This window comes from Pistacia vera, unplaced genomic scaffold, assembly GCF_008641045.1.
Source record: "Pistacia vera cultivar Batoury unplaced genomic scaffold, PisVer_v2 Contig136, whole genome shotgun sequence".
NCBI lineage: Eukaryota > Viridiplantae > Streptophyta > Magnoliopsida > Sapindales > Anacardiaceae > Pistacia > Pistacia vera.
Window position 1 is genome coordinate 1,432,268 of NW_022195423.1, and position 72,089 is coordinate 1,504,356.

General features: G+C 35.2%; 2 protein-coding genes and 1 long non-coding RNA gene across 6 annotated transcripts; all 3 read left to right on the forward strand.

The window, feature by feature from the left end:
* Positions 1-7,117: 7,117 nt before the first annotated feature.
* Positions 7,118-8,772, forward strand: LOC116122590 (RPM1-interacting protein 4-like). The gene is made up of 3 exons (XM_031408420.1): positions 7,118-7,527; positions 8,244-8,435; positions 8,601-8,772. Exons 1-3 carry the CDS (start codon positions 7,126-7,128, stop codon positions 8,628-8,630), a joined length of 624 nt encoding a protein of 207 aa, XP_031264280.1. The 5' UTR covers positions 7,118-7,125; the 3' UTR covers positions 8,631-8,772.
* A 24,008-nt stretch (positions 8,773-32,780) lies between these two features.
* LOC116122602 lies at positions 32,781-37,233 on the forward strand. 4 transcript variants are annotated; one of them, XM_031408433.1, is made up of 3 exons: positions 32,781-32,975; positions 33,697-34,366; positions 35,602-37,233. In XM_031408433.1, exon 3 carries the CDS (start codon positions 35,625-35,627, stop codon positions 36,783-36,785), a length of 1,161 nt encoding a protein of 386 aa, XP_031264293.1. In that variant the 5' UTR covers positions 32,781-32,975; positions 33,697-34,366; positions 35,602-35,624; the 3' UTR covers positions 36,786-37,233. The 4 variants fall into 4 exon arrangements, with proteins under 4 accessions (XP_031264293.1, XP_031264294.1, XP_031264291.1 ...); XM_031408434.1 differs by having other exon boundaries at positions 32,782-32,975; positions 33,697-36,801; positions 36,900-37,233; XM_031408431.1 differs by having other exon boundaries at positions 32,782-32,975; positions 33,697-33,930; positions 34,241-37,233.
* A 3,987-nt stretch (positions 37,234-41,220) lies between these two features.
* LOC116122597 lies at positions 41,221-41,644 on the forward strand. The gene is made up of 3 exons (XR_004126932.1): positions 41,221-41,299; positions 41,456-41,473; positions 41,578-41,644. It is a non-coding gene; the product is annotated as an uncharacterized LOC116122597 (long non-coding RNA).
* The last annotated feature ends 30,445 nt before the right edge of the window (positions 41,645-72,089 follow it).

The following is a 72,089-nucleotide window of genomic DNA, read 5'->3' on the forward strand; positions in this document are numbered from 1 at the left end:
GTAGAGCTATAGATTTTTTTTAAATTAATTTTCCTTTTTATGACGATTTGAAGTTTTTTTACCAACGATATGCATGTCACATTATTAATTTAATTGTGAAGAGTGGTATGAAAAAAATTAGAAATAATATTGATAAAATTAGAGATTCTTTAGCTTGGATTACTAGTAGTAATAGAAGAAATGATGAATTTCAAGATGCCTGCATAAAATCAAATGTCTCCTAGAACTTTTGCGTTAGACATTCCTGTTAGATGGAATAGTACTTATTTAATGCTTGATTCATGTTTACCTTATGCAAATTTAATTAGTTATTTTGTAACAAATAATAGAGGTCCTCATTATTTGGTAGAAAATAATTGGCATATAGCTAAAAATTTTCATTTTCATTATTTTCTTAAAATTTTTTACCAATCCACTTTACAACTTTCTAGTGTGTATTATCCTACTAGTCCATTGGTAATACATAAAATTATAAAAATTTCAGATTTATTTAGAAAAAACGGAAACAATGAATTTTAGCGAGACCAATAAAAGCAATGGAATTAAAATTTAAAAGTATTGGAAACTCATTCCTTTTCTTTATTGTTTAGCTACTATATTTGACCCTAGAATTAAATTAGTACATTTAGAAAATAGTTTAGACACATTAACTGAAAATTTACAAGACAAAACATATGCCAATCAACTAGGAGAGCTAAAAGAGTGTCTTACAGATGTATATTTGCAATATGAAAACAGGTAGGGAATCAGCAAAGAGGTGAAATACCTGAGGAAGTAGCATCAGAAGAAACAAATGAAGACTTCGACTCCTGGAGTGCACTTAATAGGCCGAAGAGGACCCGAACCCGGAGCACATCCTCCTCTTCAGAAGCATCAACAACGAATGTACTGTCCTCCATGCAGCTACAGAGTAATGAGCTTCACTAATATTTGGGAACCCCCCACATATTACCAGCAGATCCACAAAAAAGAGCCAACTTTGATGTCTTAGAATATTGGAAAACCAGAAAATGTATTTTTCCGGTATTATCAAGACTTGCCCTAGATGTTTTCTTTGTTCCTGTCTCAACCGTCTCATCCGAACAAACATTTAGTGCAAGTGGAAGAATTTTAAATGAAAGGAGGACTAAACTTTCACAAAAAATGATTGAAGTCTTCACATGTCTTCGAGATTGGGAACAGTCACGCCATCAGGATCAATACGAGGTTATCGACGATACTTTGATAGAATCGTTTCAATTTTGTAATATAGATGATACGAATGAGGACAAAATAGATGATACGGATGGGGGAAGTCCTAGTCAACCTCCAAATTAGTTGTTTTGTAAATTGTAATTTGTAAATTAATTGTCAATTATTGCACTCTTTTTTTCTTACCAAGTTTTTGTCCCAATTAGGTTTTTCTTGGTAAGGTTTTTAACGAGGCAATAAGTGTTGTAATTTCTTATTCTTATTTTATTTTTTGATAAATGAATAAATCTAATTTTTCTTATATTACAATTTCATTGTATTAAAATTGAATTAATATTTGAAATGTTAACAAAAAAAATTAATTTAATTGAATTATTGATATTTGAAAAGTTAACTAAAAACAATTACACAAAAGAAAACAAATTAAAAAACAAAAAAAATTAAAAATTAAAAAAATTATGGGCGCAGGTCGGGCTAGGCTAGCCTTTTTGGCCAAGAGGTTCCATAACCCGTGGTGGGCCGGGCCGGGGGGTTATTTTTCCATCTTTAATAACTATGAATGTTTTACTCATATCTTGCTTTTCGTGTATTGAAAATTTAAAAATAGAATTAATGATAGACGTGGTTTCATGATTTTTTAAAATAATCCAATAGATCCGATACAAGATTTTTAGATTTATTTTTTAAATCTTTAATTACATCAATTTTAATAATTTATCCCTATAAATCTCTCATGCCAATTGTTTGTATATCCAAATTTCTATTGATAATCTCTTATTCTAATTGGAAAATAATTGAATTTTTGTTACAAAATTAGATGATTAATTTCATTTATATATTGAGAGGAACAATTCTCTCGTGTATCCAAAGCACTTACAATCACCTAATAAGGGAGCATATGTCCTACACACGATGATATGACACAACCTCATTGGGTGGTTGGATGCATTGGAAAATTATTCAATCATTAGAGTTTTTTATTTTCGGTGAAACTATTAATTTAAATTCATACCACATGAATTTTTACCCTTTAAAGTATTATGGACTTGAATTTTACTCTTCTAAGTATCATAGGTTACAACTTCAAAAACATATCAAGGTTTAAAGTTCGTAATAATTTTGAAGAGTAAAAGTCCTATATATCCATCTTTACTAGATGTACATATATACATATTTTATAAATGAAAAATACTTATAGATTACCTTTAAAAAAAAAAAAAAAAAAAAAATGGGGTTAAGTCCTCTATTTCAATATCAATATCTTTGCCCAAAGGGAAGTGAAGACTGTCATCACCAACTTTCAAGCAAATAAATAACGAGCTGTATCATTAATTTAAATGCATTGTCTTTTATTACACTATGATTTATTCATTCAACATTGTCTAACGATTTTCTTAAATAATTTATAATTAAACTTGATTACAATTTAAACTTTAAATTTTATTGTTATAATTAATCGAACAAAAAAACAATTTTGTGTATCAACTACCAACATTCAAGTTACTGAAATAAATATATAGAATAATAAAATTCATGGTTTTAAAACCCGGACTGGCTCGGCTGGTTGAACCGGTTGGACTGGGACCCGGGCCTTCTCCATGTCAGGTTACCCTTTCAACTGTTCCAAGTTTAAAATCTATCAAATACACCCCTAATTAATCATCAGTCCCTGAATGTTTGAAATTCAGCAAATACACCCTCTGGCCAAATGCAAATCGGCAATGACCTCCCCTTTTCCGGTGACCTTCCACCTTCTCTTATTGTCAGAAATCACCTTCTGACTTTCTCCGGGGCTGTGACACTTCATCTCCCGCCGTCGCACAATTTTCGTTGTCCAACAATTTTTCTTCCATTTCCCGGCGTCGATCACGCCTTTGCCGACATCAATAAGCCTCCTCAACCACCAATCTACCTTCTCCCAAGCTCCCTTGCCATCGTTCACGAAGATCCACAATCATCTCGCCAAAAAAAGCCATAGCAACCGTTTGACTTCCATCACCGATCTGCCACTTTCTAGCGATGCCTTAATTTGCCAACTGCTAATTCATCCTCCCCATCACCTGATCTACCCTCTTTGGTGTGTCGTCACCGCTCTCTTAGTCGATCGTCGATTTGATTTGGCCAGGGGTTGTGTTTGCTAGATTTCAAACCTATAGGGACTAATGGTATTTATTAGGGGTATGTTTGCTAGATTTTAAACTTGTCAAACCATTGGTTAAACCGGTTAACCCATGACCAGATTGCCTGAATGGGTCACCCCCGGGGTCGGGTTTTGAAACCTTGATAAAATTAAAGAGAAAAAATAAAAACTTAAATACAAGTTAAAGCTTTACCTCTTCACAAGCAGTGTGTTCCTCTATCCAAAACATATTAATAAAAATATCAAACAATGGCAGAAGTATTTCAGGTATTGAGAAACAAACCCAGGGAATTTGCAAAGTAATTGAAAAAATATTTTCATATTTCCTATATTTGTAAGTCAAAAACCCACAATCATTTTCATAAATCAGAATTATTTAACATCCCATAAATTAAATTTAAACGTTACCGTGGGTGTAACTATTTGGCTAGGACTTTGCTTAGAGCCAGAACTTTTCATTTTAATAAGTAAATATATAAGGGTTTGCGTGACGGTTTTTTTTCCAATGGTTTTGAGGGATTAGACTAGTTTTGAGGTGTTTTAAAATCATTACTTGCCAGATTTTTTATGCACTAGTTTTGACTGGCTCAAAAACCCCTTAGAACCAGTGTAGTGTATTTTTCAGGGGTTTATAAAACACTCCAAATCGAGGTATTTTGGTTGGTTTAAAAATTTTATTCCACAAATACCCTATCCACTATAAAAATATCCCAATTATATCAAAAAAAAATTTAACCATATTATGTACGTCTCTAACCATATTAAATATAAAATAATTTTAAGCAATCATAAAAAAAAATTATTAAAATCTCATTTCTAGATGCTTTCTTGGAAAAATGGAGCTACAGTTTTTCAATCATTCCAGATGCTACAAAGAGTGGCGAAGAAGGATAAGGAGACTTTATCACATTTAAAGTTATAAAATACTAATAAGTAAAAAGCAAATAAAGAACTCTTACCTTGTAATTAAAAAAATAAAACTCTCAAATACTAGTTAGAGTTAGGGTATTTTTATGGGCATATATATAAATTTATCATTTTAAAAAAACTGTCAGAACCGCTGGAAAATAAACTCCCAAGCACAGGTTGGGTGTTTTAAAAACCGTTACTAAAACCCTCTCAAAATCACTACGATGGTTTACCCTCAAAACCTCTACGGTAGTTTACCCTCATAACCGCTACCATGAAACTCCAAAGCTGACCCTAAGAGCTTCCTATGTTTGGATTCATATGCAAAATTTCATAAACCAAAAAAATATTTTTTGATCATGTAAACAAGGAAACGTATAATTTAATTTTTAATTATATATTTTTTTATTTTTGGTGACTGTGGGTATCCGACCCAACTTGCGTACACCTTAACTAATTTTCTAAGGTCCTGAAGTAAAAGATCGAGTAAATCTCCTCAATTGTCACCCCTATTAGTGCTTGGGGTCATTCGCACTTGAGAACCATATTAGACTCTTTTGCTCTTTTACCATTAGACCATCCAATGATGCATTATTTATAAGTTCAATGAATGATGATATTAATAATGTATAAAATTAATTTAGAAGAATGATTTTGCAAAGTCAAAATCATATACTTTGGACCCACAACAAGAGGAAAATAAAACATAAACATCAATGAGTAAGAAATGGTGCATATTAAATTAGAAAATTTGTTTTCACATTAATTTAATAGCGTATACAATAAGTAGCAATGACTTTTTACTTGATTTTGAAGTTAATTTTTTTACTACTTAAAAAAATGGAAATAACTAAATAAACAAATAAAATAATATTACTTTATTAAATGATCTTAACTTGAAAATTAAATTATATATTTTTAATGCTAAATTAAAATAAATAAACTAAAGATAGGGGGATTTTTTTTCCCTCAAATTTTAAGTTCAGAATTTTTACAGTTTATCCTTATCTTTTGTACATTATAAAAATTAAAATAAAAAACAATTCATTTCTCTGCAACTTGAAATCTTAAACAACATGGCGTGATATAAAAAAAGAAAAGAAGAAGAAGAAGAAGAAGAAGAAACAGCGTGAGAAGTGAGAAGACCTGAAGAAGTCAAAGTCGTTGTTTAATGTGTTATTGATTTATTACATAAGTGTATTGTCTTTTTGAGTTGCTTTTGTGACGGTTTGGTCGTTGGCATTTGTGAAGAAACTTTCCAACTATACTTGAATTGGTCTGATAAAACAATACAACTTCTTTTTCCATTTTGGTGGTTGTTTAACGAAGCTGTGTTTTAACATTAATGGCAGTGAGTTCTCTTCTCTTACTTCATCTTTATGTCTATATTTTCCGCATTTATATCAGAATTATGAGATGGGTCTGCCTTTTCTACAGGTTCTGCTTTCTGTTTTGTTAAATAATAATGCAATACTGTGTCTACTATGCTTTGGTTTTTATATCAGTTTAGTATGTTTAATTTGGTGTCAAGATTTAGTTTTGGTCCTCTTCGTTTGTCCTTTTATGAACTTTAATATTAAAGTTATGATTATTTAGCTTCTGGGTTTTAGCTCTTGCATATATGTTGTTTAGTGATTTTTGCTCTGTTTGAGCATGTATGAATGGATTTTATTTTAGTTTTCCTTTTGAATCACAAATTATTTTAATGATTTATATGGGCACTGGAACACGGCTGTATGCTGTGTGGCGAATATGATCCGATCAACATATAGGCTTTTACTTATATATAAGGGAAAATAATGGAGGATGATTTTAGCTATACCATAATCTAATCTCATAGAAAATGAGTTGTACCATATTTTTATTGGTTGAACTTAATAAAATTCTAACAGACTACATTACCACGATGTAATAGTTTTTTGTTTTGTTTGTGTTCTGCTTGAGAAGAGGAAAGCTGGCTTAATTGAGATATGATGGCATGCTTAGAACACATTTGGCATATTCTTTGAAAAGAGTACTCTTAATGTGATTTTGCATAGTTTTTGGATTCAATTAATTCATACGCATTACTGGTTCGTGGATACCTTCATTTCCAATAGATTACAAGAAGGCAGGGCAAACCAACCTTAAACCTGAAATGATTACGGTCATTCCAGGAGAAGAACCTGACCTTGGTTTGGTAACTTTTCACTTTGTCTCAGCGGATGCATGCCAAAGTTTCTGATTACCCAGATTAAGTTCTTAATGCCTGGTTGTACCTTTAGTGCTTAAGTATGTATGCATCTGCACACTGTGCTATTATGAACATTACGGTTTGTTGTTAATGATTTCACTATGGTTCAGTTTGTCTTTAAAGAACAATAAATCAGTGAAAAAGAGCATAAAATGCTTGCTAATGAGAATGTTATCACTGCTACAGAACTTACTTTTGGCAACAATGCATGTCTATGATGCGAAGAAATTATATAAATCTAGACTGATATCTGGAAATGACTTTCCAGAATGCTGAGAGCAAAATATTCACTTTTTATTCCACTTGGTCATCAATATTAGCTTTGTTGAAGATTTATTTTCCTTAAATCTTCAAAAACAAGAATACTGATTCTTGAATTTACTGGTTTTTGTTACAAATCACCCTGTGTGATGATTCAACTGATACTGCCCTTGTTTGTTTATCTTCAACTTTTCTGTTCTTTGATTTTTTGTAGCAACGTTCACAAGTGCCCAAGTTTGGCAATTGGGAAAATGCAGACAATGTCCCTTACACAGCCTATTTTGAGAAGGCAAGGAGTAATAGAAGTGTGAAGAAAAATTCAAATAATACTAGAGGAAATCTGGATATTTCTTCTGATAATCTGTCTCCAGTCCAAGCTCCTCCTTTCCAGATGGAGATCAAATCAGGATCACAAAAGGGGCAAGAGGCACTAAGGAAAAAGCATGTGCAGAGCTCAAGCCGAGAGGATGGTGATCTACGGAGGCCATCTGAATCTCTGCTACACCATGACCCTGCAAACCGGAAAGATGCCAGTGGCTTACCTCTTCACCGTGATGGCAGCGTAAGCTCCAATGATAGCCCTAAAAAGGCCACACGGCAGAATGTAGGGTCTGATCACAGAATTGAACACTTGGCCTTAGCCAAAAATCACCAAGCAAGGGTTGGAGGCAAAGGCAGTGGAATATCTTCTCCCTTGTGGCCAAGAAAGAGTTCAACAGAAGGTAGCAACAACTTAGCTCCCTTAAATCCTGGAAGATCCCAGATGAGATCAGTTACTCGAGGAAATGACACTGTAATTTTCTTCCCTTTGATTTCTTGTCAACAACATTCTTAAATTTGCATTAACACTTACTACATTTTGCACATAAGCATTTTATAAGATGATCTCTTCACAATGTTGAGGAATAGTTTCAAACATTAGTCAGTTAAGCTGAGATTAAAGGCTGCAAACTCAGAGTTAAAATTACGAATACATGGAATGGGGTTTGCGGTTTTTTCTGTTTTCTGTTCTCATAAACGTGCTTCCAAGAAAAAGAATGGGTTTCTGTTTAAGAACTGGTAGAAGTCTGGATTACTGGAATTGTAAAGTAGTCCTTAGTACTAATACAATGGTACATATACTTTCTTCAAATGCATTCAGAAAATTGATATTAGCTTTTCTGCTTATTTATTGGCAAACATCACCTAGAAAGTAGGAGAAAATATTTTTGTTGAGTCCAATTTGATACAGCTGGGGTCCTTTTCGCTGTAGCAAAATTTCTGCATTTTGATATTCTGGAAATAATTGGAACTTTGGCAGTTCTTGTTCTCTCTGCTTTTCTAGTTCTTTTTATTGTCATCTCTATACTTTACCTGTTAAAAGTGCAATACTCATTTTTTTAAAAAGACTAAAATACTTTGTTCAAATTATTAACCGATTTTATGGAAAGTGGGTGGGTTAGAAGAGGTTGCATTGTGCCACATTGATATATATTATCAAGTTTAATGATGTTACAATTCTTATGGCAGCCCAATCACAGTGCTGCGGTTCCAAAATTTGGTGATTGGGATGAGTCCAATCCCGCATCAGCAGATGGATTCACTCACGCCTTCGACAAAGTGAGAAAAGAGAAGCTGAATGGAAATGGAATGGAACCAGTTGCCGCAACCCAAAACTCTTCCTCCAGAGTTCGGAAGCGGCATGACAACAAGACACCCAAGGTATGTAGCAATATCTGTTAATGAATCAATTGTAATCCCTCAAAGCTTCAATGATGCATGTCTTGGCCATTTCTGGGGAAGCAAAAGGCATCATAAATTAATTACCTAATCATTTAGTTTGTTGTTTGGCTTGATATTCTGATATTTCTGTCACTGGCTTTACAGAGGTGTTGGTGCTTTCCATGGAGCAAGTGAGATGTGTTTCTCTTTCCTGGATGAACATAGTGCATAGGAAATATATACATAAATCAACAGGACCTGAGTCATGTATATTTTTACATAATGTTTGAAAGGAATAATTTATTTTATTAAGTCTTCCTGTATATAATTTAGTTGCTTCTGGCGATGTTATATATTTATGTATTGGCTTATAATTTTACAGGGAAAAAAGATGTTCATAACAATGAATTCCAAATGTTTCAAAGTTTACAAGACCAGACTGAGCAACAAATTTTAATACATGGTCAGTCAAGAAAAAAGTAGTGCATAAAAAACAATATCTTTTGGATAAAAATGAAATGAAGAATTGAATTTATGACTGCTACTTATAAGCCCATAATTAGCCATTAAAAGAGCCAATTGCCTCGTCAGGCACGCTTTACCCCTATTGTCTAAACCTTACAAATTTATCTGGATCAATATGTATATCTTTTCAATTAAATTAAGTTTAATTTTAGAATTAATGACATTAATCCCGTGGAAGTACGACTGAAGAACAAATATCCTTCTAAGATTTTAGAATTAGCATAATTGCTTCACCGTTAAAGTTTTAGATGTTCAAATCAACAATAGAAAGACAATTTGGTAATATTGATTAACTCAAAAGCAATGTTTTAAAACCCGGTCCGGCCTGGCCGATTGAACCGAGACCCGGGGCCTTCACCAAACCGGGTTATCTATTTTCCTATTTATCAAAAACCCTAGAAATTGGGACAGTGATCGGTCAAAAATTGAAGGTCGGAATGTTGAGACTTTTAGAGAGGAAGGGTCAGTGAGTGTAATGGTGGCAATAGAGGTAATTTTCGATGAGTAAATCGACTGAAAATTGCAAAACTAAATCGACAGCAACAACGAGGTAATCAAGGGAGGGGTGATATGGGTTTTAGTCAGGAGGTTGAGAAGAGTGTTTTTGTCGCCGAAAACAGGCCCTATTTACCCTAGTTTGTCGACGTCAATGGTGGTGTTTGAGGTGTTTTTGCAAGATGTTAAACTTATATGGACTTATAGAATTTTTAAGGGTGTTTTTGTTATATTTCAAAGTTTTGGACACCGGTTTGACCCTCCGATCAAATCGGTTAAACCACGACGCCGGGTTCCACCCCAGGTTGGTTATTAAAACACTACTCAAAAGTATAAATTTCATCAATTTTGTTGTTTCATAAATTTCAGGGAAAGTTTTGTTATTATATCATATCTCAAGTGGTTTATATCTTTTAACTCTTAATTTTATTGAAAAATTAATATTATAATTAATTGTCTTAAATTCCAATGTTCAATTTTTTACTTTCAATATCATTTATATCCAATAAAATATTCCAAAGTTAACTCATAACTATTAACTTGTTATATATCTCAAATCTCATCTACTTTAATTTTTAACCTTTACTTTTCTAATATCAAAACATTATTTTTTTTNTCTACATTTTTCTCAAAATAACTTTAACAAAAATTCAACTAAGGGCCAACCAACCAATATTAACAATATATCAACCCAAATAAAAGCAAAACAATGAACATTTAAGCAATACACTATAACTTAACTATGTACCTCAAGTGGGGCGTTACAAAATTGTAATAATATTTGTAAGACTGGGTATTACAAATATTATCTGGGTGTAAATGGTATCAGAGCTTTGGACGACGGGGGGTATAGGTGTTTATACTTGTTAACCTGTTGAAAGTTCTTGGTAGCATGAATAATGATTTAAATGGTGAAGTCTGTTTGAATAAGACTTGTTTTCATTTAGATCATGGTCTCGAGGGAAAACCGGAGATCGGTTTGTTAAATACTGTCGTTGATAAGTTAGAGCTTTTTACTTAGAAGCTTGAAAACTTAGACAGGAGAGTGAATTATACGGTGTATCGTATATTTGCTCTAAACGAAGAATTAACCCAGATCGGGAATCAGATTGAAAAGGTTAATTCTGTACTTCAAAAGGTCAAAACACTGGAACGTGTTCTAACTATTTTACTAAGCCGGTAAAACAGGAGATGTCTCTTGTGCTGAGTGACATCGAACAAGTGTGGCCTATTGAAGGATATACTGAACAAGAGGTTAAACAGGTTGTGTTGGACCTCTGTAATGGCAACCCAGATATTCGTGAAGAGTATTTGACTTGGCTAGGTGTAAAGCGACTTTTGGATGTTATTCAAAAGGCTTTTAGTCAAGGGTGCACAAAGATTTTGTGTTTTATTTGCCGGATTTCTACCATTGAAGTCTCTGAACTAGAGCTTCGGAATAAGTGGTTGGAAAAAGTTGAGGCGGTAATTCCTTATTGGTACGACGAATCCCAGCCGGATCCAGATCCTTCACCATATAAAGAGTCAGACTTTGCAACAGAGTTGAGATATGATTCAGATTGACCATGGGTGGTCAGGATGTTTTGGATCAGTTCGCTGCTAGTTTGCAAAACAAATATCCCGGATTGCCTCTAGGATATGCACAGTTCATGGCCAAAGAAACCCAAGGTGATTGGGAAAAGGCGGAAAAACTCTTTATGAAAGCTGTTAAGGAAGAAGACTTTGTTTCTAAAATGGATGGAAAACGGAAGGTTGATATTCCGGAAATTTCTACCTCGGATGCTGAACGAATCAGCAGGTATTATGAGGAAGAAATGAAGAAACAAAGGAAAGGAGACGAAACTGGAGGATTGAAACTAACTCCAGGTCCAGGTCCTAAAAAGGCGGAGCTTGATGAGCTAATCTCGAAACTCAGGAAATCTGAGTTTAAAGATGATCCCCTTGAAGGAATTCGTAATCCTTTAAATTCTTTCGAAGGATTCCTTAAGGAAATCTCCAAACCTGAATATAAACAAACTTATCCTATGCGGATAAGGTCGGAGTTTATGCCTCGGGGAGTACCTAGAATGGTGGAGATACTGTCCAGCGAAAGTTTCCTAAACATCGATTGTGTTACAAATGTAATGGATGCAATCGAGGCATGGGAAACTGTTAACTGGGTTCATATACAAAATAAGAATTTTAGACTCAGTGATACTTACAGGTTTCTAAGATCCACACTGCAGGGAGCTGCAGGAAGTTTCTGGAGAAGTCTAGAAGCTGGTACGGGTCTGTTAGATACTGTAGGTGACTTGAAGAACAGAGAGGCTATCTTTGCTCTCTTCAAGGATATGCTCTGTCGAGAATTTACTGGGATTACTATTACCAGTAGGAATCTCGCAGAGGTAGTTGCCTTAGAAGCTTTGACAAAGCTTAGGTTTTGTGACATGTGTCTGTTTGAAAATTTCGTCTGTGAGTATAGACGATATTTTTATCAGTTGCCTGGTGGCACACAGGAAGTCATGAAGAATACTTTCTTTGCTAAGCTTCCCCCTGGATGGGATAAGGCAGCAAACGAGGCGTTTAAGCTTCTACTTGAAAAGAATCAGGTTGTTGATTCTTTGGGAGGAAGAATAGAAGCTGTTAGACAACTCGTGAGGACAAGATGTTTGAACGCCAAGCTGAATAAGGAAGCTAAAAGGCTTGAGTTTAACGAATCTTGTTGTCAAAACTTTGATGGCTTGCCAGAACAATATGACTGTGAGTCTAGGGGTTCGACTAAACATCAAGGTTGGAAAAACCATATGAAGCGAAAATGATCGTTCGGTAAAAGGAATTTTAAGCCGAAACGTTTTCGTAATATGGTAAAACAACCTGTTACTAATAAACGTAATCTTCCGGATCATGGAAGGTTTATTAGGCGAACAGGGAAAGGTAGACTTAACGCTAAGGAACGCGGAGCGCGTAAGTTTTGTGCTACCTGTCCATCTGGCAAAAACGCAAAAGATTGTAATTGTTGCTGGATTTGTGGTGACAAGAATTATTTTACGGATAAATGCCCTCATAAGGGAAAGAAGAAGGTTGCGGTACGATTTTTGGAAGTCAACGCAGAAAGCCAAACTTCTGAATTTGAGCCAGTTTTGGGATACGAAATTGATTCTGATGATGAGGTTTATGAATTAATTTCGGATTACTCTGATGATTCGGATTCTTCAGAGGATGACTCAAAAGATACGAATTTTGAGGAACAATCTTCAAATCTTCAACGCGTAGGTATATTCATGCAAAAGACTAGAAGTCTTAATGAATATCCTAGGAATAGCGGTATTGGTGATGAGGATGATCTTATCCCAATTAGAAATGAAGATGAAAGTCCTAACTCGGTAAACAACAGTGTGCTGGTCTTGTAAACAGGAAGGACATGAACGGGCTAATTGTCCACTGTCAAAGATAAAAAATTCTGAGGATTCTTCGTCAGGCGCTACAAGCGTGGTGACACACACTCCACAAAAAAAGCGGTTAATTGACGCGGATATTTGTGAGAGGTTTAGCTTTCCAGAAGGCTTAAGATTGACTTCAGCTAGTCAAACACTCTGGGAGGATCTAGAAACCCAAATTGGGATCGCGATGGCGACAGGACAAGGGGAAGTACAGCTGCAGAGGTGTTTAGAGAAGCTAGCAAGAAGGTTAGCATGGCTGGAAGCTGACAAACTGTTTTATGAGGATGAGGAGTTCAAGGGAACTGCGTTACTCTATGAAGCAGGAATTCAAAAACTTGATGTAATGAGAAAATGTCATTTGTTTGACATGTCAAAACTCAAACTCGAGAATTTGAATGAATTAATAGTGAAATTGGGAAAAACTGACTTGACGGATGTAATTCAAGGATTAGCGGTTTATCCTAATGGAGCTATGGAATTGTTTGTTCCATGGAAAATCTTTAGAAAAGGTTTCTGTAGAGATCTTTTGACTAAAGGATGGATCGATACAATGCAAATTGACGTACAGGAAGCGATGGTGGATCCGAATATACCAGATGCGGTTAAGCAAACGCTCTGTGTATTGAATCGGAAAGTTGACACTTTCACTTGCATGATTACTTCCTCATTGCAAGAGAACTCTGATGTTTAGCCTGTACAGATATGGGAATTTCTTGTAGGAGAACCATGGTACCGAATTATGCTAGATAGTGAGGTAAAAATGGGTTCTTTCGCACTAGAAGAAATTCAGAAGAAAGAAGAGGAAGATTGGACCAGGTTACACATTTCCAAAATGTTACTGGTTAAATCCAAACTGGAAAAGCTCGTGAGAGTAAATGCTACTGTCCATATTTAGGATGGAATTGTGGTAGTTATACCAGACAGATATGCATTAATCCAGGATACTCTCTTTCAACATAATCAGGCCCAGTTGAGAACGTTTCTAGAAGGGTTCGATTTAGCCCATCTACCGAAGCAGGCCTTAATGGAAGGTACTATTGATCTTCTAAGGTTGGTCTTAGCCCACGACCAGGAAGCCCAAGAAGATGCGACTCTAAAAGATTTTATTGATCTTATCGAAGTGGATAACTTCAAGGATTGATAAAAATCTGGAGGATGGAGATTTGGACAACCGGAAACGTCCAACACGTACTACGCTGACGTGTATCCAACAAGCGGAAATAATACGTGGAGCGTCAAGATTTTGCCGATATAAATAAACGAAGGATATTTAAAAGCAGTCTTGACTTTTGTATCACATGTACTAAACATATGTAAAATTTAGAAATTTGTGTTAAACATGGGAAACACATGGGACCCATTTTTTTTTTTTTTTTTTTTTTTTATTTCTTTTAAGTTACGTGTTAAATTTTGTTTAGATAAAGTCAAGTCACACATATGTTGTGATTGACATGATATTTGTGTAATGTTTATCTTATTTACGGATTCAAAATGTTTTGAATTCCGGACTTCTCTATATAAAGAGAAGCTTTGTATATGTATATTCAGAGAAAATTAATAATATTTTCAGTTTTGAAAAATTCTCTCGATCTCTTGTTTACTTTTAATTGTATACTCGAGACAAGGAAAAGGCTTATTCAAGATGATCGATATCCAGGTATGAATTAATCTGTTAAACTGAATCTATGAATTTTCTCTCCAATTAATTAACTAGGTTATTAGTTATTAATTGTAATAATATTTGTAAGACTGGGTATTACAAATATTATGTGGGTGTAAATGGTATTAGACTTCATCATTTAAATCATTATTCATGCTACCAAGAACTTTTAACAGGTTAACAGGTATAAACACCTATACCCCCCATCTTTAAATTCTTTCGAAGGATTTCTTCAGGAAATCTCCAAACCCGAATATAAACAAACTTATCCTACGCGGATAAGGTCGGAGTTTATGCCTCGGGGAGTACCTAGAATGGTGGAGATACCGTCCAGCGGAAGTTTCCTAAACATCGATTGTGTTACGAATGTAACGGATGCAATCGAGGCATGGGAAACTGTTAACTAGGTTCATATCCAAAATAAGAATTTTGGACTCAGTGATACTTACAGGTTTCTAAGATCCACACTGCAGGGAGCTGCAGGAAGCTTTTGGCGAAGTCTAGAAGCTGGTACGGGTCTGTTAGATACTGTAGGTGACTTGAAGAACAGAGAGGCTATCTTTGTTTAGTAGTACACGTAACGTTGAACCAATTAAATTTATTAATATAAAGTTATTAATATAAAGAGGTTATAATTTAATAAAAGTATAGTTACAAGAATTATTACTTTGATTTTTTATTTTATAATTTATGTTTTAATAGTATTATTATTTCAACTCATTGTTTTAGTAATATTAGAATAGTACAGAAATAGATATTAAAAAATCACTGTAAAATTGAGTGATCAGATTCATTTACTTCACTACCATAATCAAATAGATATTAATGTTTTCCTTAATCATTCAAACGAGCAACAAGTCGTGTATGTTTTAATTGAAGAAGAAATCATTACTTGAATTAGACAAGAAGATAAAGAAGATAATCACGAGGATGATAGTACGAAAATACCAAAAATTTCATGCTAAGAAACTCAAAACATGCTTGAGAGCTAGAAATATTTTGGTTTCAACAAGAAGGTGTCCATGCTGGCAGCTTACTACGAACCCACAAGAGAAAAGATATGGTAACAATTTTAAAGCATAAATCATTATCTTAAACAACTTTAGATAAATATTTGATTTCATCTTAAACTTTTAATGTAACATAGCATATATTTTTTGCAATATACATATAATTATTACTATGTAGAGGTAAATTTTTTAAGATGAGACCTAGAAAAATTATAACTTATTACAATGTAAAATTTACTATTATTTATAACTGATCCAAATTGGGATCATAATTTTTTATGACTACGTGAAGGTTATTCCTATATAGAGTATCATTATAAAGAGGTTCTACTATATTAGGATTTCAATTAATTGTTCTAGTAGTATTAGGATTTCTTATTTACTTTTCATGATGTAGGAATATTACTTGATTACTTATTTTATAATTCATGTTCATCGTTTTAATAGAATTAAGATAGTATGAAAATCGATATCGAAGAGAAATTATAGAATTGAGTGATCAAATTCGACAACTTCACTCCAATAATCGAATGGATATTAATGTCTTCCTCAATCATCCAAATGAGCAACAAGTCGTGTATACTTTAACTGAAGAATAAATCATTACTGGAATTAGATAAGAAGATAAAGGAGATAATCCTGGAGATGATAGTATGGAGATACTAAAAGTTTCGTGTCAAAAAACTCAAAAAAATGCTTAAAAAGCTATAAATATTTTGGCTTCAACAATAAGAAGTTCATGCTGACGATTTATTATGTGCCTGTAAGAACTCCAAAGCATAAATCATTGTCCCAAATAATTTTAGATAAACATTTTATTCATCTTAAACCTTTAATGTAACATAATATATAGCTTTTGCAATATACATATAATTATTACTATATAGAAGCAAGTTCATTAAGATTAGACCTAGAAAAATTATAACTTATTACAATGTAAAATTTATTCTTATTTATAACTGACCCCAAGTTGGAAGCAGAATCATTAACTTAACTACTAAAAATAAGTGATAAAAAATTAATTTAAAATTATATATCCTGATTAATAACACAATATTATGATTAAATGAGTTATAGTAATACTAGACCCACAATCTAATCTCGTAATCTTCTCTCATAATCTCTGACGTAGTAGTTTATAATTGGTCAGTTCGTAAATAGGTCTTGTCTACTTGCTATGGGTCCTGCCTATCCATTTGTAAGCTGACCAATTGTTAGTCGTTGATGGGTTTTATACAAAGGAAATTAAAAATAAAATCTCTAACAACAACATTGAACCCAATAACCTTATACCTGATTTATGTTATTTACATGTGAAATAATATTGAATATAAAATTTCTAGATTTCATACTAGCGTTTGGAGGCTCTTTCAATCGATACGAATCACTCCCACTCTAAGATAAGAGTGAACTCTCAGTATCTACACGAAGACAGGATGACGATCGACTTATGGTCTCAAGTGCTAGCAAGACACACAAGCAAAATGGATGTATAATTTTTCTTCAAGAAAAATTCTCTTCTCCACCAAATGAAAAACATGAGAGAGAGCGAGGTGAGTGGCTTGGATTTAATTAATAAGTTCTCTCTTTTATTTTAATTTTAAGTTGTCTTTTATATGCAACAAAAATTAAAACTCTAATCTAGTTAGGAATAAATTTATTCCATGATTAGAATAGTAAATCCTCATCACCAAACAAGGTAATAATCCACATGACATCTTATTCAAATTCAAATATGAATTTCATATTCATATATTATCTTTATTAATATCATCAAATATTAATATTGAATATATATTTAAATTCAAATATGAATTTTATATTTCATATATATTATTTTCACTAATATTAATATAATATTTAAATATATGAATATATTTAAATACATAATGTCTCTAATTTTAATTTCAATATGAAATTAAATATAAACAACGACCTCGGCAAATTTAATTGCACTATGAGATTATTAAAATGCCCTTTTATCTCAAAAGACGAAAATATCATTTCCATCATAAATGATGAAAATACCATTTCTCACCAATTCCTCCTTAATATGTCTTCTATGTGTGTGACTCGAATGGTGCTCATCATATTGGCAGTGAGTAGTCTCGCGATTGATACCAATCAATCATCTTACTAAACATAGACCAAGATTGACCTCTAGCAAGACATTATGATCATGACCACCGATAGATTCGGATTCAACGAAACAACTTGCCTATCAACGATATGGTTACCGTGCAATCGGATTCTTTCATCATCTGTTATCTCATCGAGGCTGAGGTATAGAAATAGTGTCAACCTCAGCTATCTTCGATATCTTTGTATTCAGTTACTAGACCAATGACCAAAATAATAAATTGGATTGAGCAACAACTCAATCCCATTATGGCCACAACTTTAGTGTCATTGTCATTCACTGAATTGCGCTGTGAGGTAACTTCTCTCGTACCCGGGAGTGATGAATCCTTTGTCGATCCACCATAGTCTTGATACACTCCTTGATATAGCCAATCACTACCGTATTGATAGCTCTAAATAGAACTACGTTGGGTATTGTCAAACTACACCAATCGGTGTACAAGGCGCTCCGGTGATCTCAAGTCTAAGGATCACATGCACCACCATTCGTTAGATGATTTATTCCATAGACACTAGAATTACCATCCATATGGAATCCTCTAGTGGGTCTGTCCAGTGAACTTGCCTACAGCAAGCAGCCATGTGTCACCCCAACCTTGACAAGTGAGATCAGTCAATGTCTTTTGACATAGTCGTTCAACACTTTGATAATCTTATTGATTTATCTGTGTCGTTGGTCAGAATAATACTAGGGCTACGAACATTTCTAGAATGACCACCATATGTGATCATAGGGTTCTCACTATCAAGATTTGAAACACTTGATACCATTGTCACGATTCTATCATCATAAAGACATATCAATATACACAATTATTATTTACATGATATAGAAGAAAATTTTCTTTTATTGATTAATAAATATTATTTTAGAGAGTCAATTCTACAATAATTGATTGGCTCTAAGATATTTACTTTAACACTAATGATGAATTGTCACTCGAAGGTTGCGATAAAAAGTTGGGGGCATTTGATTAAAAGACCATTTTAACTAAAAATTTAATTAAAAGACTATAGAGTTTGTAAATTCTAACTAAATGGCCTTGTTTTTTATTAAGCTTAATTAAACATGATTAAGGGGTTAATTAGGATAAATGAATAATTGGGTAATCTTTTAAAAATTATAATAAGTCTCCAAAGAGTCAAAAATCTTGCAAACCAACCCAAACACCTTCTTTTTCTTCCTCCCGCCACATTAACGCATTCCTCTACCATTAACATCTTCTCCAACACAGATCCTCCTCCTCCTCCTCCTCCTACTGCTGCTGAAAAAGCGATCTAGGTATGTGTATCTCCCCTTTCGATTTACACAGATTTAATGATAGATTGGGTTTGGGTTATGATTTTGATTTAATTTTTTAGGTTGTTGGGTTGTGTTTGATGTAATGGAAGTTGAAAGGAGTGGAATTTGTTGAAAATTTTCTTACATTGTGGGTAGCTGGGGGTGGTAGCACCGATTGAGGTGGAGATGACTGAAAACATGTTCTGAATATGATGGATCGCTTAAGCGATACACCTGGTATGTTTGGTAATGCAACAGATAGATCGCTTAAGCGATCAGGTATGTGGCATAAGATCGCTTAAGCGATCTGCTAAAAGTCTGGTGTATAGCAACAGATCGCTTAATCGATCAGTAAATGGCATAATATCGCTTAAGCGATCATGCCTATTTACACTGGATCGCTTAAGCGATCCATTATATCACTTAAGCTATCATGCTTATTTACACTGGATCGCTTAAACGATCCATTATATCGTTTAAGCGATCCAGTAAACGATATACCAGATCGCTTAAGCGATACAGCAGATTTGTCAAACGACTGTGTAGATGCTTTTTAAAATTTTTCAACCCTTAGTACATCAGTTAAGAATTTTTTTTTTCTTGCATTATAGGTAGTTGGCTATTATTAGACATGTGACAAGTTGTTTTGGGTGTTGAATATTTTGGCGAGTGGGTAGAGGAAGAAAGTAGGTGGAAGTGGATTGGGAAGAGCAAAGAAGTTATACCAATTGCTGTGAGCACAGAGGTTAGTTTTGATGAGTTGATTGATGAAATAATTAGAAGAGGTGATTTGAGTTGTTCACGTGGTGATATAGTTGTGAAGTATGTTTTAAGTAGAGTTCCTAAACATTATAAGGTACCTCGTGCTATATTAAAGTCGGATGAAAGTGTGAAGTTATATATGATTGATGTGGCCGATAATGGTTTGAGGCCGATTTTAAGGGTTTCTTTTGTAGGAAAACCATTGGAAGTTGGTTCAAAGGAAGGGGATAACGAGGAAGTTGGGGGAGATTTGCCTGGTTTTAATTTGAACTACAAGGGCATTGATTTGTTGTTGAAACATCAAGAGTAGACGGTGAATTGGGTGGTGAGGAGGACACTATAGAAGAGGTTGGTCATGGGTGGCAGAATGAAAATGTTGAAGAGGAGGACCCCATACATGTTCCCGCAAATGTAGAGATTCCTTTAAATAAAAATTATGCAGAAGGTGTAGTTTGTGAGAAAGAGAACACTATGGTCGTTTATGCAGGTTCAGAGAGGGCAATTGCAGGTAGTAGAGAATCAGCTCATGTTTTTACGGATGGATTGGAGTTACGCATAGGGTATTTATTTGACAACAAAGAGGAAGTGGTGGGGAAGCTAAAACTTGTTGCAGTGAGAGGTAATTTTGAGTTCATCACCAAAAAGTCAAATTCATTGGTTGTGACGATTGCATGTCGTGACCGAAAGTGCAAGTGGCGGGTTTATTGTAGAAGGTTGCGGGAGTCTAAAAAAATTATTCTTAGCACATATACCCGTGAGCACACATGTGGTTTGGGACATATTTCAGGTGAGCATCGACAAGCCTCCGCTAATGTTATTGGACAATTTGTCAAAAGTCAATTCGTTAAAGGGAAAGATCCATCTCTTAAAGAGATTCAGAGACTTGTGCGCACAGAGTTGGGATGTGTCGTTAGTTACTGAAAAGGGAGACAACATGCACAAGATTTTGTGAGGGGCACGGCGGAGCACGGGTATGCAGTATTAGAAGCATACCGTTATATGCTTGAGTTGACAAATGAAGGTAGCAAGACGGCTTTGAAGTGGGACAGGAATATAATGTTTAAATATTTTTTTGTTGCTTACGGTTCTGCTATAAGGGGTTTTGTAAACATGAGAAAGGTGTTGGCTCTTGATGGTTGCTTTTTGATGGGAAAGTATGGAGGTACATTGTTGGTGGCCATTGCACAGGACAGCGAGAATCACACATATCCTCTTGCATGGTGTGTGGTTGACTTTGAGAATGACAAGTCGTGGACTTGGTTTTTTCAGTAATTACGTACGATAGTGCCTGACAGTGACGAGTTGTGCATAATATCTGATAGACATAACTCTATAAAGAAGGGGATTGCCACTATTTACCCCCAAGCACATCACTGATTCTGTATGAGGCACCTTGGTGAGAACATAAAACAAAAGTTTAAGTGTGCTGGCCTCCTTCAGACATACTATATGGCAGCAAAAGCTTATCGGGTTGATGAGTTCGAGGAGCACTTCCAGCAAATCCGAATCAAGGATGATGGAGTTGCTAAGTATCTTGAGCATGATGTTGGTTTTGAGCGATGGAGTAGAGCTTACTTTCCTGGAAGAAGGTTTGATGTCATGACCACGAACATAGCTGAGTCTATAAATTCGAAGTTGCTAATAGAAAAGAGTTTCCAATAGTTGCACTTTTTGATGTAATCCAGAGGACATTGTCACGGTGGTTCTATGAATACCGTACGGAGTCAGATAATTTTACTACAACCCTTGTTCAGTCAGCTGAAAAATTATTACAAGAATATATGGAACTGTCAAATGCACTGTTTGCCTATCCTCTTAATTCTCAAGAGTTCACTATGCGTGGCTATGGTTCGGATGCCCTAGTTAACCTTGTTAGTAAAACTTGCAGCTGTAAAGTGCTTGACATTCAACGTTTACCTTGTCCTCATGCACTAGCAGCACTGAAACACCAACGGAAGTCGGATTTTGGTTCAAGAATTTACATGGAACATTGCTCCCCTCTGTATATGGCAAATCACTACATGCTAGCTTATTCATAAACAATATATCCAGTGCCTCCAGAAGAGTAGTGGGTAGTACCGCCAGAGTTGGCTAACATTATCATCTATTCGCCATTCAAGAAGACAGCAAAGGGGAGAAAAAGAGTTAAGCGTAATCCATCAGCCTCTGAGATTTCTTGAAAGATGAATAAATGCTCAATTTGCAAGCAACCTGGCCACAAGAAAAGCAGTTGCCAGAAGTAATCACATGCAGATCCTGAAAATTAGGTTCAAAGAAGGATGAAATTCAGGGAGTTGCCAAGGCCAACCGTTTATGAGTTATTGTTTTCAATTATTGATGTTTTCAATTTTATTGTTACCTTGAATAAATAATTCTTTATATTTAGTATTCTTGTTACACGACCTAAATATGTGTTGGTTGGTGATTTTAGTTTGGAATTAGGTTGTCAAATTGAGAAGAAAGTATGGAATTAATATGTGTTGGTAATTTTAGTTTGTCAAAAATCAGGAGAAAAGATGGAAAAGTATGTATTGCCTAAGATATCACGGATCGCTTAGGCGATCGTGCACCTGCTATTGATTCTGCCCATCACATGATCGCTTAAACGATCGTAGATCGCTTAATCGACCAAGTGAAAAAGAGAAGAATCGCTTAAGCGATCATGCACTTGGGCAGATATTGATTCTGCCCATCACATGATCGCTTAAGTGATCTACAATCGCTTAATCGACCAAGTGAAAAAGAGAAGAATCGCTTAAGCAAGTATCACAGATCGCTTAAGCGATCGTGCACCTGGGCAGATATTGATTCTGCCCATCCCATGATCACTTAAGCAATCTACGATCACTTAATTGACCAAGTAAAAAAGAGAAGAATTGCTTAAGCAATACCACAGATAACCCCCGCACTGCTTTCTGTTCACGGATGTTGTATATAATTATGCATTGGTATGACTCTTGCATGTGTTCTCTCTCTTTTTCTTTTTCTTTTTTGGACGAATGAAAAGATTTTGTTGGTTGGTTATTATTTCCCGATTTGAGTTGAAAAGGAGAAATCCAGTTAATTTGGTGAGACTAGTTTTTTTGAGTGATAAATAGAAGCCTTTTGGTTAATTGGAGTGTGAAATGGTTTGTGTAGAATGTTTACTCTTGATTTGTCAATTCAATCACTTGAGTTATAAAATTTATGTTTGATGTATCTTGTGATAATTGGTGGTTGGTTTGGAAAGGGATGACTATTCCATATTGGTAATTTGAGTTGAGTGAAATGTTGTAGGGAATGTTTGAAATGCAAGTTCTCAAATATTTTCAAATCCAACAATTTCAACCCATTTTCATTTCTTTTCAAACTGTTGCCCAAAAGCATCAAAATTCCATCTTCTCATGTCTATCAACAATTTCCAGCAATGTTATAAAGCTCATCTATATAAATAAATCAAGCATTTTAGGCAATTTAAAACAATAAACAAGTATAAATAAGCATTTAGAGATAACTTTGTTGAAATGAAAGTTAAGGGTTTAGATTTTTCCACTCACCCTCGTGAAGCTTGTCCCAAATAACGAAAACCCTCGAAGAACTTGGTTCTCCTCCTCCTATTTGAACCAATTCTTTGAAGAAATTAACTTAACTACAAACTTAGAGAAAATGTAGGAAAAAGGATAAAATTTTACCCAAATAAAAGCTTACCCACAGATCAAGCACGCCCAAAAATCGATTTCCAAATGAAAATAGGGTCAAGACCACCCTTCTCCCCCTTTTCTTCTTCTCCTTTCTCCTTTTTCTTTTTCTTCTTTTTTTTTTTTTTTTTTTCCCCTCCTTTTCTTCCTTCCAGTCGCAAACTGGATAATTTTATACGCATGAGTATTTGTATTGTATATTGAAATGTGTTGTTACATACTAACCCATTCCCCACTCACTGAGCATTTCTAGCTCACCCCTCGTTTTCAAATGTTTTTCTTTCCCCCCCCCAGGTCAAAGGTGTTCGTGCAGAGGAGTGGAATCCCACTCAAGGTTGGGCCACACGACTTTACTTCATCATAAGTTCCATGGTTGTGTTTCATTTTCCGCTGCAAAGTTTATATTTATTCATCATGTATTTTATTTCATATTTTGGATTGTAAAAGATATGGAAAAGTCTGATACCATATGTTCATTTTGTAAAAGAAAATTCAATTGCATTTGTTTATTTGCAAATGATGTCATATTTATTTGTGAGAAACAAAAAAAGAGTGTTTACAAATATTTTAGCTGGAAGAGTTTTATGATGTTTTATTTATAAACAGGTTTTATAGTTTTCCCACATGGCACGTCTCGATAACCCGAGTCTCATGGGTGCGTCGGGAGCCTATGGGATAAGGAGGGTTGGGACGGTTCGTGTCATAAGCGATCATGCACTTGGGCAGATATTGATTTTGCCCATCACATGATCGCTTAATTGACCAAGTGAAAATTTAACCGTCTTCTTCTTTATCCGTATCTCAACTCTGAAGCCATTTTCTTGCTCGAACTCTGAACATATAGGGTGTACGATTCGTTCAGTGGAACTTGACTGTTATTATATTTTAATTAAACATATAGTTCTTGTACGTCTATATCAAACATATATAGTGTAGAATGTTTACGTCTATATTAAACATATGTCCATAAACTTGGAAAAGAAATATGGTAGTAAATTACCCTTAATCACTTAAGCGATCCCGTCTATTTAGCAGGCGATCGCTTAAGAAGGTTATAGCAGTTATGCTGGAAACCTTATTGTGATAACAGGAGCCGTTGTTAATAGTCAAAAAGTTTCTGAAAAATTCTGGCACTCTCATGGTCTACAGACTACAGAGCATATGGTTATAGGGTTCAAATTTTTATTATTATTATATTTTAGTGTTAAGCGAGACATTAAATTGCTTAAGTGATTAAACGAATTTCCTTTTGTAGAGGCGATCAAGGATCACTAGATCTTTGGGTCGATGTGGCTAGAAAATGCCATATCGATGTCCTACGAGCTAGATCCGATAGATCTACAACGTAACACCATTTTTCGGCTAGATTCCGGTTGTGGTGGGTAGGTGGGGGTGTTTTTGTTAAATTTTAAAATTTTTCCTGCCGGTTTTTATGAAATTAATAAACTTAAGGGGTCTAAAAGTAATTAAAAAAACTAATATTTACTAAATAATTAAACAAATAGACGAGAATGATTATTGTACAATACAAAGGAAATTAGGCATGATCGCTTAAGCGATGCGAGACATCACTTAAGCAAATCATGACTTATGTATATAGGATCGCTTAACTGATATATAAAATTGAACTCTGTAACAATATGCTCTACACTCTATAGACCAAGAGACTGCCAGAATTTTTCAGAAACTTTTAGACTATTAACAATGGCTCTTATTATCACAATAAGGTTTTCAGCACAACTGCTGTAACCTTCTTAAGCAACGAAAGCTAAATAGACGGGATCGCTTAAGTGATTAAAAGTAATTTACTGCCATATTTCTTTTCCAAGTTTATGGACATATGTTTAATATAGACGTAAACATTCTGCACCATATATGTTTAATATAGACGTAAAAGAACTATATGTTTAATTAAAATATAATAACGGTCAAGTTCCACTGAACAAATCGTACACCTTATATATTTAATATAGACGTAAACATTTTACACCATATATGTTTGATATAGACGTACAAGAACTATATGTTTAATAAAAATACAATAACGGTCATGGTCCACTAAACGAATCGTAAATGGCTTAAGCGATCTTGTGTATTCGGATTTTATTTATTGTATTTCAGAAGATCGGTTAAGCGATTAACGCTATCTTAAACATATAAGGTGTACGATTTGTTCAATGGACCATGACCGTTATTATATTTATATTAAACATATAGTTCTTTTTGTTTTGTATAAACAAAGAAAGAGCGAGAAGTACCTCATGAAGTTTGAAGGGTTGAAGGTAACCATGCAAGCTTAGTGAATATATATTCTTCTTCTTTTCTTGGAACATAAAGATGTTAACCTTGCATGGTTACCTAGTTCTCTTAAACCCTTCAAACTTCATGAGGTACTTCTCGCTCTTTCTTTGTTTATGCAAAACAAAAAGAACTATATGTTTAATATAAATATAATAATGGTCATGGTCTACTGAACGAATCGTAAACCCTATATGTTTAGCATAAACGTAAACATCCTACACCTTATATGTTTCATATTGACGTAAAAGAACTATATGTTTAATTAAAATACAATAACGGTCATGTTCTATTGAGAACGAATCGTACACCTTATATGTTTAAGATAGCGTTAATCGCTTAACCGATCTTCTGAAATACAATAAATAAAATCCAAATACACAGGATCGCTTAAGAGATTTTCTATATCGCTTAAGCGATCATGTGTATTTAGACTTAGTCGCTTAAGAGATCCAGTGTTATTTATGATATCGCTTAACCGATCCTAACTTTTTACACTTGGTCGCTTAAGCGATTTACGATCGCTTAAGCGATCATGAGCAAAGAATACACAAGTGCCCACATGGACGATCGCTTAAGAGATGACCGTGGACATGATCGCTTAAGCGATCTTAGCGATTATAGGTCTGGGCAGAATGATTCTGCCTCGATAATGATCGCTTAAGCGATCTTCTGCCCAGACCTATAATCGCTTAAGCGATTCGTTTGTATCGCTTAAGCGATTTTTTGCTTTTACTCTTGGTCGCTTAAGCGATTGTAGATAGCTTAATCGATTTTGTCCGCTACAGAAACATCTGCCCATATCTATGATCACTTAAGCGATTCTTTCAATTTACTCTTGGTCGCTTAAGCGATCTTGTCCGCGGCAGAATCATCTGCCCAGATCTATGATCATTTAAATGATTCATTGCTTTTACTCTTGGTCGCTTAAGCGATTTTAGATCACTTAAGCGATCTTGTCCGTGACAAAATCATCTACCCAGATCTATGATCGCTTAAGCGATCCTTACCTATCGGTTAAGCAATTCTTTGCTTTTACTCTTAGTCGCTTAAGCGATTTCAGATCGCTTAAGCGATCTTGTTCGCGACAGAATCAACATCTGCCCAGATCTATGATCACTTAAGCGATCCTTACCTATCGCTTAAGCGATCCTTACCTATCGCTTAAGTGATTTCTGGCTTTTACCCTTGGTTGCTTAAGCGATTTCAGATCGTTTAAGCGATCTTTTTCCAGGCAAAATCTTCTGCCCAGATTTATGATCGCTTAAGCTATCCCTTTGTATCGCGTAAGTGATTCTTTGGAAAAGACTCTTGGTCGCTTAAGCGATTTCAGATCACTTAAGCGATCCCTACCGAGGCAGAATCAACATCTGCCCAGATGTATGATCGCTTAAGCGATCTTATGAATCGCTTAAGCAATCTTATGCAATTCTTTGTAAAAGAACTCTTGGTCGCTTAAGCGATCTAAAATCGCTTAAGCGATCATTTGTGGAAAACTCTTGGTCGTTTAAGAGATATATGTGGTCGCTCATATACGTAATTGTTTGGTACCATGGCTATCTTTAAGTTAATTAATTTCAAAATGAATGTGATTGGGATACATTTCTACCTCACTCATTTCCCTCCCAAATCCGAAAAGAATTTGTATCGCAAAATTAAGTAATTTATATCAATCTAATTCATCACAACTCAAAATATAAGAGACATCAATGTAATTGAAGGTTTAAACTTAATCATCCATAATAGTGCCGAAACACAACAATTCCTAAGACATTTAACTTTAGTTCTGATTGTAATAAAATTTCCTCCACCCAAACAATTGCAAAGAAAAACCCAATTCCAAGTATCATTTTTCGTACCATTTCCCTTCCATACATTCTCATTTACCTCTTGTGACCTGCCAACCAGCCTCTGAAAAGTTTTTGAATTCTGTATAATCATTGTTTGAGATCATTGTTTGGTACCATGCCTTGCCAGCAACCTTGATTGCAGATGCCTCCTCCTGCCAACCAGCCTTTGAGAAGTTTTCAAATTCTGTTTGCCAGGAACCTGTCTGAGATCATTGTTTGGTACCATGCCTTCCCAGTAGCCTTTATTACAGATGCCTCCTCTTGCCAACCAGTCTTTGAGAAGTTTTTTAATTCTGTTTGCCAAGAACCTGTCTGAGATCATTGTTTGATACCATGCCTTGTCAGTAGCCTTGATTGCAGATGCCTCCTCCTGCCAACTAGCCTTTGAGAAGTTTTCGAATTCTGTTTGCCAGGAACTTGTCTAAGATCATTGTTTGGAACCATGCCTTCCCAGCAGCCTTTATTGCAGATGCCTCCTCTTGCCAACTAGCCTTTGAGAAGTTTCCTCTCATTGTTTGCCAGGAACTTGTAAAATTATACCGCACACACCTGTAGACACATCAGCTTTTGTAAATTAAAAAAAAAACGCGTAAAAAAGTTATAGAGTGCGAGATTAAGAAGTTCACTTAGTCCGTCTCTTTCGGTAAAGCTCCATATAAGCATGACACCTGCAGCATCAACACCATAACCCAAGTATCAACATCAATATCACATAAACTACAAAATTCAAAGTCCAACTTTTATACCTTTTGATTAGGTTCTAGTCACTCAAAACGGATCCATATGCCCATGGAAGCACTCAATAGCCCAGCGCTCCTGATAGTTACTCATTGTTTCGTCATTCAAGCCGTCCATCGGGGTGCTGGTCATGTCGAACTGAATAAATTGCGGGGCATATGCCCCATATTCAGCACTACAGTAGGAAGAAGACATTAGCATTAGAATAAACTTATAGAACAATTGTATTATGTAAGTTAGTTTTATACAAAATTTACCTTGACTCATTTATTGGGATGGTAGAGCGCTTAAGTGGCCACTTTTTTGTTAGTACTTGATCATCAAAGTGCCCAAACATCTCCCTGTCACGCAACAACCGCGGGAACAACTTGGATAGTAGCTTCAACTCGATGTCCGACTGTTTGTCTCGACAAATAGTTGGGTTGCAGTCAAGGATCTTCAGCAACCCCTCCTCTAGATGCGCGACGACTGCTATCCAGTACATCTCTCTGACGTTGATGATGCAATAGACTCTTTTAACCATTGCCCAATCGTGGCCATATTTGGGTTTTTCCCCCTCATACATACTGCATAATCCTGTCATCAAACTTAAAATCATCAGGGATGCAGTCCAACTGTTCTAGGGCCAATCTTTTTCGCTTCGCTCCTTTTGTTACATATTTACCAACGACATTTTTAATTAAAGTGTGATATGTCGAAACAAGCGTTTGGCCAAACGCCACATCAGTGATGGCATAGTCGGGATACAATAGATCACCATTACTGGTCTGTCGTAGCCTCATCAGTGCCAATATCTCATCGATGTGTTGCATCAAATAAAAACAACAAGATAAGTATGGAAAACATAAGCAAAAATAAGGAAAATTAAGCGAAAATAACTCACAAAGTCCTCAAGCCACCTGCCTATCGTCAACAACTTTTTAAACCATTCCTGATGATAATCCCCTGTCTTACACTTTATATGGGCATCACTTCCTGAATCATTGTAATAAGCATAGAAGAGTTTTTTCTTTTCCTCCTCTATTGGCCTATACAAATCGACCTTTGAGTCCATTTTCGCTTGCCCACTTCCTCTCTCTTCCTCCATTTGTACATCCCCACTTCCTTCGCTTCCTACCTCACCCTCCTCCATTATCACTACCCCACTTCCTCCACCAACCTCCTTAACCTCCTCCATTTTTGCTTTTTCCTCCACTTGTTTCTTAATTTTCCTCTTCTTTACATGTGTCACTACCGTGTAAGGCGATTTGATAAACTTGCTCTTTCGGCTTTCTCTTTTCACTCCAGGTTGCACTTCAACCGCCTTTAATACTCCACCAACTTCCTCCTCCACTGTACCAACTTTCTCTGCCATCTTATCCACTTTCTCCTCTACCATTTTCATATACTCTTCCATCTTGTCAAACCTATCATAAACGGCTGTTGTAAAACTCTGAAACAGGCCGTTTATGAGGTCAACCACCTCATTCTCCTGACGTCGATGTCTCGGCAAAGCGGTACTTGTTGTACCGGTTTGCTGAGGCATACAAACCTCTTCCTCCCTCTTCTCCTCCTCCTCGTCCCTCCCGTTGATTGGAGCTTCATCATCATCAGCATCAACCACATTATCAAGCAGTGGTCCTGCAACTGCTGTCACATGTGTGACCCCTTACAGGCCCCGCATCAGGCGGTCTATCCGTTCATCCTTTTCATCCTATAGTGCTTCGAAAGATGTGACATAGTCCTTTTCCACTTCATCCCCAGTAGCGGTGAGAAAGGGATGGACAACTCCGTGCAATAAGAAACAAAATCAATCAAATTGAAGCGGCATTTTAAAGCAACTGCGTATTCAAAAGCTTAATCCTTTAATCTTACCCCAGCCGCTTCAATCTCAATGTCTATTTGGTCGTAATCCCAATGGGTACACCTCTCGACATGCCACCACAACATCCTAGGAAATTGCTGTTGCACATCTAAATTGTTGCTTCTAAATTATTGCTCCTCCCCCCCCCCCCCCCCCCCCCCCCCCCCTTCCCCCCCTTCCCCCTTAGCGAAGACAGGGATGGCTTCATACATCCAAGCTTACATTGTAAAAAAATAATCCATATCATAATTCAAACACATATATTACAAAAAATATAACAAAAAACTATTAATATTTACCTGCTTGCCCATGGGAAGCCAAACAAATGGTACGTGCTTGGTTTATCCTTCCTGACCCATTGGACTGCTTTAACGCCATGCTTTTGCTTGTAGGGAGTGCATGGTTCGCCAAATGATACCCGTCCCCACGGATAAGAATTAAGAAGTTCAACGCTTGCAAACAACAGCCAATCCATCTCAACAGCTTTTGTTGAGTCACCACCTAGATCGATGTAAGAACAATATCAAGCACACTTTTAACTTCTCTCGATCATTAAACCGAACTATTTCTAGCCTCTTCTCTAAACGCGTCCTGTAATAGAGGCTCCCCCCCCCCCCCCCCCAACGATAAGAATTAAAGAAGTTCAAGTCGCTTGCAAACAACAACCAATCCATCTCAACAGCTTTTGTTGAGTCACCAGCCAATAGGATCGAATGTAAGAACAATATCAAGCACACTTTTAACTTCTCTTGATCATTAAACTGAACTGTTTCTAGCCTCTCCTGTCACCAAGACATTTTCCATCATCCCAAAACGTAGTGGCTTTTCGTCCACCACGAACCACATTTCTTTATTTTTTTTTTTTTTTTTTTTTTGCATTTTACTAAGTGCAGCAACATATAATGCACTCCTTGTCCTAGAATGCATTTTTTCAATTTGCTCCGATTCTTAAAAACTGACTGAAACAAGTCTCTCTGAATCGTCTTTCACCATTCCTCATTCCACCTATAATCTCCTTTATTCTGTCAAAAACATCCCAACTCGACCTGACCGTCACCCTTACAGGGAAGTACGGTACATTATCGCTTACAAGCTTTAACCCGTAGTCTCTAAAGTTTATGGTCCGCACAACCTGCACAATCGATATAAACAAAATGTCAGCAACAAAAATAAACCAAAACAACTAATAAACAAAATATCAGCACCTCTGTGGTCGCTTAAGCGATTTCGGATTGCTTAAGAGATCTTGATTCTGCCTCGTGCAAGATCTCTTGAGCGATCTGAAATCTCGTAAGTGACCAAGAGTAAACTGAAATAATCGCTTAAGCGATACAAAAGATCGCTTAAGCGATCTTAGATCTAGGCAGATGATTCTACCTCGGACAAGATCACTTAAGCGATCTGAAATCGCTTAAGTGACCAAGAGTAAACTGAATGAATAGCTTAAGCGATACAAAGGATCGCTTAAGCGACCATGAAAAAGAGATTAACAGCTTACGTGATACAAATGATCGCTTAAGCGACAGTACAGAGCAATACTCCCAAAACAAATACGTACTCCTTCTTCGCCGGCCTCCTCGTTGCCTGCATTCTCGCCGGCCTCCTCCTCGTCACCTGAATCCTCGCCGGCCTCCTGGCCTGAATTCTCTTCAAACTCCTCCTCGTCGCCTGAATTCTCGCTTGCCTCCTCCTCTTCAAAACCGTTTTGCAATTCTTCTCTCTGTTGTTGTGCCGCCATCGTCTCCTCTGCCTGTTGACCACCTTCACTGATCGGATTATCCACCGGAGCAGCCATTGAACTGCTTGCGCCACCAGACTCTAGGATTCGAAGTGGTGTTAGGTTTTCCTCCTCATTGTGAATGTCAGCCATGGTTTAGGATTGAATTTGGTGTCAAAATTTGCAGTTTCGATCGAAAATGTGGACTGTAACGTCGAAAATTGCATAGATTCCGTTTAGCATTCAAGAAATTGATTTTAGGGTTCAAGAAATCGATCGGAAATCGCGATTGTATTCCGTTTAGGGTTCAAGAAATTGATTTTAGGATTGAATATGGTGTGTAAATTTGCAAGTTCGATCAGAAATCGTACAGTCTCCATTAGGTTTAAGAAATCGCGTTTTGCCCTAATGAGTTTCGATTAAGCGAGGTGAATAAGTAAGGCTCATTTTTAAATTTCAAATTTTAAAAACTTTAATTATTTATGATTTGGCCCACATATGTTTTAATCTTTTCATTTTAACCTTTTAATGAATCTTAACTATGTTACGCCAGCTTCTCTAAATTAAAAAAAAAAATAAAAAATATTTTCAAGGCCATTTTGTTAAATAGAAATTTGGGAAGGTCGGACAGCTAAATCTTCTCTAAAAAGTTGTGAGCGGATCTAAATGAGTTAAAATCCAGTAAGTAACTAATAATCTAGGCTCCAACAGTTAACAGTAAAAGCTCATGTTCATCGACAGAAGATAATCCACGTGTAAGTCATCCACCGGTACGACACCTACAAGAAGGCGGTTGCATCCGATCAATACCTCAATGATCTTGACTACCAAAATGACCTTTCAAAAAGTGCATTTCATTTCAATTTCCATTTCCATTTCCCCCTTATTACTTCATATTTTTATTTTATTTTATTTAATTAAAACCTCCCGATTCTCACAGACTCACACCGCCTATATATATAAAACAACTCCTTCACGCAACCTCTCTATACATAAAAAAATCCAATCTACATCCATTGGAATTTCAATCTCCTGTAATTTCTCCTCCCATCGCGTTAATTTTAACGCCTTCCATTTTTTCGAATTGATCTTCTTACTTCTGATTTCTTATCCAATTGTTAGGTATATTATCTTCATTTATTATTAATTTATCCGTTCATTTTTAGAATTTTTTTTTATGTTTATGTGGTTGGTGATGATTTAGGTTATGAGTTAAAGATGTTGAATTTTACTTTAAAACACGCGCAAATTTGAAATCAGAAAATATTTTTAAATTTTCTGGTTAATGTTTTTGATGATCATATGTTGTATTTAAATTTGTGTTTCATTACAATTACAATAACAAAAACGAAACGGCAATGAAAACTTCCAGTTTATGCTAGGGTTAATTGCTATAATGGTTTCCTGAAAATGGGTTTATGGTTTATAATTTTGTTGTGATCATTTTAGAATCAAGTCTTGGATAAGAGTGGAATATGAAACGATTGGCAGATCATTGATTTTAGATTATATACAGCCTTAGTGGAGGAGGATTTTATGTTTGTAATTTGATCTTCTGGGTTATCTGGTCTGATTTGTATATTATAGGTTTGTTGTCTTGTATTAACTAGTTCATTTATCTTTAAGTAGCTTTGGTTGAGTTTTGAGAAATGCATATAAAAGGAAACTGAATCGATTTATTTATGCCCGTTTTGTGTGTTGTTTTATAATTTTTTGTTGTTACATTCAGTGTATACTGGTCAGTTCTTTTGTAGGTGTCTATTCTATTCTTTTAATGACTACAAATTTGAAAATGAAATGTTTTCTTTGTAACAATCGCTTCTGCTTTCTGGTTCAACTGCAGGTTTTTGGACTCATTCACGATCTTGTGGCTGAGGACGTAGTTATAACTTGTTTATTCAAGTCTTTAATCCTTCAGCTTTGTAGAACTAGTTATTTCTGAACTGTTTGTCACATACTTTGGAGCACTGCATGAGTGTTTGCCTTGTGATCACAAAGTATAAAGATTTCATAGTTTCAATTGTAGCGCATAGAGATTCAGAAGGTTGCGGTAGGAAATCTGTATAGAGTGCTTGTGGTAAGTGTACATGCAATTATTGAAAACACATTATTAGCTTCATTTCAAATCACATTATTGTACAATGGATTCCCTTGCTGACTTCATTTTGTTTAATTCATGTTTAACAATGTTTCATATCTCACATTAGTGTTGTTTATTAGTTAGATTGTTAATGGTTGCAATACATATATGTATAGTTGTCCTATTCAATGGAATCATTTCACTTTGACCTTGTATACTGAAGTTTCATTGGAAGGTTATGCCTGAAAGTTAAGAAAGCTATTATTTGAATTGATGGATTTATTGCGATTGCTTGATGGACTATGAGTCTGTTAGGGATTGGCTTGAGCAAGAAGGAAGGACTGGGCAGCATTAAAATTCAATGTGGGTTATGGGGTTTCTTTCTCATTCCACTGATTGCTTACATACGCAATTCTAGAATGATCCAATCATGGTAAAATATTTCTTATGCATCTCAAACGTACAGATGCGTTTAGATGAGGTTTTTTAGTTTTGCTTAGTCGTACTTATGGTAGCAGTTGTAGGCCTTTCTCCTTGATAAGGCTAGTTCATGTTTGGAATGCTGATTCTTCTTATTTTTGTTCTAGATAGAAGATGTTGGTCTTAGTAAGATGGTATTGAGACAATCATAGAAATAATTCAAGAAATAGAACTGCTGACACTTTGAAATTGATAGAATAATACTCTTTGATTGACACTAGTTGGATTTCAATTTCCAGGGTTTTCATGTGAAGAATTTGTGGGGTACTGTGTCTAAACTGAATTATTTTATGGCAAATTTGATGATGTACTGTGGGCCTTATTGCTTTTATGATTGAAGTAGTGCTGATGCTTAAATGATGATTCTGAAGTGGCTATCCAGCTACTCCTTGCTTAGTTAATTGTAGATAACTTATGTCAGAGAAGTCGTATTACAACTGGTTGGATCAATTTCCTAACTCAATATAGTTTAATAAAAATCATTATGTTGCAGCTTTCTTTTCTGGTTTTGGGCTTGGATTAGGCTTTAGAAAAGGCTAATCATGACAAATTCAAAGCAAATAGGTTTATTCTTTACATGGACTGCTTGCTGAACCAAATTATCTGATTTGAATTTATTATTTTAAAATAGGAAGCATGAAGAATTATGTTGAGAGTAAAGAGAAGAATAATGTCCACTATAAAGACAGAATCCTTGCTGAAATGGGGACAATTACCTAAACAGAAGTTTTTAGTATAATCTATGCACAAATAACAAAAACAGTGAGACATAATCTGATTCAATATTGATTGGGGCTAGTGAATTATGGTGTTATAGATTGCATACCTTTTATGTTGTTTTAAGATCAAGAAGAGGGAAGTAATAAGTTGATGTTGAATAGAAGTTGGTCAAAGAAAAAGTCTCTCTCTCTGCTCCACATCTCCTGTGATTATCTTTGTTATTTGGTTCTCTTTTACCCGTCAATATATTTGTTTTCAATTAGAGTGACATTTGTTTTACCATTTTGAACCCAACATCTCATGAGTAAGTAATGATTTTGTGCATTCCATTTCATTTAGACTTGTGAGATTGGTACTGTTAAATATGTGGTTCAATTGCAAGTTTTGATGTCCAGCATTTGGTTGATATTTTTGATGAATGAACTATGTTTAGTGGTACTGGTGTTCTGATAAATTCAATATGTTTAGTAACTTAAAACAGTGCATGCAAGATGGCTGGTGTGAAACGAAGAATGTATACTGATTCAGATATTCATGCTCTTCACAAAGAATTGGATGAGGTCTCATGTCCTATCTGCATGGACCATCCACATAATGCTGTTCTCCTCCTCTGCAGCTCACATGAGAAGGGTTGCAGATCTTTCGTTTGTGATACAAGTTACCGGCATTCAAATTGTTTGGACCGGTTTAAAAAATTAAGGGAGAGTTCTAGCAGTGTGACTTTACCTCATTCTTCACCTATAAACTCTTATAATGCTAGTAATACTTATGATGTGAACTTGGCTTTGAGAACTCATTTCATTGAAAGTAATGGAAATCACAATCCTAATGGAAGCAATGGTTCACCTGTTGGATTTTCTGAACAACCAGGCGAAAATAATATTGAAAATGTAGGTAGGCATTTAGAAATTCAAGGAGAAGGTAATCTGAATTTGGAAATGGGGGACTCTGTGTCCTTGCGTGAGAGGATTGAACTTGAAGAGGTAGATGTGGATAGTTCATTAGAATCAAGCTTGAATTTGACATGCCCCATGTGCCGAGGAGCCATTCAAGGCTGGGAGGTTGTAGAAGAGGCCCGAAAATATCTTAACTTGAAGAAGCGATCTTGTTCCAGGGAATCATGCTCCTTTGTTGGTAATTACCAGGAATTACGTCGACATGCTAGGAGGGTTCACCCAACAACCCGACCCTCAGACACTGACCCGTCTAGAGAACGAGCCTGGCAACGCCTTGAGCACCAACGAGAATATGGTGATATTGTCAGTGCCATTCGCTCATCCATGCCAGGTGCTGTTGTAGTTGGGGACTATGTAATTGAGAATGGAGAAAGATTATCGGCTGGAAGAGAAAGTGACACCGGTGAAGTTAATGGACCATGGTGGACTACTTTCTTTTTGTTTCACATGATTGGTTCAATTGACAGTGCTGGCGAATCAAGGGCTAGGTCAAGGGCTTGGACAAGGCACCGGCGTTCTGCGGGAGCTTTATCCGAGCGTCGTCGGTTCCTGTGGGGTGAGAATCTTTTGGGTCTACAAGATGATAATGATGATGACGACCTGCATATATTGAGTGATGCAGGTGAAGATGCATCTCCAGTCCCAAGAAGACGGCGGCGTTTGACACAGTCAAGGTCTGATGAGGACCAGCCATGAGTGATGTCTATTTCTGGTAAATTCTGCTTCGTTACACGACTTTGATATCCACTGGAATTGTATTTCAGATTGCTTTTGGCTGACCCAAATGGTAATTTTACCATCAATTTCCAGTATTATGCAGAAACTGCCTCTCTTAAGGGGAGAAGATTTATGGTGATTAACATGTTTTTCAGAAACCATCTACTTTGAGAGAAGGGTAAGCAGGGTCTTTCATTTGGAGATATATTGACTGGGATTGTTTTTAACCTTGATGGGTTTCTACACACATGGGAAAGGGAGAGAATACCAGATTAAAATGGTTTACTGAAATTTATGTCCTTTGTATCTAGTGTCTTACGATTTCAACTTTGGAAGTTGTGTTGTATTCCGAATTGGGTTAATTTATATTCCTGTCTGTCATCTCTTTTCGTCTCCATTTGAGCTATTCTACACCTTTTTTACTTGAGCAATAGTTTTAAATTAGTGGGAATGTTTGTTTTATGCATTTAAAGCTTCATAAATGCAGACTTGTGAAATCTGATTTTGAAAATGACTCCATCTCGACGACTGTTTTTCAATTGTCTGAATTAAACCGGCCCAACTGGTGATGTCATTATACAGTATGATGATGTCAGCACATTAACAAAAAAATCTGTTTTTTTTTCTTTTTTCTTTTTTAAAGATTTATATTTTTTAATAAGACAATACCAACTTAATTACTGTTCAACATGATTCAAAATTCAAATTCAATAATAATCTCAACATAATTTAAGTATTTAACAACAATTTCTAAAGTCCAAATCCAAAGTTCTAAAGTCCAAACATGATATTGCTTTTTTATGCAACCATTTGTTTAAAATGATAATGGTGGATTACACATTTTCGGCAAATTATAATCACTTTTCTTTTGGTTCAGTCGAATTTATTAACTAGACCCCATGTTTAAATCTTAAACTAACAAACCCCGATTTAGAATTCACCAGAAAAATAGCCTCCATATATATGTATACTAGTTTTCATCATGACTCCGGTGATACAGGAAAAATAGCCTCCACATTTTGGGATCAAATTTAGTTTAATACTGGCAAAATAAACGCAGAAAAATGCATGCATTCCGGTGATATAACAGAGTAAATATAAGAGATTCTATTTCATTGAGCGCCAACGTTCTTCGAAACAAACTACCTTCAGCAAAATGCAAATACGCAGAAAAAGTTCATCAACATTTAATTCCGCAGAAAAAGTAAATATAAAGGATTCTATTTCATTGAGCACCAACATTCTTTGGAAACAAACTACCGTCAGCAAAATGCAAATACGCATAAAAAGTTCATCAACATTTAATTCAGCAAGCAAGCAAGCATTCCTCTTGCTAGATGGTTGAACCAGAGTTTCTCAAAAATTCTAATACGTATTAGAGATGAACCTGTGAATGGCGTGTAAATGGTTCAATTGTTGTTGCCGGTTAACAGTAAAAATTATTGCAAACAAAAGAATCACATTTAAGCATTCAAAACGAAATCATTATTGAAGATGAACCTGTAAATGGCGTGTTTATTACCTGGATCGTCGAGGAATGGAGCTGTCGTTGACGAATGGAGTTGTCGCCATCGATTTCCAACGAGGAACGGAATTGTCGTCGTCCAGGAATAGAGCTGCTGTCGTCATCGTTGATTTCTAGCGAGGAATGGAGCAGCCATCGTCGTCGTTGATTTCCAGCAGGGAATGGAGCTGTCGACGTCGATTTGAGAGAGTTCAGTTGCGAACTTGCAATTTGGTGAATGGTTGCGATTTGAGTGCGATTTGAAAGAGGAATTTGCGTAGGAGAAGAAGCTGAGCAATATGAGAAACAGAGATGAAATTAGATTTAGATTTCAGAATGAATGGGCTTGCGATTGCGATTGTGTAGAGTTAGGGCTTTTTCACATTTGACCGGTTTTTCCGCCAGTCCGGTTGGACTGACGGTTCACTCATTATATCCGGTTTTCAAACGGTTTAAAGCAGGTTAATATGTAATTACGGGTTTGATGGTGACTCGAACCAGAAACTTGATCGGGCTAGGCCGGTCCGGTTTTTAAAACAGTGTGAATTACTCGATTACTAATTTTGTTTGGAACAGAGAANGAGGTCAAAGGTCTATTATATTCATTACATCTATATTATTTATAATACTGATATTTTTACCTTGGGGTTATAAGCATCTAATTATTATTATTATTATTTTTGTTTTGTCATCACAAAGGGATTCATTTTTTGCAATCGTAAATGCATGAGGAAGTCACCAGTTTTGGGAAGTCAAGGCAAAAAAGGTACTATATGAAAGGTGAAAGTCTCTTTTCATGCGACTTTTGAAGAGTTTAAAACAATAGGTTTATTTATAATGATTATTAACTTGTTTTGGTTATGTTTATCCTTTATCTTGTGCATTCTTATGCAAGGCACCAAACTTCATATTGTCTCAAAAATGAATTCTTTTTAATTACTTTTGCAGGAGATTATATTAGGGTGTCAAGAAAACAATTTCAAGTGTTGTATTCTTATAATTATTATAGTTTGTTCTGGTTATTGTTGTTGTTAATTTGGTTGGTATTGGCTTGTTTCTCCTTTTGTTTGATGTTGTTCTTCTCGTTTCTATTGTTTGCTTGTTATTGTTATTTTTGTTGTTATTGTTGTTGTTGTTGATGTTGATGTTGCTGTTTATTTGATTGTTAGTGTTGTTGCTCTTCTTGTTTCTACTATTGTTTATTTGGTTTTTGTTGTTATTATTTGTTTGATTATTAGTGTTGTTGTTCTTCTTCATTCTGCTACTGTTGTTGTTGTTATTCTTCTTCTTCTTCTTGTTTATTATTACTTTGATCGTTGTTTTTTATCCTATTGTTCTCTTGATGTTATTGTTTATTTGATTGTTAGAGTTGTTGTTCTTCTTGTTTCAATAGTTGTTGTTTATTTAGTGGTGGTTGTTTTTCTTGTTTATGAAGAGGTCATCAACTAGGAAGTCAAGACAAAAATGTCAAGTGTTATATTCTTATAATTATTATTGTTTCTTCTAGCTATTGTTGTTGTTAATTTGGTTGGTATTGTCTTGTGTCTCCTTTTGTTTATTATTGTTCTTCTCGTTTCTATTCTTTGCTTCTTGTTTTTCTTGTTGTTTATTTGATTGTTGGTGTTGTTGTTCTTCTTGTTTCTGTTGTTGTTTATTTGATTGTTGGTGTTGTTGCTCTTCTTGTTTCTGCTGTTGTTTATTTGGTTGTTGTTGTTATTATTTGTTTGATTATTAGTGTTGTTGCTCTTCTTCATTCTGCTACTCTTGTTCTTCTTCTTCTTCTTCTTGTTTATTGTTTCTTCGATCATTGTTTTTTATCCTATTGTTCAGTTGATGTTGTTGTTTGTTTCATTGTTAGAGTTGTTGTTCTTCTTGTTTCAATGGTTGTTGTTTATTTANTCGAAGTGTTATATTCTTATAATTATTATTGTTTGTTGTAGCTATTGTTGTTGTTAATTTGGTTGGTATTGTCTTGTGTCCCCTTTTGTTTGTTATTGTTCTTCTCGTTTCTATTGCTTGCTTCTTGTTTTTGTTGCTGTTTATTTGATTGGTGGTTTTGTTGCTCTTCTTGTTTCTGCTGCTGTTTATTTTATTGTTGGTGTTGTTGCTCTTCTTGTTTCTACTGTTGTTTTGGTTGTTGTTGTTATTATTTGTTTGATTATTAGTGTTGTTGCTCTCTTCTTCATTATGCTACTGGTGTTGTTGTTGTTGATCATCATCTTCTTCTTGTTTATTGTTTCTTCGATTGTTGTTTTTTATCCTGTTGTTCTTTTGATGTTGTTGTTTATTAGATTGTTAGAGTTGTTGATCTTCTTGTTTCAATAGTTGTTTATTTAGTGGTGGTTGTTTTTCCTATTTATTGTTTCTTCTGTTGTTGTTTATCTGATTGTTATTGTTGTTGCTTTTCTTGTTTATGTTGTTGTGGTATTTTGCTGTTTGTTCTGTTTTTGTTGTTGTTTAGTATCTAACTATCAAAATTCATGTGCCATCATTACATTAATATCATAATTCATACTTGACCAATTTTGTATGAGTAATCTCATAAGAACCAGCTTATGTTGATATTTTGATTTTGGATGACATAACTCCTTTTGTCTATTTTATTTGAGTATTATTATTTTTCTAACTTGAAAGGGAGAGATAGCGAGTTTACGCTTTAAGTAATCTACGACAAAATATGTTCTTTGTGTAGAGTTTGAAGTTGTGAAGATAAAGGCACCAAACTCACGCCTTGAGAAATCTATGACATTATTGTTTGTTGGATTTGTTTTTGTAGGGTAACGTTTGAAGGGAGGTAAGAGGTCTAATATATTCATGACGCCTATTATTTTTATAATGTTGTTATTTTTATCTTGGTGCTATAAGCATATAATTTTTCTTTTTTGGTCGTCACAAAGGGATTCATTTTTTTGCAACAGTAAATACATGGAGAGGTCACCAATATTGGGAAGTTAATACAAAAAAGTTAAGTATTATATAAAAGGTGAAGGTAAGGTTTAGTATATTCTTGAAATCTTTTATTATTTAAACAGTTATTTTATTATTTGATTTTGTTATACTCTTGCTTGCTTGCTTGTTCTAAGGCACAAAATTTGCACCTTGAGTAATTGACATTTTTTTTTTTTTTTTGGATTTGTTTTTGTAGGGTGACATTTAAAGAGAGGTTAGAGATCTAAAATATTAATGGCGTTTATATTATTTATAATGTTGATATTTTTGTCTTGGTGTTATAAGCATCTAATTTTTTTTTTTTTTGTCATCACAAAGGGATTCATTTTTTGCAATAGTAAATGCATGAAGAGGTCACTAATTCTGGGAAGTCAAGACTGAAAGGTTATATTCTATATAAAATGTGAAGTTAAGGTTTATTATACTCTTGAAATTTTTAATAATTTTATTATTTGTTTTTGTTATTATCTTGATTACTTGCCCTGAGGCATCTAATTCACACCTTGAGTAATCTATTATATTTTTTTTTACTTGTGTTTGTAGGGTAATGTTTGAAGAGAGGTTAGAAGTATAAAATATTTATGACAGCTATATTATTTTCAATGTTGATATTTTTATCTTGGTGTTATAAGCATTTAATTTTTTTTGGTCACCAAAAATGGATTCTTGCTTTGCAATAGTAAATGCATGAAGATGTCACCACTTTTGGCAAGACAAGACAAAAAGGTTAAATACAATATAAAAGGTAAAAGTAAGGTTTAGCATATTCTTGAAATATTTTATTATTTAAACTGTTATTTTATTATTTATTTTTGTTATCATTTTGATTACTTGCTCTGAGGTACCAAATTCACGCCTTAAGTAATCTATGACATTGTTTTTTTCTTTTGGTGGGATAACATTTGAAGAGAGGTTAGGGGTCTAATATATTACGTTAATATTGTTTATAATGTTTATATTTTTATCTTGGTGTTATAAACAACTAATATTTTTTTAATCACAAAGGGATTCATTTTTTTCAACATAAATGCATGAAAAAGTTGCCAAGTTTGAGAAGTCGAGACAAAAAGGTTAATTACTATATAAATAGTGAAGGTAACGTTTAGTATATTCTTGAAATTTTTTATTTTGTAAACTTTTACTTTATTATTTGTTTTTGTTATGATCAAGATTACTTGCTCTAAGGCAACAAATTCACGCCTTGAGTAATCTATAATATTGGTTTTTTTTTTTTTTTTATAAGGTAACATTTAAAGAGAGGTCGGAGGTATAATATATTCATAACATATTTGTTTTTATAATGTTTATATTTTTATCTTGGTTTTATAATCATCTATATATATATTTTTTTTTTTTTTATCGTAAAGTGATTCATTTTTTGCAATAGTAAATGCATAAAGAGGTCACCAATTTCAGGAAATCAAGACAAAAAAGCTAAGTGTTATATAAAAGGTAAAGGTAAGGTTTAGTATATTTTTTGAATCTTTTATTATATAAATTGTTATTTTATTAGAGTTGTTCTTATCATCTTCATACTGCTCTAAGGCACCAAACTTTTTTTGGATAAGTAAGCTTTCATTAGAGAGGGGAAAAGGAATGCACAAAAGACTATATAAGACAACAAATTCATTTCTGTGTAATCTATGACATTTGTTTTTTTTTTTTTTTTTTTTTTTTTTTTGTAGGATAACATTTGAAAAGGGTCCAAGGTTCGTATGTTACATGATATATTTATTAAATGTGATATTTTTATCTTGGTGTTATAAAGTATCTTTTGTTTTTTTTTTTTTTTTTCATCACAAAGGGATTCATATTTAGCAATCATAAATGCATGGAGAGGTCACCAATTATGGGATGTCAAGACAAAAACTTTAAGTACTATATAAAATGTGTAGGTAAGATTCAGCATATTCTTGAAATCTTTTATTATTTAAATTGTTATTTTATTATTTGTTTTTGTTATCATTTTGATTACTTGCTCTAAGGCACCAAATTCACGCCTTAAGTAAACTATAACACTATTTTTTATTTTTTTTTGGTACAATAATGTTTGAAGAGAGGTCAGAGTTCTAATATATTCATTGCATTTATGTTGTTTATAAAAAACTAATATATTTTTTTTTCCATCACAGAGGGATTCATTTTTTGCAACAGTAAATGCATGAAAAAGTCATCAATTTTGGAAAGTCAAGACAAAAAGGTTAAGTACTACATAAATGGTGAAGGTAATGTTTAGTATATTATTGAAATATTTTATTTTTTTAAATGTTTTTTTATCATTTGTATTTGTTATCATCTTGATTACTTCCTCTAAAGCAACAAATTCACGCCTTGTGTAATCTATAACATTGGTTTTATTTTTTTGTAATCATAAAGTGATTCATTTTTTTTGAGATAGTAAATGCATGAAGAGGTCACCAATTTTGGAAAATCAAGACAAAAATGTTAAGTACTATATAAAAAGTGAAGGTAAGGTTTAGTATTTTTTTTTAAATCTTTTATTATTTAACCTGTTATTTTGTTATTTGTTTTCTTTTTCATCTTCATTACTTCTTCTAAGGTACCAAACTTTTTTTTGGATAAGTGAGCTTTCATTAGAGAGGAGACAAAAAATATACAAAAGACCTATATAAAACACCAAATTCTTGTTTTGAGTAATCTATGACGTTGTATTTTTTTTTTTTTTTTTTTTTGGTAGGGTAACATTTGAAGAGAGGTCAAAGATCTATTATATTCATTACATCTATATTATTTATAATGTTGATATTTTTATCTTGGTGTTATAAGCATCTAATTTTTTTTTGTTTTGTTTTGTTTTGTTATCACAAAGGGATTCATTTTTTGCAATCGTAAATGAATGAAGAAGTCACCAGTTTTAGGAAGTCAAGGCAAAAACGGTACTATATAAAAGGTGAAAGTCTCTTTTCATATGACTTTTGAAGAGTTTAAAACAATAGGTTTATTAATTGTTTTTATATTTTAATTATTTATAATGATTATTAACTTGTTTTGGTTATGTTTACCCTTTATCTTGTGAAGTATTATGCAAGGCACCAAACTTCATATTGTCACAAAAATGAATTCTTTTTAATTACTTTTCAGGAGATTATACTACATTGTCAAGAAAAAAATGTCAAGTGTTATATTCTTATAATTATTATTGTTTGTTCTGGCTATTGTTGTTGTTAATTTGGTTGGTATTGTCTTGTTTTTCCTTTTGTTTGTTGTTGTTCTTCTCGTTTCAGTTGTTTGCTTGTTGTTGTAGTTCCTGTTGTTGTTGTTGTTGTTGTTGTTGTTGTTGTTGTTGCTGTTGCTGTTGCTGTTTATTTGATTCTTGGTGTTGTTGCTCTTCTTGTTTCTACGGTTGTTTATGTGGTTGTTGTTGTTATTATTTGTTTGATTATTAGTGTTTTTGTTCTTCTTCATTCTGCTATTGTTGTTGTTCTTCTTCTTCTTCTTCTTCTTGTTTATTGTTTCTTCGATCGTTGTTTTTTACCCTATTGTTTTGTTGATGTTGTTGTTTATTTGATTGTTAGAGTTGTTGTTCTTCCTTTTCCAATAGTTGTTTATGTAGTGGTGGTTATTTTTCTTGTTTATGAAGAGATCACCAACTAGGAAGTCAAGACAAAAATGTCAAGTGTTATATTCTTATCATTATTATTGTTTGTTCTAGCTATTGCTGCTGTTAATTTTGTTGGTATTGTCTTGTTTTTCCTTCTATTTGTTGTTGTTCTTCTCGTTTCTATTGTTTGTTTCTTCTTCTTCTTCTTCTTGTTGCTGTTTATTTGATTGTTGGTGTTGTTGCTCTTCCTTTTTCTGCTGTTGTTTATTTGGTTCTTGTTGTTATTCTTTGTTTGATTGTTAGTGTTGTTGCTCTTCTTCATTCTGCTACTCTTCTTCTTCTTCTTCTTCTTTTTGTTTATTGTTTCTTCGATCATTGTTTTTTATCCTATTATTCAGCTGATGTTGTTGTTTGTTTCATTGTTAGAGTTGTTGCTCTTCTTGTTTTAATAGTTGTTGTTTATTTAGTGGTGGTTGTTTTTCTTGTTTACTGTTTCTTCTGTTGTTGTTTATCTAATTATTAGTGTTGTTGCTCGTCTTGTTCCCGTTGTTGTGGTATTTGGCTGTTTGTTCTATTTTTGTTGTTGTTTAGTATCCAACTGTCAAAATTCATGTGCCATCATTACATTAATATCATCATTCATACTTGACCAGTTTTGTATGAGTAATCNAAGAGAAAATAATAAATGAGATGAGAAAAGTGTAAGGAAAGAATTAAAAGAAAGAAGTTACGGGGACAGTCGTAGAGGATTTACTTATTGAGCATTATTTTGTGCTCACCCCGTTGTTTTCTTTGTGGATGCAGGATCTAGGTGAGAACGCGGTTAGACGAGCGTTGGCAAGCGAGGAGCAATAGCTACACTGTCCGCTGTTTTAATGGCATTTTGTAAATGATGTTCTATTTTGTATAAAGAATGTTTATATGTAATAAAAGACAGTTTTGGGCCTATGTACTTTTGCAAATATACATGTATTCTACTTGATATACTTCAGTGAGTACCCTAGTATAAAGCAGTCATTACAATTCCTGAGTAGGTATTTTCCTCCTGCAAAGACTGCACAATTGCGTAATGATATTACTATGTTTGTGCAGGTGGATACAGAGTCACTATACAAAGCATGGGAAAGGTTCAAGGACATGCTCCGGAGATGTCCCCACCATGAACTACCGATTTGGCTGCAAGTCCAGACGTTCTATAATGGTCTTAATAGTGAAGTTCGAAATTTGATCAATGCTGCTCCGGGTGGTACTTTAGGTAAGAAGACACCAGAACAAGCTTATGAATTGTTGGAGGAAATGGCTTCAAACTCTTATCAATGGCCGATAGAGAGGTTGCTTGTGAGAAGAATGTTAGGTGTTCATAACATAGATGCTATCATGACTTTGGCAGCACAAATTCAGGCGTTAAATAAGAAGATTGATTGCAAATAAATATTCCATTTGCTGAAACCTTACCACAGATGCGTAGTTATGCAAAGTTCTAAAAAGACATCCTTTCTAACAAGCGGAAGATCGAGGAGCATGGAACAATTATGCTCACTGAAGAATGCAGTGCCATACTGCAAAATAAATTACCTCCTAAACTGAGAGATCCAGGGAGTTTTACTATACCTTGTGCATTAGGAGATTCATTCTTTGATAAAACATTGTGTGATTTAGGTGCTAGTATTAATTTAATGCCTTTATCAATTTTCAGGAAGCTAGGACTTTGAGAAGTGAAAGAGACGAACATGTTGCTCCAGCTTGCTGATAGATCAATCAAACGACCTAAAGGAATTGTTGAAGACATTTTGTTAAAGGTTGACAAATTTATCTTTCCAGTGGACTTCGTAGTTCTTGATATGGAGGAGGACCGGGAGGTGCCTCTAATTTTGGGACATCCATTTTTGGCGACAGCTTGTGCTTTGATAGACGTGCAACAAGGAAAATTAATTCTAAGACTAAATGATGAAGAAATAGTGTTTGATGTCCATAAAGCGATGAAAAATCCTACTACATTTTATATTGAATCTTGTTTTCACTCTAACAGTTTTGGTGGGATTGTAGGTGATCACATAGAAGAAGTTTTGCAGAAGGACTCTTTGGAGAGATGTCTAATGGAGTCAAGCACAACAGAAGATGAAGACCCGTGCTTGAGAAAAGAAGCTGAAGCGTTAGAGAAAGAATCTCTGACTGATAATAATATGAAGCTAAAGGAGGATTTGCATAAAACTCCTAATGAGGCTCCTAAACTTGAGCTTAAACCTCTTCCTTCACATTTAAAATATGCTTTTCTAGATAAAGATGCTTACCCTGTGATTATTTCTGCATCTTTGACAGATTTGGAGGAGAAGTCATTGTTAGACATTTTGAGGAAGCACAAGAAGGTGATGGGATGGACAATTACTGATATCAATTAGGGAATAAGCCCTTCCATCTGCATGCGTAAGATCCTCATGGAAGAGAATTTCAAGCCAACAATACAACCACAAAGGAGATTAAATCCTGCCATGCAAGAAGTGGTACGAAAGGAAGTGGTAAAATTACTCGATGCAGGTATTATTTATCCTATCTCTGATAGTAATTGAGTTAGTCCTGTTCAAGTAGTGCCTAAGAAAGGGGGAATGACTGTAGTGAAGAATGAAAATAATGAGCTTATCCCCACTAGGATGGTAACTGGATGGCGTGTGTGTATAAACTATAGAAGATTAAATTCTGCTACTAGAAAAGACCATTTCCCATTGCCAATTATTGATCAAATGTTGGAGAGATTAGCAGGTAATAAATTTTACTGTTTTCTTGATGGCTACTCTAGTTATTATCAAATTCCTATTACTCCAAAAGACCAAGAGAAAACAACATTTACTTGTCCTTATGGCACGTTCGCTTATCGATGTATACCATTTGGTTTATGTAATGCACTAAATACTTTTCAACATTACATGATGGCAATTTTCTCTGATATGACTGAAAAATTTCTGGAAATTTTCATGGATGATTTTATGTTGTATGGACTAACCTTTGAATCTTGTTTGCAAAATCTTACGTTAGTTTTACAGCATTGTGAGGAATCAAATCTTGTGCTGAATTGGGAGAAGTGTTATTTTATGGTACGAGAAGGTATCATGCTTGGACACAAGATCTCTTAGCGAGGGATTGAGGTCGATAAAGCAAAAGTGGAAGTGATTGAAAAATTACCTCCCCCAACGATGGTTCGAGCAGTCAGAAGTTTCCTTGGCCATGCAAGCAGGATTTTATAGAAGATTTATTAAAGATTTCTCAAAAAATTGCAAAACCTCTATCTAATCTTCTTGCCAAGGATGTAAAATTTAACTTTGATTTTGAATGTTTGCAAGCCTTTAATTTGCTGAAGGAGGAGCTAGTGACAGCACCAATAGTGGTCGCACCGGATTGGAACAACCCCTTTGAAATTATGTGTGACGCGAGTGACTATGCCATTGGTGCTGCTTTCGATCAAAGGAAAGACAAAATGTTTCAGGTCATATCCTATGCCAGTCATACCTTAAATGGTCCGCAACTGAACTACACAACAACTAAGAAGGAATTACTAGCAGTGGTCTTCGCATTCGAGAAGTTTAGATCTTGCCTCATAGGCACAAAATCCATAGTCTACACAGATCACGCAGCTCTACGGCATCTCTTTGCTAAGAAGGATGCCAAACCATGCCTTATCAGATGGGTCCTTCTACTTCAAGAGTTTGATTTGGAGATTAAAGATCGAAAGGGGACAGAAAATCAAGTTGCTGATCATTTATCCCGACTAGATAACTCAATCCTTGAAGAGGGAGATACTAGTGCAGAATTTCTTGATGAGCGGATTCTATCTCTTAACTCTTCTTTTTCTAAATCTCCATGGTTTGCTGATTTGGCTAACTTTCTTGCAGGAGGCTGGATTCCAAAGCATTTTACATTCCAGCAAAGGAAGAAATTTTTGGCTGATGTCAAATATTATTTGTGGGAAGACCCTTACTTATACAAACTATGTGCAGATCAAGTTGTTCGAAAATGTGTGTCGGAAGAAGAGATTGGAGCTATTTTGAGTCACTGCCATGATAGAGAAACTGGAGGGCATTTCGAGGCGAATCGCACAACGGCAAAGGTGTTACAATCAGATTTTTATTGGCCCACTGTATTTCGGGATGCTCAAAGGCATGTATCCTCTTGTGATCGTTGCCAAAGAACAGATAATATTTCTAAGAAAGATGAGATGCCTTTAAATAATATATTGGTATGTGAAATTTTTGATATTTGGGGTATTGATTTCATGGGACCGTTTCCATCATCGTATGGAAACGCTTTTATACTTGTGGCAGTAGATTACGTTTCTAAATGGGTGGAGGCAATTGCCACCAAAACTAATGATTCTAGAACAGTACTCAAATTCCTTAGGCGGAATATTTTCACTAGATATGGAACTNAGGTCACCACTTTTGGCAAGACAAGACAAAAAGGTTAAATATAATATTAATTATATTATATTTAACCGATCCCGGCCCGAAAGCCGGAGGGGATTCCCCGATCCCATCCCAAAGCCTATTCGGGGAATCCCCGAAAAAAGCCTATTCCCCGAATTCCCCGTTTGAGGGGTTTTTTGTATTTTTGTTTCCTTAATTTTATACTTTTATATATTTTAAATAAATAACTACCATACATATTATAACAAATTCTAAATAAATAACTATCACAATTCACAATATAACATAGGCAATTATTGTTTCTTCGATCGTTGTTTTTTATCCTATTGTTCTATTGATGTTGTTGTTTATTTGATTGTTAGAGTGGTTGTTCTTCTTGTTTCAATAGTTGTTGTTTATTTAGTGGTGGTTGTTTTTCTTGTTTATGAAGAGGTGACCAACTCGGAAGTCAAGAAAAAAATTTCAAGTGTTATATTCTTGTAATTATTATTGTTTGTTCTAGCTATTGTTGTTGTTAAGTGGGTTGGTATTGTCTTGTTTCTCCTTTTGTTTGTTATTGTGCTTCTCGTTTCTATTGTTTGCTTCTTCTTGTTGTTGATGTTTATTTGATTGTTGGTGTTGTTGCTCTTCTTGTTTCTATTGTTGTTTATTTGGTTTTTGTTGTTATTATTTGTTTGATTATTAGTGTTGTTGCTCTTCTTCATTCTGCTACTGTTGTTGTTGTTGTTCTTCTTCTTCTTCTTCTTGTTTATTGTTTCTTTGATCGTTGTTTTATATCCTATTGTTCTATTGATGTTATTGTTTATTTGATTGTTAGAGTTGTTGTTCTTCTTGTTTCAATAGCTGTTGTTTATTAAGCGGTGGTTGTTTTTCTTGTTTGTGAAGAGTTCATCAACTAGGAAGTCAGGACAAAAATGTCAAGTGTTATATTCTTATAATTATTATTGTTTGTTCTCGCTATTGTTTTTGTTAATTTGGTTGGTATTGTCGTGTCTCCTTTTGTTTGTTATTGTTCTTCTCGTTTCTATTTTTTGCTTCTTGTTGTTGTTTATTTGATTGTTGGTGTTGTCGCTCTTCTTGTTTCAGCTGCTGTTTATTTGGTTGTTGTTATTATTATTTGTTTGATTAGTAGTGTTGTTGCCCTTCTTCATTTTGCTACTGTTGTTGTTTATTGTTTCTTCGATCGTTGTTTTTTTATCCTATTGTTCTGTTGATGTTGTTGTTTGTTTGATTATTAGAGTTGTTGTTCTTCTTGTTTCAATAGTTGTTGTTTCTTTAGTGTTGTTGTTTATCCAGCTGTCAAAATTCATGTGCCATTATTACATTAATATCATCATTCATACTTGACCCGTTTTGTATGAGTAATCTCATAAGAACCACCTTATGTTGATATTTTGATTTTGGATGACATAACTCCTTTTGTTTGTTTTATTTGAGTATTATTACATTTCTAACTTGGAAGGGAGAGATAGCGAGTTTACGCTTTGAATAATCTATGACAAAATATGTTCTTTGTGTAAGGTTTCAAGTGGTGAAGATAACAGGTTTAGTATATTCTTGAAATCTTTTATTATTTTTTTATCATCTTCATTACCTACTCCAAGGCACCAAATTCACACCTTGAGAAATCTATGACATTATTTTTTGTTGGATTTGTTTTTGTAGGGTAACGTTTGATGTTGTTATTTTTTTCCTTGTTCTATAAGCATATAATTTTTTTTTTTTTTTTTGTCATTACAAAGGGATTCATTTTTTGCAACAGTAAATACATGAAGAGGTCACCAATATTGGGTAGTTAATACAAAAAGGTAAGTATTATATAAAAGGTGAAGGTAAGGTTAAGTATATTCTCAAAATCTTTTATTATTTAAACAGTTATTTTGTTATACTCTTGATTGCTTGTTCTAAGGCACAAAATTTGCACCTTGAGTAATTGACATTATTTTTTTTTTGGATTTTTTTTTGTAGGGTGACATTTAAATGCTCTTCTAGGTGGTAGAAATAGTATCCTTTGGTCTCCTTTGGATACCCCACAAATATACATTTACAAAATTTTGGGTCTAGCTTGTTCGAAGTCAATTTCTTAACATAAGCTTCGCAACCCCAAATCCTTAGATAAGACAAGTTAGGCTTTTGCCCACTCCATAGTTCATATGGAGTCTTATCTATAGACTTTGACGACACACGGTTGAAAACGTGAGTCGCAGTTCTAGGGCATAACCCCAGAATGATGCAAGTAAATCACTAAAACTCATCACGGACCTAACCATGCCAAGTAAGGTCCTATTCCTCCTTTCTGACACTCCATTGTGTTGGGGTGTATAAGGAGGGGTGAGTTGTGATACTATCTCACATTCCTTCAAGTACTCTGAAAACCCTGAGCTTAAGTATTTGCCTCCTCGATCCGACCGAAGAGCTTTAATACTTTTGCCCAACATATTCTGTACTTCATTCCTGAATTCCTTGAATTTATCAAAGGCTTCAGACGTATGTCTCATAAGGTAGACATAACCATATCTACTAAAATCATTAGTAAATGTGATGAAATATGAATATCCATCTCTGGCCTCAACTGTTAGTGGACCACATACATCACTATGGATGATGCCTAACAGTTTAGTAGCCCTTTCACCTTGTCTTGTGAAGGGAGACTTGGTCATCTTGCCTAACAGGCATGACTCACATACTTACCTTTTTTTTAAAAAAAAGGCATGACTCACATACCTCAAATGACTGAAAGTCAAAAGGGTCCAAAACTCCATCCTTTTGAAGTTTTACAATGCGAGTCTTATTAACGTGACACAATCTACCATGCCAAAGATATGTCTGGTTTTGATTGCTATGTTTAGCTTTCTTGGTTTCAATAGTGAGAATATCTTTATTGTTTAAGTCAAGAACATATAATCCATTATATAACCTTGCAATTCCAAATAGAATACCATTCAAACTAAAGGACAACAATCCATTAGATATCTCAAAATGATACCCCATATTATCCAAAGTGGATACTCAAATAATATTTCTAGAAATAGAAGGTACGTGATAACAGTTATGTGGTTCCAACAACAAGCCCGTAGGCAAACATAAACAGTAAGTCCTTACAGCCAATGCAGCCGCATGTGCTCTATTTCCAACTCGTAGGTCCACTTCTCCCTTGGCGAGCACTCTACTCTGCCTTAGTCCTTACACATCAGTACAAATGACCCAAGATGTTGAGGGAGAGAAGTTAATCTCAATCATAAACATACTTGAAGTCATAGCATCTGACTTCTTCTTGCTTACGAGGAAAGCCTTGCAGTGTTTCCTCCAGTGGTCAAGCTTGCCACAAAAAAAGCATACTACTTTGCCCTTCCCTATGCCACTCTTAGGCCAAAGAGAAACCTGTCCTAGACTCAAGATATTTATTACAGGACCCCTAGGTGACCCACCGATTCCTCTAGGCTTTAGGAAATCGGTTTTAGTTGGGCCATGTACCGGCACGTTTTAATATTTTGTTTAGAATGCATGCTAAGTTTGAATGTTCAATAACATGCCAAACAATATCATTCTAACAAAGATAATAATCTGGTGAGATATTAAATAACAAACCCTCAATTAAAGGATATTAAGTCACGTAAGCCTTCCATCACCATGGTTTTAATCAAACCACTGTTCATCAAAACCTTGTTCGCCAAAGCGAAGGGTACACTTCTACCAGTGGGAGGTTAAAATGCATTGGAGTTTTCCTTAATGGTGATGGGTTGACTTAAAATGACGGTTTTGCTTGTTCGCCAAAGCGAAGGTTGATAAACGCGTCATAGGCATAATAGAGCAGTACACATATTATATGTACATGGTGACATGTAGTGTCCACTCTATTGATACTGAGAATCACACTTGAGGACGATGGCATGTAGTGTCCATTGGATTATGTGATTGGCTTGTTGGCTTTTTCACATTTGAGGTTGATAGTAGGAGCTATCAACTGGTGTGGATTAAGTTTGTTGGCCTACCTAATCAACTCATTTTGGCTTGTTCACCAAAGTGAAGGTTTGAAATGGGCAGGATGGGATCTTGGTCCACTAGGAAAGTCAATGAGCTTTCCCGAGTTAATAGTGAGGGCTATTAACTTGAGTAAAACAGTGGGAACATCATTTAATAAAAGACCATATTAAATAATAATGAACTTTATAATGACTTTATTTTTCTGCAATTGTAGATTCACCAAAATGAACATTATGAACCTGCGACCGATAATCAAGAAAGAAAATAGGTTGGATGGATCCAATTTCTAATACTGGTATCATAATCTTCGGATTATACTCAAGTCGGAAAAGAAATTGTATATCCTTGAAAAGCCATACTTGGCTGAGCCTGATCCTGATGCCACTCAAGAAGTAAAGGACGTGCACTGATCTGTAGCTCTGGATCAGTTCAAATAGTAACCAAAAACACACCAAACGGATTTTGCAATCAATCATACACACTGATTTCAACAAAAATCCATCACCCAATATACCAAACTTGCAGATCATCAACAAATTAAAATTAATCGATTAATTGATTTCTTAAAACATGCTTTTAAGACAGATTTTACGCAGATTCTTTAAGGCAACATATTATCAATCAAATACATGTAATCAACCATCCACATAAAACTGTAAAATCTGGTACCCTAGGCTCTGATACCATTGTTAGGAAATGATCCATTGAGGCAGCGGAGAACAAAAAGTTAATAACAACACGGATCGTTCCATAGAACCAAGATCAGGGCACAAATTTACAGTTTATATCAAATCAAGAATCTGTAGAAAATTAGTATAGAGTTTAAGAAATCATACGCACGTTTGGAGGCTCCTCCAACTTTGTCTCTAAACGTATTTTGCTACTGGCCCAAATGTAGGATCGAACTGACATAGTCCACACGAAGATAATTGCAAGGAACTAAAGAAAGATTTGCTAGATCCCTCTTTAGCCTTAAGAACAAAGAAGGAAATGAAGAGTATTTGATTTTTAATCAAAGACTAAAACTGGCGTGGGAGAGAGAGTTTTGGGGTTGTGTGTTTTTCTTTTAATGAAAAGAATGAATAATGAATCATATCACCTATTCATAAAGAAACCTTTTTCTTTTATAGTGATATTTTAACTGCCCTATTCCCTTATGGAATAGGCTTAGGATCAAACCCAAACACTCCATGTTTCCAAACACTCCCAATTAGATATTTTAATATTAGCTCATCATTATCTCAATTAAAATCAATTAATATATATTTAATATATACATATTAACATTTAACAACAATAATAATATATTTAAATATATGCGAACACATATTTAAACGTAATTTCACTTATTTAATTTTTCTAACAAATTAAATAAAGGCTACGGCCTCAGCAAGTTTAATTGCACTATGAAATTACCAAAATACCCTTTCACTCAAAAAGACGAAAACGCCCTTCTAACTTCCTGGCTCTTAAATTATCTTCTATGTGTGTGACCCATAGGCTCCTAATTATACCAGTAGTGTGTAGTATCGCGATTAACACCAATTAATCGTGTCACTACACACAAACCAAGATTGGCCCCTAGCAAGCCATCATGGCCACCTGATAGATTCAAATTCAGCAAAGTAGCTACCTGTCAACGATATGGTTATCGCACAATTCGATCCTTTCATCATCTGTTATCTTGACGAGACCGAGGCATAGAAATAGTGTCAACCTTCGGTTACTCTTGATATTGTGTATTCAATTACTAGACTAATGACCTGTATTATAAACTGGATAGAGCAACAATTCAATCCCACTGCGGCCACAGTTTTAGTATCATTGCCATTTACTGAATTACGCCGTGAGATAACTTCTCTCATACCCGAGAGTGATGAATCTTCTATCTATCCACCATAGTCTTGATACACTCCTTGATGCAGCCAATCACCACTGTACTGACAGCTTTGAATAGAACTGCGTTAGACTAATGTCAAACTACACCAATCGGTGCACAAGGCACTCCGATGATCTCAAGTCTAAGGATCACATGCACCACCATTCATTAGAGGATTTGTTCCATAGACACTAGGGTTACCATCCATATGGAATCCTCTGGTGGGTCAGTTTAGTGAACTTGCTGTGGTGTATCCGCCTTCAGCAAGCACCCATGTGTTGCACTAGGTTGTCACCAAACAACCTTGATAAGTGAGATCAGTCACTGCCTTTCGACAGGGTCGTTCAACCCTATTATAGCTTTACCGTATTATCTGTGTCCTTACTTTAAAATAATATTGGGGCTACGAACATTTCTAGAATGGCCACCATATGTGCTTATAGGGTTCTCACTATCAAGATTTGAAACACTTGATACCCTTGTCACGATTCTACCATTCTAAGGACATATATCAATATATACAATGATGATTTACGCGATATAGTATAAAATGCATTTTATTGATCAATGAACATTATTATAAAGAGTTAATTCTACAATAATTGATTGGCTCCAGGGCATCTACTCTAACAATCTTGAATAATCGGATTGTGTTGAACAGGATCAGCTGGTGTTGTTAGGCGTCAGGCTGTTGATACTTGGGTTGTGGTGGTATGTATGCTTTGTGGCCAAGGCCAAGGCTAGATAATGTTGGAAGGGGTGATGTAGAAGAAGACGAAGAGGATGCTGTTGATGTTGAAGGTGTGCTGGATAATTTTGGAGGATGGGGAAGTGGCTGAAGACAATGATGAAGAGGGAGGATGGAGGCTGCCGACGCTACTTTTATTTTGGGTGTATATAGGACATTTATTTCTTGTTTATAATGTTGTATTTTCATGTAATTGACACATTTCAGATTTGTAGAAAAGCAATTTAGTATTTCTTTCCCTCTTTTGACGTTGAATTTGTTTTGTATTCTTGTTAAATGGAATTTTTACATGTTGACACAAATAGGTTGTCAAATCGAGGAGAAAATATGGAATTAATGTGTTGATGCAATTAGGTTGTCAAATTGAGGAGAAAATGTGGAATTAATATGTGTTGGTGATTTTAGTTTGTCAAATTACGGAGAAAATATGGAATTAATATGTGTTGGTGATTTTAGGTTGTCAAATTGGGGAGAAAAGCTAGAATTAATATGTGTTGGCCATGATTACTTAAGCGACTACAGATATCACTTAAGTGATTAAGGGTTTCCTATATAGGATCGCTTAATCGAGAAATGACATCGCTTAAGCAATCTTGGACTTCAGGATATTTTGACAGTGCCTCGGCCATGGTCGCTTAAACAACCAAGGCTAAAAGAGCATAATTGCTTAAGTGATCATGCAGTTGGGGATGACCTTGATTCTGCCTTGGACTTGATCGCTTAAACGATCGTTCATCGCTTAAGCGACTAAGGCCAAAAGTGAAGAATTGCTTAAGTGAGACCTTAAATCGCTTAAGCAATTGTGCACTTGTGATGATCTTGATTCTGCCATGGACTTGATCACTTAAGTGACCAAGGCTAAAAGTGAAGAATTGCTTAAGCGAGACCTTAAATCGCTTAAGCGACCATGCACTTGGGATGATCTTGATTCCGTCTTAGACTAGATTGCTTAAGCGATTGTTCATCACTTAAGCGATCGAGGCTAAAAGTGAAGAATCGCTTAAGCGATCGTGCACTTGAGATGATCTTGATTCTGCCATGGATTTGATCGCTTAAGCGATCGTACATCACTTAAGCGACCAAGGCTAAAAGTGCAGAATCACTTAAGCGAGACCTTGGATCGCTTAAGCGACCGTGAACTTAGAATGATCTTGATCTACCTCGGCCATGGTCGCTTAAGCGATCTTACATTGCTTAAGCAACTAAGGCAAAAAGTGCATAATCGCTTAAGCAATCGTGCACTCGGGATGGTGTTGATTTTGCCTTGGACTTCATCATTTAAGCAATCTTACATTGCTTAAGCGACCAAGGCTAAAAGTGCATAATCGCTTAAGCAAGATCTTAAATCGCTTAAACGATCGTGTACTTGGGATGATCTTCATTCTACCTTGTACGTGATCACTTAAGCGACTGTACATCACTTAAGCTATTAAGGCTAAATATACTGGATCGCTTAAGCGATACCTGAAATCACTTAAGCGATCCAGTATATTGGGATGCTCTTAATTCTGCCTTTGACAAGATCACTTAAGTGATACCATACATCACTTAAGCGACCAAGGCCAAATATATAGGGTCTCTTAAGCAATATGTGGAATCCCTTAAATGATCATGCACTGGAGTATAACTTTGTTTACAATCTTTTTTTAGAGTAATTTGTGCTATGGAGACATTGGTAGCTATTGTGATTTTGTATGAAAATATTTTGATTTTCTGGTTTTTCTGCTTGAGAACTGGTGGTTTTCTTCAAATTGAAGAGATTATGGCGGTGATTTTGGGATTTTGGTGTTTTGGCAGGGGTGGCTAGTATGTTCTAGAAACATATTTAAAAAACCTCTTGACTATCTCCTCTACACCATCTCCTCTACACCATCTCCATTCAACATCAACCCAACCGCTATGGCAAACCCAATTTGAACCCTAAAAAAAAAGAAAAAAAAAAAAAAAAAGCGCCACTCAAATGGCATCCAAAACCTTTCTTCGTCGTTGTTCTTCTTCTTCTGAAACGGTTACAAAAACCAAAATCTCATCTTTATTCACAAATTCATGTGAAGTGACTACAAGTATAGGACAAGATCGAAGAGGTAGCGAAGTAGTGATAAATTCCTTCAAAAAGATTGTAAACACGTTAATTTCACTCAAGATCGTAGAACATCAATGTGAGGTACTATTGGATAAGAGAAATTCTTAATAACAGAAAAAAAAAAAATCAGACAGGGCGGACTATTAAAATAGCATTTCAACTTTGGAACAAATAGTCACGAAGTTTCAAATGCAATATACTTAAGCCATTTAAACATATCGTTTAATAACTTACAGATAAACCTACATCGCTTAAGCAATAAGCTTATATCGCTTAAGTGATGGTCATTTGGTGGGTCTGATTTGAGAAAATGCCATAAAAATACCATTGCAATAAAAATATCATTTCAAATTTGGAACGAATTAAATAATAATATGCTTAAATGATTTAACATATGGCGATAAGCTTATATCGCTTAAGCGATGGTCATTTGGTGAGTTTGATTTGGGGAAATGCAATAAAGTACCATTTCATGTTTGAACGAGTTAAATAGAATAAGCTTATAGATAAGTCTATATCGCTTAAGCGAAGCAAATCCCTTGATAGTTCTACGGATTATCTTAGTGTGATTCTACTTTGAATCGGGAGCGAGATCAAATCAGAGATATTGAAGGAGCCTTCAAACATTGGTAATGTATTCCAAATCCTTGTTAGACTTTGATTTTTACAGATTTTATTTACACTGTTTTGTTTATAAGTTATAATCTTTGCCTGGATTTTGGGTCATTAATGTGATGATCAGATTCGTTTTGTTTTTATATTGCTGTCTTTCTTTACTGTGCAAATCTGTTTACTAACTTACAGTAGGGGGTATATTTTGCTATGTAACTAACCTATTTTTGTAAACCCAGCTTATCTAAGTTAATGTATGGAAATGCTGTTCATGTGTGATTGACATTAGTGAAATTGCATATCTCATATTTATGTTGTCACTACTTTATTAATGATAGTGCATAGTCCTATGCACCAATAGTTATTTAAGAGATGCAAGGTATAATAAAAATGACTTTGGACTAGTATTCCATAACACCCATCATGAAGAATTGAAATTGGCTAACTGCGTTGTTTTATGTACAATTTCAGGGGGAATTGCAACAACACCATTTACGCGAGCAAAGACAAACCCCACCCCACCCCTCCCGCCCACCTAGGGGAGGGATGGAGTTGCAGAAGTGAGATACCTGGTGTGCGCTGAGAGAACTTACGAAGGCAACGGTAAGGTAACTTAGATTATTAAAATATGTTCTATCACAAAGACAATACTCAACCCAATTAAACCACATTCATCCATGCAAAGAATATAGTACTAGTGATAATGTAAATGGGTCTAAANATGAAAGGCAATTAAATAAATATACAATTAATAAAATATATTTGTCAATGAATGCCATTGACCTTTCCTTCTCAACACCATAAGCTATAAAACTAAAGAGTCACATAATTGACCTACAAATCAAGGCTCGAGTCCCCTATAGAAAGATCTTTTGAAAGAAAATAGTATGGAAATTATAAACTGAGGATGAAGAATTGATTTATCTTGACTCAAAGAGGAAATGTAGCACCAAGGCCGCATCAATTCAGTGGATGCATTTAATAGTAAGGGTATCCAATGCAAATTAATTTCACTTCATAGATCTCTTACTTAAGAAACATATGGGATGAAGAGCAAAAGACAACCTCTTTGAGTGTTCTTTAAGTTATAACATGAAGCTATCATTTATCATAATCTAGACACAACAAAGTCTACAGCAAGTAATTTAGTTCACTTGTTTGATCTTACTTTACTCCAATTGCACTCTAATCATATTTATTAAAGATCTTCTATCTGCGAAAGAGGAGGTCATTCAGTACCTGAAACAAAGCGAAGTGAATGAGATGAAGCACTAAATGAGGCCGACCAAACCAAAAGTATTTGTTTGAGACCTGTACAAGTGGCATCCCTTGCACCAACACGTCTTTCTATAATTTCAAGAGCCATCTGTGTCAAAATGGATTGAAGCTCCATTCCCATAGCTAAGATTATCTACAACCAATTAATAGTATTCAGAATTTCAACTCTTCCAGTAAGTCAAGATGATAGGTTACAGAGAATAAATTTCTTACAATCACAGGGATTAAGGATGCCCAAAATGATGCTTGCAATCCTGAAAAGGCAAAAAAATATGTTAATTGAACTATATCAACTTCTAGTTCAATTCAAAGTGCAGAATCATTTAGTTCAAAAGGCATTTTCCAGGAGAAGATGACTCACCATTAACGTTTACAAGCAAGAAAAGCACAAATGATGCCCACAAGACAAGACTGCAAATAACCCAAAAAAAAAAAAATTGTCAGGATAGAAACATATTCGACATCTAATTGATTAGGCAAGAGTGGTACAAGAAAACTGCAGAACACGACATGATAAGAAACACATTAAATAAAAAGAGTATTACCTTACTCCCACCACTACCTTGAAGTCGTCCTCTAATGATCGTTTAATATATTTTGGAAGTTAAATCTCATTCCAGGAGCTAAATGAACCTATCATTAATACAGAATTGTTAGGATAGAGCCACAGACTCAACTTTCCTAACTTTAAGAACTGTGAATTGTTTAACTGAAAACTCACATTGATGAATCCATTGCGCAATGTCAAGTAGTCAGACCTACTAACAAACCTAAAAAATTGTCGAAAGAAGCATCTCTGCAATTGAGATAGAGATTTTCAGATATATTGTATTGTAATGTTTTCTGAAGCCAACTTAAAATAATTGTATTACTAATTAAGAATTATAAGAGCTTTACTATTTCCAGAAACAGAAGAAAGGTGAACATGCAACTTACAATATAAAAGATGACAGGAAGCTTGGTCCAGAAACTGGTGTGTGCTCTTACAAAAGATGTTTGATGAGTAAGTCTGAATCTAGAAGGATCTGCATATTAATACAGATCTCAATTAGCTTTAAAGATGAAAATAAATGCAGGTATTGAGATATAACTATGGCATAATTATGTTCGAGAATAAAAACACCAAATTTCAAGCCACAACATTTACTAATGAAGAAAAAAGAAAAATATTCAGTTTCTCATGAATATTATACCATTTGAGAATTCATAGTCATGGGTTGAAGTCTCCTGCTTGTTGGAGCCATGAAAGTGACTCTGTTTTGGTAATAAAAATACTTCATATGTGATTAAATTGAAGTATATTGAGACAATTAAAGAATTTATGAATTTATTCCCGAAAATCACGTCCTAATATTTTTCTTATGAATTTAACGTTTTTGGAATGATTTTGGAAAGTATATGAGTTGATATTAAGTTGTGGTTTATGGATTAAGGGTGATTTTGTCTCATTTATGCTATTTAGGGGGTAAAATGTCATGTTTTAAGGGGCTGATTTTGTCATGTTTCAATCGTATAGGGACCAAATAGAATTTGCGAAATTTTGTATAAAACAACAATGCAAGTTCGCAGATCAGGTGGCTGCCGCCTGCCAAACTTTTCACCTTCTCTGATCAAGCTCTGATGAGCTTCTCCGGCGATGTTTCATCTCCCTTTTGCATAGCTCATCATCCCGTCAACACCACCGTGAGAACCATCACCACCACTGTGACGTTTCGCCTTCCACCACCGCGACTTTTCATCTTCCAGGCGAGATTTCGCCGTTTTCCAGTGACGTTTCGGCTCCCCAAGACTTGATCTTCCTTCCCCATGGCCGGATCTACACTTCCCTAGCTTCAGCAGCCCCGAAAACCGCCGAAATCCACCAAATCGCCGTCGTGCCTCTTCATCTTCCAGGCCAGATCTTGCTCATTTCCAGTGACTTCTCACCTCCCCAGGACCTGATCTGAACTCCACATCACCAGAGCTTTCCATCGATACCTTCGGATCCCATTTATGCTACCGTTTTCTGGAAGACCCGCCTGAAAATTAACGTTTTCCGACGAGTGCGGCTGTTCATATTCTGGGCTGTCTGTGGGTTGTTTTTGCCCTTTCTTCACATCATATCACTGTCGGTTACCTCCTCTCCACCATGATCAGCTCCGTTTCCACCGTTTCAGCCTCCGTCATCACCACCATGAGCGGCTGAGTTCCCGGTTGTCTGTTACGGTATAGGCGAGATTGAGATTGACTCCATTGATCTCCTCATCAGCTCTCGACTAGTTGGATGAGCCTGAATGTTGGACATTTGGTTAAGTTTCTTGTATTCAGATTATATTTATTTTCGTTTCAGTTTGTTTGCGATGCTTTAATATTATTCTGATGCTAGANTCAAATTTAGTTGCTGTATATACTTTGGGGCCCTTGTAATTACTGTCCAAATATGGGATATTTTGGTAATTTCATTTTTCTATAACTAATCATAATAGTTACTAATAAATCCCTAATTATTCGCAACTAATTTAGCAACTAAATTAGTAGTTGCAAAAAATTGTTTTTTGTAACAAAAAATGTAGATGCAAAAAGCCATATTTTAGATGCAAATTATCAAATTTTGGAGGGAAAAATCACCCGGAAAAAATTGCAACTAAATTTATTAGTCACTAAAGCAACCGGTTCTGTGACTAACAAAATAGTCACAAAAAATTAACTTTAGATGCCAAATGTTGGAACATGTGGGCCCCAAAATTTTAATTCTCTTTGCTCGACTAATGTCAATTTAGTTGGTAAATGTAGCCTTTTTGCAACTAATTCTGGTTAGGTGCTAAAAAATTGGTTGCAAAATGTCAATTTTCTTGTAGTGATTTAAAAAGCATGAATGCTAACGACTGCATAAAGTTTTCATGAAAATATTTATTGGTTGTTCTGAAGTTTGAAGGTGCATGGTTTTGATGATCCATTCTTGAATCTTTTCCCTAACAAAATAGCAGTCAATCTCTATATGCTTAGTCCTTTCATGGAATACTAGATTTGATGTGATGTCATTAGCAGCTTTATTGTCACAGTATAAAGTGACAGGTTTTCCTGTTTGTACCTCTAAATCTTTTAGTAATCCAAGGATCCAGACAATCTCACAAAGTTGTATTTTTCCATGGCCCCATATTCTGCTTCTATTGAGGAAAGCGATATCATTGGCTACTTCTTTGTTTTCCATGATATAAGGGACTCTCCAATTTTGACGCATAATTTAGTGAGAGATTTTCTTTTCATAGGACATTCCCCTAATCTGAATCACAATATGCTGTGATTTCCAGATTTCTATCACAATATGCTGTGATTTCCAGATTTCTATCTCGTGGTAAAAGGAGTCCTAGGTCGGGACATCCCTTCAAGTATTTTAGTACCTTGATTGTTGTGTCCATATGAGACTACTTCGGCCCATGCATGAATTGACTTAGTATGTGAATGGCATTGCTTATGTTAGGTCTTGTCACGGTGAGATAAATAAGTCTTCCTATAACTCTTTGATAGTGAGATTGGTTGTTTAATGGAAGATCATCTTCTAAGGATGATGTCTCATGGTCGTATTGCTGGGATGTGAGTTTAGTGTTTTGTTCCACAAGAATGGTGTTGGGCTTGCATGTTGATAAACCAAAGTCAGATACAAGCTTTAGAACATACTTTCTCTGACTTAGAGATATCCCTGCTAAAGATCGTGCAATCTCAATGCCCAAGAAATACTTCGACTCTCCTAGATCTTTTATACAAAAGTGTCTATTGAGATGCTCTTTAAGGGTACAAATGTCATCCTCATTATTCCCGGTGATCAGGATATCATCAATATAAATAAAAAGAGCAATGAAGGTAGTACCTTTGCGCCATGTGAAGAGTAAGTAGTCATGCTTGGATTGAATGAAACCCATGGTTGTTAGCACATCTGTGAATTTGCATTCTATTGACGAGATGCTTGTTTCAAACCATACAAGGACTTGCGTAGACGACATACCATATTCTCCCCCTATCTACGTAGTCCAAGAGGAAGATCCATGTAAAGTTCCTCAAGAACATCCCTATGAAAGAATGCATTATGGCCATCCATCTGATGAAGTGTCCAATTGCCTAGTGCAGCAATCGAGAGAAAAGCCCGTACAGTAACATGTTTGGCTACTGGGGAAAAGGTGTCTTGGTAATCAAACCCTTCTCTTTGAGTAAGACCTTTGGCAATGAGACGGGCTTTGTACCATTCTATTGAACCACTAGCATGGTGCTTGATCTTGTAAACCCATTTGTAGTCAATAGGTTTTCGGTGAGAGGGGCAAGGAACAAGATCCCAAGTATGATTTTAAGAAAGAGCATTGAGTTCATCGGCCATGGCCTGATGCCAATATGCATGGGGAATTGCATCAGAATAGTAGGAGGGCTCTTGCTGGGCAGAAATCTGACTGACGCAAACCCTATGGGTAGGAGAAAGTCAATCATAATCAACATAGTTAGAAGTGGCAGAAGGAGTACCTGTGATAGTCTGGATAGTAGGACATATATAATCTGCTGTCCAAATAGAATGGCGGGTGGCCCTTGTAGATCTGCGTTGAGTGGGAGTAGCAACCTCGGGAGGGTTGTCCAAAGGTGGAGATGGACTGGCAGTCAGACTTTTCGTAAGAAAAGGAACAGGTATATCTGATTCTGAGTCTATCATGGATGGTCCCATATTAGTAATGCGGCGCATGGTATAATAGGGCCCCAATGGAGATGAGTGTTGAGTGTTGGAAATATGGATTTATTTAGTGATTTAGTGTTGAAACTGTAAGGAATTTAAGGTTTATTTCTTGCATGTTTCGTTATCTTCCGGAATCAAGGGTGTCATGTGTGTTTTCACATGTTCAGGTGCAAAAAGATGGATTATTCGTGCTTGTGTTGGTGTTCGGACATCTTGGACCCATTCGAGTACAAATAAATTAAGGCGTGAAGAAAAAGAGTGAATTGCAAATCATGCCACAACACGAATTCTTGTGTCGCAGCACAAATCGGCGCAACTTGGGTTGCGCCGTAGCAAATATTTACGACGCCGCAGCACAATGTCAACAAAATCCAAACTGCGTCGCGACGTGATACGGTTTTGGTCAAAGAAAAAATCGCCTGGAAATGCGTCGGGGAGCAATCTAACCGCGTCATGGTTCAAATAAATTGCACCACAGCGCAACTTGCGTAGAATATAAAAATGTCGCATTTCCAACCCTAATTTCGGCGATTAGTATTTACAAGTTTGCCATTTTATCTAAAACTATACAAAGGAAGCTATAGTCTATTTTTTTAGAAGTTTTAGGATTTATAAACACATTTGGGATCGGAATACATTTGGAGCTCTTGGAAAGGAGGAGCTTGGAGAGGAGAGGAGGTGTTCCTCCTCACCTCCTTTTTTGTTCTTCAGATTATGGTTCCAAGTGTTGTTGTTTCTTTTCCTTTATGTTGAAGTTTGTTTTCTAGGGATTTGATGTAATCTAATTGAAGGCTTGTGTTTTATTGTTATTCTATTTGTTTGATCCATTCAATTATGTTCTAGATTCATTCATTGCGTTTAATTCAATCTTTAGTTGATATTAGGGGTTGATCAACCTTGATGTTAGTTATTTGATTGTATGAGACAAGATTGTGTGTGGAATGACTGATTTGTAGCCCTGCTCGGGTATATATTGGTTTTTGTCTTTAAGATCTCTTGCGCTTAATGGGTTTTCGTGATTAGATTAGGCTATACGCCACTAGCTAGTTTAGGTGATGGAAACACTGGATTATTCCGAATGGTCATGGTAATACCTTAGAAACAAGAGACGTCGTGCCTATTTTGATTAGCTTTGTGAATGGATGATTTGTGTCTATGCGAATTGGTTCCTTTGTTATTTAGACTAGGCTATATGCCACTAGCTAGTTTAGATGATGAAAGTACTAGGTTGAACCCGATGATGTACGAACCCTAGAATGGAGTGGAGAGAACAATAGTTTAATGATGAACATGTAGCCTGATGATTATGATGGAGTTAGAGCCCTAGGATCACAAGAGCACTTGCAGTCTTCGTGGGATTGACCCTTACTCGCGCACTATGCTGCAATTGCTACTCGTTCACTTACTAAGGATTAAACTTTATATCTGTCAAGTTTTTGGCATCATTGCCGAGGACTATTAAGTTGCTCTATGATTTCTAGTGACTTTGCCTTGATTTATGTTACTCTTGTGTGTTTAATTTTTGCTATTTTTGTTTGTTTAGGTTTCGTTTTATGAATGTTGATGTTTTACTTCTTTCCGGTATGCTTTATTTCATTTCCCCTTACTCGTGCACTATGCTACAATTGCTACTCGTGCACTTACGAAGGATTAAACTTTATATCTGTCAAGTTTTTGGCATCATTGCCGAGGACTATTAAGTTGCTCTGTGATTTCTAGTGACTTTGCCTTGATTTATGTCGCTTTTGTGTGTCTAATTTTTGCTACTTTTGTTTGTTTCAGTTTTGTTTTATGAATATTGATGTTTTACTTCTTTTCGGTACGCTTTATTTCATTTCCAGTATGTTGTTTGCATTTTTGTAGAGTATTAACACCTGTTTTATTTTTTTCCAGGAAAGTCAGTGCATGCCGAGGTGGAAGATGTTTGCACTCTGACACATTTCAGTGTTATTTGCGTAAAAGTTTCCTTGTAATGCCGTGGCACAAGTCCCCTACACTGCAGCACATTTTTGCATTTGATGCACAACGGAGTCACCGTGGCACTACGGCGTGATTTCACCACGCCGCGGCGCATTTCAACGCTTTTGATCGCCAGAAAACCATGTCATGTTGCGGCACAAGGATCCATGCCGCGACACATATTGGCGATATTCATGTCCTCACCCAGAAAAACTGTGTAACGCCACGGCGTAGAAATTTATGCCGCAGCACATTTCTAGATTTCCTGTTTTCTTTTTCTTTTGTTATTTTCATTTATCGTTCTGTTTTCATGTTTGTAATTTGCTTTTATTTTGTTTTCAGTTTAAACTTGTTATTTGCTTTTATTTTGTTTTCAGTTTAAACTTTGTTTACTTTTATGTTGATTTCATTTTTTCTTATTTGTGTGTTTGTTTTAATTTCTAGAAACTTTTTGATGACTAAATGCCAACATGGATTCTATTCCAAGACACCATGTGTTCTTTCTTTTGTGTTGATGGATCTTTTGTTGATTACAGGATGCCCATTCAATGGAGTTACTTCCGGTACCTTACGATTTATTAATCAAGGGGGGGGGTATTCTTTCCCTTTTCACCTCTACCTTGTGTTGATGGCTCCATTGGAGACAATGTCGGAATTTGGTTAGGGATGGGAAAGCATGAAATTTATGTTTATGAATTCATGTTTATGCATGCTTGTAAATTTTTTATGAGTTTGTGGAATCTTTGTGTTTCCTGTATTATGTCAAATGTCTATGAGATAACATGATTGCAATGACATGTAGTGAATAGGAGAGGTCAATTTTTACCTTAGTCGAAGGACTATTCTGGATGTTGGTTTTGTTCTAGTTTGAAACTATCAGGTATATGGTCTGTTTGGTTAGTTGATTCTAGAATTTAGGGATGTTTTGTGTGTAATCTTCCTACTATTTTTGTGAGGTCCCTAAAATTCTAGAACCTATTTGATGATCACTTGAGGTGAAATCTTAGACGATGTATTATTAAAGAAATGAATTAGGCCATCTTTGGACCTTTTGTGCCTTTCAAGCTAACCTTGTATGTTATTATCCTTAGTCACCCCGTTGAGCCTTATTGCACATATCTAGCCTTGATTTTCTTTCTTTTAACCCGCAATAACCTGCCCCATTTAACCCTTAAACACTTTTCCTACCTTTGATATTCTTTTAAGAGGATTTAATTTGAATTTTTGAAAGTGAAATGTGTGAGGTTTTGAGCTTTGCTATAAAATTTTGTGAAGATGTACGAAAGACCTAGTTGGGAGTTGTTGTGTGGGAAAAAGGGGAAATTTGGTGATATCATTACTTCCTCAGTTATGTGTTTAAAAAAAGAATTAAAAATAAAAAAAGAGAAAGAACAATAAGGAAACATGAAAAGGATACAGATTCAATTGTGGTTGGGGAGAATGATGTAATAAAAGAAAAAAATAAAAAATAAAATAAAGGGTTTCAGGTTGAGAGAGTAAGTTTTTTTGAGCGTGTGTTCTTTGAAATGTAAGATTATTCCTCTTAATTGCTTGAATCCCTTACGTTCTTTCATAACCCAATACCCTAGCCTTATATTACAAGCTTAATGAAGTCCTAATGATCTAAAGTTGTGTGTTTGTTCTACATTAGTGGAGAGTGATCTAAAAAGTAGGCATATGGAGTTTGTGTTTTTAAAGTTTTCATATTTATGGGATCAAAAATTTGTTTTCGTTATGGAAGTTGCACATGAGACTGCCTCTAAGGCTAGGATTGATGGTTTGTGGTATGATTGTGTGGAGAGAGTTGAGAATGAAGATTTTGCTCTATGTATATGCTTTGTATGAGACACATATATTGCGTAATCCAAGAAATCTTTATTTTGTATATATGTGTGTTAGGACTTGTGGGATGTTTATGGGTAACATCACTGAAAACCCTCACAAGACTATAATTAATCCACTAGGGGGATCTAAGGGTTTAAAGGCTTATTGCATATGCTAAATGCAATCGTGTTAACCTACGGAAGTGGTTTAGGATAGTTTAGTTAGGTTAGATTTTATTTTTATATTGCTTTCATTGCTAGGGACTAGCAATAAGCTGGTTAGGGGTTGTGTTGAGTATTGGAAATGCTGATTTATTTAGTGATTTGGGGGTGAAACTATAAGGAATTTGAGGGTTAATGCATGACTTATGATGTGATTTCTTGCATGTTTTGTTATCTTCCAGAATCACGGGTGTTTTGTGTGTTTTCAGATGTTCAAGTGCAAAAGATGGATTATTCGTGCTTGTGTTGGTGTTTGGTCATCCTGGACCTGTTCGACTGTAGATAAATTAAGGCGTGAAGAAAAAGAGTGAATTACAAATCGTGCCACAACACGATTTCTTGCACCGCGACGCAAATTAGCGCAACCTGGGTTGCGCTGCAGCGAAGGTTTACGACGCCACGACACAATGTCAACGAAATCCAAACTGCGCCGCGGCGTGATACAATTTTTATCGAAGAAGAAATCGCCTAAAAATGTGCCAGGCCGCAATTCAATCGTGCCTGGCACAAATGGCGTAGAATGTAAAAATGTCGCATTTCCAACCCTAATTTCGGTGACTGTTTGGTTAAAAACAACTTTAATTCCTCCACAAGTGCACAGGTTGCTATTGCAGTACAGTGCACAAGTAAAGGTTGATCCCACAGAGAGTTGAGCTATCAATTAATCTAATACTATGTAAAAACAACTAAAATAGTTAAATCAAGTGAGATGATAAAAATATCCAACAATTCAATAAAATCTAAATTAACTCAAATTCAAATAAAAATACTAAAATAACAACTAAGATAAGAACAAAAACTAAATAAGTGATCAACAATGAGAAATGATCTATTGTATCCAGTTTCACCATAATTATCCTACTGTATATTATTAATCTAACCGATGTTTATCGATCCAAATCTTAGGGTCGATACTTACCTAGGTAAGGTCGTGTCATGGCCAACCGGATCAGCCTAGTGTTTTCATAATCCAACTAGCTAGTGGCATGTAGCCTAATCTAAATCACAAAAACCCATTATGCCTAAAAGTATCAAAACGAACTCAAACCAACTCACATTTGTCAAGGGCATCGTACAGACATAAATCAATCATTCATTAGAGCAATCTGAGATTAGCTAGTGGCATGTAACCTAACCCCAACTCATATAGTCAATCAATCAACTATTAAACACGATCAAACATCAACTACAATCAAAGATCAAGAGAAATTCAAGATTAGATAGTGGCGTGTAGCCTAACCTTGACTCATACAACCATTCAACTATAAATCAAAGGTAGTCATGCAATAATAGTGATTAATCAACTCAATAAACACAAATGAACGAAACTAAGATACCATTGGATCAATTAAACATTTGATTAAACAATAAACATAAAGTAGTCTAATTAGATTATATTGGATACACTAGGAAAGAGTTTAGCTACTCATAAATACAATAAAACAAACCTTGATCTTTCACTTACACATTTGGATGCAAAATCCACTTAAGATGATCAAGGATTGGCCTCACACAATCAATCACTCTCTCCCAAGCCTCCAAAGTTGAAAAAGTTTTTTCTAAAACCTAATATATCTGAAAAATGGAGTAAAGTTGCCGTTATATAGTTTTTAGGCAAAATGGCATAATTGTAAATAATGGTCACCCAAATTATGGTTGAAAATGCAGAGTTTTTCCAAATATCACGATTTGCGCAACAGCTCAAAGTTTTGCACTACGGCTTACTTCAATTGCGTCGCGGCTCATATTAATTGTGTCGTGGCGTAATTTGGATTTTATCGACTTTATGCCGCGGCGTAGAAAATTGTGTTGCAGCTCAATTTCTGTTTCGTGGTCTTCACGCCGCGACTTAGAAAAGTGCGCTACAGCACATATGCGGACTTTCACTTTTTTTTCCGCTCGCCTTGATTTATTCATACTCGATGGTTCCATGATGTCCGACCACCAACAAAAGCACAAATAATTCATCTTTTTGCACCTAAACACTTGAAAACAGAAAAAAACCTGTGATTCCAAAAGATAACAAAACATGCAAAAAATTACATAATAAATCATGTATTAAACCTTAAATTCTTTATAGTTTCACCCCAAAATCATAAAATAAATCCGCATTTTCAAGACTCGATAGCGACCAGTATCTACAAGTTTGTTATTTTGTCTAAAAACTATATAAAGGCAACTTTAGTATGTTTTTTAGAAGTTCTAGGATTTACAAACACATTTGGGATTGGAATACATTTGGGGCTCTTGGAAAGGAGGAGCTTGGAGAGGAGAGGAGGTGTTCCTCCTCTCCTCCTTCTTTGTTCTTCAGATTATGGTTCCAAGTGTTGTTGTTTCTTTTTCTTTATGTTGTAGTTTGTTTTCTAGGGATTTGACGTAATCTAATTGAAGGCTTGTGTTTATTATTATTATTCTATTTGTCTCATCCATTTGATTATGTTCTAGATTCATTCATTGTGTTCAATTCAATCTTTAGTTGATATTACGGCCTGGTCAACCTTGATGTTAGTTAATTGATTGTATGAGACATGATTGTGCATGGAATGACTTATTTGTAGCCCTGCTCAAGTATAGATTGGTTTTTGTCTTTAAGATCGTCTTGCGCTTAATGGGTTTTCATGATTAGACTAGGCTATACGCCACTAGCTAGTTTAGTTAATGGAAACACTAGGTTATTCTGAATGGCCGCAATAATACCTTAGAAATGAGAGACGTCGTGCCTATCTTGATTAGCTTTGTGAATGGATGATTTGTGTCTATGCGAATCGGTTCCTTTGTTATTTAGACTAGGCTATAAGCCACTAGCTAGTTTAGATGATGAAAGTACTAATTTGAACCCGATGATGTACGAACCCTAGAATAGAGTTGAGAGAACAATAATTTGATGATGAACATGTGGCCTAATAATTATGATGGAATTAGAGCCTTAGGATTCTTTGTAAATAATTAGATTTAGATTTCTTTAATATTGTTTTTGTGTTTTCTTTATTTCAATTCTTGTTACTTTTATCAAGGCATAGTTTCTAGAATCACAAGAGCACTTCTAGTCTCTATGGGATCAACCCTTACTTGTGCACTGTGCTACGATTGTGAGTCGTACACTTGTGAAGGATTAAATTTTGTATCTGTCAATTTATTTGAGGAATCTTCCAAAAACGAGGAAGATTGCGGAGAGTCATTGCCAAAAGTGGTACTATCCATAAAAGGAAAGGAGTCTTCATGAAAAATCACACCTCGAGATACCAAAAACTTGACTGAAGCGGGATCATATAGGCGATAGCCTTTTTGATGCATTGGGTAGCCCATAAATACACATTGAGTTGCCGGAGTAGAAAATTTGTTATGCCCCCAAGATTAGTAAAATAACACAAACATCCAAACTCGAAGATGATCAATGGTCAGTGGTTTGCCAAAGAGAATCTCATAGGTTGTCTTATGTAATAACTCTTTTATACTAGGATACTCATAGAAATACATAAAGTAAAATACATTTATATCAACAAAAATAGATGGGCCCAAAATTTTCTTTTAGTACATATAAACATTCTTATTACCAAATAAGATATCATTTT

Bases quoted from the DNA above. Each gene is read 5' to 3' on its own strand.
- LOC116122590 (XM_031408420.1), top strand. From the start codon at position 7,126: ATGGAGATCAAATCAGGATCACAAAAGGGGCAAGAGGCACTAAGGAAA. The intron at 7,528-8,243 runs GTAATTTTCTTC...TTCTTATGGCAG, and splicing joins TTACTCGAGGAAATGACACT to CCCAATCACAGTGCTGCGGT. The intron at 8,436-8,600 runs GTATGTAGCAAT...CTGGCTTTACAG, and splicing joins ATGACAACAAGACACCCAAG to AGGTGTTGGTGCTTTCCATG.
- LOC116122602 (XM_031408433.1), top strand. From the start codon at position 35,625: ATGGCTGGTGTGAAACGAAGAATGTATACTGATTCAGATATTCATGCT.